We start from the raw sequence: 61,406 nt of genomic DNA on the forward strand, positions 1-61,406 counted from the left end.
TAAAAGACATCACTTTACTTTTGCCTTCCTTATTTTTCTATCCTCATGACTATCGATTTTGAATTATACTAAAAATTTAAAAAGTAAAAATATTTCATAATCCTCTTTTACAACCCAAATATCAAATGCCTCCTAACAGGACTTCATTTTCATTGCCTAAAGATCATAGGTTTTCTCCATATAATTTCATTCGGAACGCATTCTAATATTCATTATTGAAATTAAATAAAAAATAAAATAAAAAGCGGGAAAATATTTTTAGAATCTTGTGATTAAGTTGAAGGCAAGGGATCTCATAAAAAATATTTACATTTATCATTATCAAAAAAGAAAATCTAACAAACTAAAAAATATGATTATTAGTAATCAACATATATATTTCTCAAGTAAAAGTAATTAATAGGTAGACTTACCATTCAATTAACTTTTATTAATACAAGCAAATATTTAAGAAATTCAAAAATAATCCCACGGTAATGATTTTCACCAATAATCACTCTCTTATAAAATTAAGAAAGAAAAAAATGGGGTAAAATACATAAAATTTTGATTGAGAAGTAGGAGATTGTGTATATTGAAAAAAGCGTTTTTATTGGATTCACTTTGATCTATCCGATCATACATGTGAGCCAAAAGTGAATGTAAATAAGAAAATGAAATTTGAAAGTTTTCAGTTTAAGGTAAAATGAAACAAAGGAAGAACGATGCAAGAAACCTCTTGTCTGCCACCATCTATCACTGTTTTTCCTCTGATTCAAGCTAAGTTAAAATGGCTGAGAAGCATTTCAATCCAAACACAACCCCACTTTCTCTACCCAAAAATAGGGTTAATACCTAAATTCAAGTAGACGCCAATGTTCTGATAGACTCAACTCCAGCCCTTTATCTTGTCTCTTTGGTGCTCTTCTGCTACTAGATTCTCCGCAAGAGTTGAATTATGTGGACCACATGCTTTATAAAAAGATCAACTCCAACATAATTCATCATACACCACTAATTCAAATCGATCACAGACTCGTACAAACTGCTACCAAATCAAGTAATGTTCTATTTACGTGTCGAAAGCCCCGGCTCTCTTTCTGCACATTTTCATTTCGATTACTATCATTTTTTCCTCTTCTCTTTATGCATCATCACCTTAACCAAACAGGAAAATAGATCGTTTTCCGAAGCCACCCCAGAATGCCATCGCATCGTATCCTTCTTAGTATCAATCATTCAACCCACTTCTAACATTATTCTTTTTTTATTTTCTGCTTAAAGGGTTAAACGCGTTTCTGCATGCATTAATATTATCATGCATGATATAAAGTTAGAGCTTTTAAGGTTGGTTTAGTAATAAAAGTTGAATTTAAGAGTCGACGAGGTACTCAGTTTAACTCTTCGACTAATGTTTGAAAGTCATAAAATGGATTTGAAAAGAGAGTCCGTAATTTCAATTCTTTCGTTAACAAAATAATAACGATTATCATTTGTCGATTATATAAAATAATGCATGATATATAGTTTATATAGTAAGTGCATCTGAAATTTTATCATTTGTTTAGTACAAAACCGCACTGTGAAAATATACTTGGATTTAAAGTCAGAAACACAGTCTATGGTGTTCACAGCTTCAATATTCAAACACTTTGGAACTATTTCAGGTACCACTTGCTATCTTTCCACATCAGCCCTTTGTCTGGTTCTTCTCATCTTTCTCTGAATTCCTCCTATCTATCATTCGGGGATTCACTTTTGGTAACATTTTTGAATTCCAAGCCTTACTTTGGTGCCCAAATACAGCATTTTTCCTACATGTTAAAGGGCAAAATTTTGTTATAAGATCACTGATATATTCAGCTGTCTACAGCGATCATACAAGTTGTAAGTAGTTGCAGAAAAGCACAAAGCAGTTTTTCTTAGCCTGCAAATTCTGACCGATGATAATTTTATATTTTACAAAGTAAACTACCTTTGTCAACTTTTTAATATGATTATTGAAGTAAATTGTTATAAAGGATAATAAGCTCTATTAGAATTTTTCACATTATATAGGATTTTTTCTTGCAAATTTGTTAAAAAAAAATTCAAGAAAAAACTTTTTGCCATTTTTCTAAGAATATTAATTGGCAGAGAATTTCTTCGTAGGTAATTATTTCCTACAAAATTATAAAATTCACAAGTATTTCTTATAAAATTTGTTGAGAAAAGTGTTTTATATAACAATATTTTGTAAAACAATTGGTACAATTTCTTTGCAAATCTTTTTTCAAAATAAATTTTCTAAGTCTTTCTTACAAAAAAAATTTCAAAACAAAACTGGTAAAAGATATGAGTTTTTTTAGTAATGGAGGTTACATATATAATAATTTGTTATTAAAAGATAATAAATTCTTTTAATATGCATATTTTAGTGAGAATAATGCTTGTAATAGACTGTACCGTTAGAAATTAAATTATGAGAAAATATTTTAATTATTAAAATAACTGAATTATAGGAACAGTTTTGCACGTTTTTGCATTATTATATGAATAATAGCATAACTGCAGGGATTGTATATATTAATTATAGATATTCTTTTGTATATATTTATGTTCTTCCTTTCAATAAAATACAACACATATTTCTTTCTATTTGTTTTTTCTTTACATGGTATCAAATACTGGAATGATCTTCTGCTCAATTCATTTTTTCTTTTCCTATCCTTGTTTCCATGACTAACGACAAAAAAGAACCAAATTCCAATATTAATTATTCTCTCCATCACTCTGACCATCCCGAAATGGTCTTTATTTCAAAACCTCTAGATTGAGACAACTTTTCGACTTGGCGTAGAGCCATGGTCATCTCTTTAAATGCAAAATCCAAATTGGGTTTTGTTGATGAAACTCTCAAGGCACCCTCAACGGAAGATAAACCAGAATAATATGCAGCATGGAAAAAATGCAACGACATGGTATTATCTTGGATATTTAATTCTTTGACACCTAATGTTGTAGATATTGTTATTTTCTATGACACTACTCATTAAGTTTGGGAAGATATTCAAAATCGCTTCTCTTCAAGTCATGCACCACAAATTTTTCAAAGTGAGAGAAATATTGTTTGCTTGACTCAAGTTCAAATGGCAGTCGCAACCTATTACACGAAGTTAAAGAAATTATGGGATGAGTTAGGCTCCTATAGTAATGCAACCTACACTTGTGGAGCAGACAATAAAAGGAGCAAATTGATGCAGTTTCTTATGGGGTTGAATGACTCTTATAGTGCTATTCGTGGTCAACTTCTCTTAATGAATCCATTGCCTGATGTTACACAAGCTTATTCTTCCATCATTCAAGAAGAAAAACAACGACATTTGGGCACCACACAGGACACAATAGAAGCTTCAGTCATGGTTGTTCAAAAGAAAGAACCAACAGCCCTTGTTGTTCGCCACAAACAAGGTCCTCCTTCTCATTTTAATTCATCTAGTCGAAATTCATTGCATTGTTCTCAATGTGATAGAGATCATCATACAAAAGAAACATGTTGGAAGCTACACGGTTATCATCCTGAACACCCAAGGCATGGAGTCACCCAAAATGCTTATTCTAAGTCCAATGGGAATAGTCAATTTTCAACAAATAATGTCACAACGACTCTAGTGATGCAACAGTTGCAGTCCACATTGAATGGATCAACTGAACTATAACTTCAATAGATGTTGTCTATTATGCAGGGTAATGCATCATCTCCGTCAGCTAATCCTAAGATCAACAACACCAATGTTCCTTCAGGTTTGTCAACACCCAAACTTATAACTGATACTGGGTCCATCAATCACATTATTTCTTCACCAACCTAGCTTGTCAACAGTAAAGAAAAAACTTCTTTAACCCCCAGTTGTTATGCCAAATGGTAATCAGGTCCATATTATCTTTATTGGAACTTTACCTTTAAGTCCAATTGTTTCTTTAACAAATGTGCTTAGGGTACTATCTTGCAAAATATATTTGATGCCAGTAAGTCGGGTCACAAGATATTTAAATTGTTCAGTAACTTTTTTCCTTTTGGGTGTATTTTATAAGATTTGATGACGAGAATGACAATTGGTTTGGGTAAACAACAAGGTGGACTATATTACTTGGTTGCAATGACATCAAATAAGTCACACACACTTGTTCCATCACTCGCAGCCCATGTCACCAAGTCATATCTCCTTCAAACACTTCTACTACCTTGTGGCATCGACGACTATGACATCCATCTCCATCTAGATTAGATTTCATGGCTAAAACTTTGTTAAATCTCTCTTTAGAGTCAAATAAAATTTGTGATGTTTATACTCTTGCAAAACAAACACGCCTTTCTTTTCCAAATAGCTCAATTTCTTCCATTAAACCTTTTAAATTACTTCATTGTGATATTTGGGGACCATATAAAGTTACTTCTCTTTCTAGTGCACAGTATTTTTTGAATGTTGTGGATGATTTTTCTCATTTCATTTGATTTTTTTCATGCACCATAAAAGTAAAACCCAACATCTCCTTACCAATTTCTTCTTTTTTTGTCAAAACTCATTTTAATACCAATACAGCAAATATTCGAGTTGACATGAAAGGGAATTTTTTTCTATGCGAGATTTTTTTACACAACAAGGAACAACTTACCAACATTCTTGCACTTACACACCACAACAAAATAGAGTTGTTGAGCGTAAACATAGGCATATCCTTAAGTCAGCACGCACTCTTCATTTTCAAGCTCATTTTCCCTTACGCTTTAGGACAAAATGTGTTTCCACTACTGTCCATATTATTAACAGGTTGCCTACATCTCTTCTATCACGTCAGACACCTTTTGAGTTCCTATATGGTAAAATCCCTTCTTATTAACACATTCGAGTTTTTGGATGTCTTGCTTATGCTACTAATGTTCATGTTTCACATAAGTTTGCTCCTCGTGCCTGCCCAAAAATGTGTTTTTCTTGGTTATCCTCTTGGCCAAAAGGCTTACAAGTTATATGATCTCGAAACTCACCAAGTCTTCACTACTCGTGATGTTGTCTTACATGAGGATATTTTTCCGTATGAATCCATTGATACTTCTTTCACCACCATAGACCTTGTCATACATTATGTTGTCCTAGATAATCCTCCGTCTATGACTCTTTCATACACTCCACCACCACCTACAGAAAAAACAATTGTGCCTCCCATTAATTCCCCACCTATGGGTCCCTTGCGTCGTTCTCAATGATCTCATAGTCCTTCTGCAGCTTTGCAAGATTGTATTTGCAATCAGGTAGTGTCCCCTAGCCCATTGTCATCCTGCTCATCTTTTCCAAATAAAGGTACATGATATCCTCTCTGTAATTTTATCTCTTATGATCATTATACCCCTGAACATCGGTCATTTATTACTACTATTACTAATGATATTGAACCTATATGTTATGAACAAGCTGTTTATCACACTGGCAAGAGGAAGTGCAATCTGAATTAGCAGCTTTGGAGGCCAATAGTACTTGGTCCATTACAACTCTTCCTCCTAGAAAGAAGGTTATTAGTTGTTGTTGGGTATATAAAATCAAGAGCAAATCCGAGGGTTCTCTTGAATGGTATAAGGCACGCCTTGTTGTAAAGGGATATACACAACTAGAAGGTATCGATTATCATGACACTTTTTCACCTATTGCTAAAATGGTCACAAACCATTGTTTATTAGCTTTGGCTACTGCTCAATATTGGTCTCTTCATCTGCTTGATGTCCATAACGCTTTTCTTCATGGTGATCATTCTAAAGAAATTTATATGTCCCCTAGGTTTTCAATGACAAGGGGAGAATCTTGTGTGTCACCTCAACAAGTCCTTATATGGATTAAAACAAACTTTTCGTCAATGGTTTGCCAAATTCTCTACAACTATTCAGGCTACTGGTTTTATTCAATCAGAAGCAGATTACTCACTATTTACATGTACAAAAGGCAAATCATTTATAGCTTTGTTGATTTATGTGATGATATTCTCATAACTAGTAATGACCCTATTGCAATATCCAATCTTAAACAATTCCTACACAATCCTTTTCGGATAAAAGATTTGGGTAATCCTAATTTTTTCTTGGGTATTAATGTCTTTCGTTCTAGAAAAGGTATTTTTCATATCACAAAGAAAATACACATTGGAAATTATCAAAGATGGTGGATATCTTGGAGCTAAGCTTGTGGATTTTCCCATGGAACAAAAAACAAAGCTTTCCGATTAAGGGAAATTATTAAAAGACTCGTCAATATATAGGCGAGTTGTTGGTCACTTAATTTATTTGACAATTACTCGTCCTGATATCGCCTATAAGGTACACATACTAAGCAGATTCATGCACGCTCCATGCAATCCTCATATGAATGTTGCAATGTGTGTGCTACAATATTTAAATAATAATCCAGGTGATGAGTCATTATTTTCTTCCATTTCACTAGCCTTTGTGTACCCATTAGACAGTTGATTAGTGCTTAATTGTTCATCATTAGAGTGTTTTTCATCTGTTGGGCTTTATTGGGCCACTGTTCCGAATTTGGACTAATTTCACATTATTTGGCCTAATTTTTGTTTTTAATTATTTTTAGGTATTTGGGTGAAGCAATTTTGGAGCTTGGACATTAATATTTAGTTGAAGAAACTTTCCACATCATTGCCACATCATTTCCATGTCATTTCCACGTCAGCAAAGTCAATGGGTCAACATTTGAGGCCCAGAGTGGCATTTTTGTAATTCTGAGTGGCAGGGGGTGATATGACCACGAATTAGGTCTGCATGAGAAGAAGGCAGCCGCTCCATCATCTTCAACCTCTCTTCAAAACCTCCATTTTCGTTCTCCAAGCTTCCATGGACGCCCTCCTTGCGGTTTTTCACGTTTTTGGCTCATTTTTACCGTTTTTATGCATATTTGACAGCACCCATTGAGGGTTTTACGTTTGGAATTCGTTTTCTTGCTTGGGCAGTTCGTTTTTTGGGTTTTATTGACTTGGAACAATACCCATTCATGGGGTTTTCGCATTTATATATGATATCACTGTTTTGCATTCCATTTAAGCTTTGAAATCTCAATTTTTGCTCTTAAATTGCGTTTTCAGATTTGATAAGTTAGGGTTCTTGGTTCTGATTTTTGTGATTTCAGTTTTGAAGTGTTTAATTACTCATTTTCATGTCTAGCTAAATTCGTGTATTGACTCCTTGATGAAAAATGCAATGAAGCTTTGAGGTTGTGCTTGTTTTGTGAAATCTGCCATGTTTTTGTTCTGAATTCGTGGAATGCATGTGGTGAATCTGTCAATGCTTAATTTACAGAGTACTTGCATGTGTTTTGTTTAAGATACGTTCATGCTTAATGTATGTAGCTTGGCTGTCACAAATTTAAGGATGTGTGCATTGCTTAATTGCATAATGAAGCTAGATTGTAATTTTCGCTTAGTGAATTATTATCTAGTGGATTGAGACAAGGCAGGGTTGGTGTTAATTTGGTGGCCTATGATAAGTGAAATTGCGTTTGAATCAGGGATGTCAATACGGTTTTAGTCACTGTAGCATTTAAATTAATCTAGTGATTAGCATTCCGAATCTGTCTGCCAACCCCCCCCCCCTGTGTTTTATTGTTGTGTTCATCTGGAAAATTCGCTTTGAATGAAAATATTGGTCGTTGGGAGACGACTTGGTTCACTTTCATGTACTGCATTTAATATGTTTTAATTTGATAGAGGACCCATATACAGTAAAGTCGTCCATAAACACCTCTATGCATTTTTCAAGAAAATCGCTAAAAATGCTAAGCATGCACCGCTGGAATGTGTCAGGGGCATTGCATAGGCCAAACGGCATCCTCCTATAGGCAAAAGTTCCAAAGGGGCAGGTGAATGTGGTTTTCTCTTGGTCCTCAGGTGCAATGTGAATTTGAAAATAACCAGAAAACCCATCAAGGAAGCAATAGTGGGACTTACCTGCCAAGCGCTCAAGCATCTGATCAATAAAAGGCAGGGGGAAATGGTCTTTTCTGGTTTCTTGGTTTAGCCTTCTGTAGTCAATGCAAACCCTCCAACTGTTTTGCACTCTTGTTGGAATTAGCTCCTCTTTTTCGTTCTTGACTACAGTGAGGCCAGTCTTCTTTGGAACAACATGGATGGGGCTAACCCACTGACTGTCAGAAATGGGGTAGATGATCCCAGCTTGTAGAAGCTTGGTCACCTCCTTCTTTACAACATCCGAGATGACAGGGTTGAGTCGCCTCTGTGGCTGTCTCACTGGCTTTGCTCCATCTTCCAACAATATCCTGTGCATGCATGTTGATGGGCTAATACCAGGGATGTCAGCCAATGTCCATCCAATTGCCTTCTTATGCTTTTTAAGAACGTGCAACAACCTCTGCTCTTGTTCAGCAGTGAGGGAGGTGGAAATGATGACAGGCAGTTTGTCCTCCTCCTCTAAGTAGACATACTTGAGGTTGTCTGGCAGTGGTTTTAACTCTGGAGTACTGGATGCTGGCTGAATATCAGGAACCAGAAGGGAGGGAGAAATGGGTTCCACAGCTTGTACCTGAGCATAATAATCAGATGCATGTGTACTTCCTGCAACATGGTTAGTGCAACCTGATTGTATAACATCAAAGTGAATAAGTACAACATCCAGAGAGTCAAACTCATTAGATTCAATATTATCCACATCATATTCAGCATCATCAAAATCAGAAGCAGAATCAGAATCAAGAACATCAATGCATGCAAATTCAGATAACTCAGACACGGATGAATGTTTTAATGCATGCAAAGAGTGGAAATCAGAAATCAATCCATCAACAGCATCATCAATAATATCCACGTGAAAAACAGAATGATCCTCAGAAGGATGTTTCATGGCATCCAGAATGTTGAATCGCACAACAATATCATCAAACTCCATGGACAAAGTACCTGCATGGACATCAATTTTGGTTCGTGCAGTTTTCAAAAATGGTCTGCTTAAAATGATTGGTGGAGAACCATGTGAAAATCCCTCTTCCATGTCAAGAATGTAAAAATCAGCAGGGAAAATCAATTCACCAACACGAACCAAAACATCATCAACCAAACCTGCGGGGTGGGCAACACTTCTATTTGCCAACTGAATCACCACACCCGTAGGTTGCAGGGGTCCAAGAGAAAGAGATTTAAAAATAGACAGAGGCATTACATTTATTGAAGCACCAAGATCAAGCATTGCATTTTCAAATTTATTGTTACCTATGATGCAAGGTACACAAAATGTACCTAGGTCCTTGCACTTCTCAGGAATCTGAGGAACAGATTTACCTATCAATGCTGACACGTTTCTGCCCATGCTGATCTTTTCGTTTCCCTTTAGCCTCCTCTTGTGCGTGCATAGCTCCTTCAAGAACTTTGCATATCTGGGAATCTGTTTAATGGCATCCAACAGAGGTATGTTCACCTCCACCTTCCTAAAAGTTTCCGAGATCTCCCTGTCAACCTCTTCCATCTTTTTGCTTGGAATGGCTCTTGGAGGGAAAGGAAGAGGTATGGAAGGTGCAGCAGTAGAGGTGGAAGGTGTAGAAGTCGCACTAGATGTGGAAGGACCAGCTGCATGAGCATCACGCTTTCTCTGAAGTGTGGCAGGGTCGGCTTCCTTTGGAGGTGTAGGCTCGGAAGTGGGAACTTCAATGTTCTTCCCAAATCTCAAAGTAATGGCACTCACATTCCTAGGATTTTCCACCGTCTGTGATGGAAGCTTGTCAGAATTCTGAGCCTGTGCCTGGTTTAGCTAAGTGGCCATTTGCCCCATTTGATTTGTCAAACTCTGGATTGAGGCCCTAGTCTCCTGCTGAAATTGCATATTTTGAAGGGTCATCATCCTGACTAACTCCTCCAATGAAGTAGAAGAAGAAGGTGCAGGTGCTGCAGCAGGAGCTGGTGTGGGTACAGGTGGAACAGGAGCAGCTTGTGGTGCAGGTGCAACTCTTTGTTGTGGAGGTGGTTGCACATTTTGAAATTGTTGGGGCTGCTGGTTACCCTGGTTTCCCCATCTCAAATTAGGGTGATTCCTCCATCCTGGATTATATCTGTTGGTTGACAAATCATGGTGGTTTTGTTGTTGCTGTTGGGGCCTATTGTTGTTGAAAATATTTGCTGCATAGGCCTGAGGGGTATCCACTGGTGTAGAAGAAGAAGCCTGTTGTTGCAATGCTGGGCAAAAGTCTGTAAAGTGATCAACAGATGTACAAAGGCCACAAACTCTTGCAGCTGGAGCTCTCTGATTGGAAGCAAGTTGGTTGACTAGTGTGGTAAGAGCATCAATCTTACTCTCCAACTTCTTCGTGTACTCGGCTGCTCCTACATCATGAACACCTCTAACAACTATGGCATCACTCCTTGTGCCAAATTGTTGAGAATTTGAAGCCATGTTCTCTATTAGTTGTCTGGCTGCAGCTGGGGTTATGTTACCAAGGGCACCACCACTTGCGGCATCAATCATATTTCGATCCATGTGGTGCAAGCCTTCATAAAAATACTGCAGGAGGAGATGTTCAGAAATCTGATGGTGTGGACAGCTTGAACAGAGATTCTTGAACCTCTCTCAGTACTCATAAAGGGTCTCCCCAGATTGCTGCTTGATGCTAGAAATCTCCTTCCGTATGGTTGTTGTCCTTGAAGCAGGAAAGAACTTGGCAAGGAACAATCTCTTCAGGTCATCCCAGCTTGTGATGGACCTGGGTGCTAGGTAGTACAGCCAGTCTTTCGCATTACCCTCCAAAGAATGAGGGAAAGCCTTCAAGTATACATGGTCCTCTTGTACATCTGCAGGCTTCATGGTGGAACAGACGACATGAAACTGCTTCAAGTGTTTGCACGGGTCCTCACCTGCAAGACCATGAAACTTTGGCAACAAGTGTATTAAACCAGTTTTCAGCACATATGGAACCTCCTCCTCAGGGTATTGTATGCATAAACTATCATAAGTGAACTCTGGTGCAGTGAGCTCACTCATGGTTCTCTCATGAGGTGGAGGAGGTTGAGCCATGTTATCAGTATGAAAATGCTCAGAATATACAATATGCTCAGAATGCAAAGAATGAGGAGTGTCAGGAATGTGATGAGAATCAGAAGAATCAGGAAATGTCACTGAATATTCAGCATGCAAAGATGGATTCCTAGGATGCCTACTTCCTCTGTGGAATGTCCTATCAATTTCAGGGTCAAATGGTTGTAATTCACTTGGGTTTCCCCTAGTAATGCACCAAAAAGCACTAATTATAGTGATATTGGCATAACAAAGGGTATAACTACAAGTATACTCAAACGACCATCAAATGACTTGAAAATTGGTAGGATATTCCTTTGAGTGGTCAAACAGAAGCACAAAAAAAATCAGATCAAAACTCAAAGCACAAGTATTTTTTTTCAATTTTTCAAAAGTAAAAAAAATGAAGAAAAATCACAAAAAACATTGCTGAAATGTAGAAAATGGCATTTTCTGGAGAATCTGAGTTTGCAAACCGGCGAAGCAGGTTACAACAAGGTAGGAAATCAAATTCTACCCCAAATCCATATAAAATAATAGTGATTCTGATAACCAGAGCAAAAGTTATGGTCCTCTGAAGTTTCACTAAAAATCAGTCCAAAAATTTTTTGAATCTCTTAACTCAGACCATACCAACTGCTCTAGCTATTTTTCCTATCAAGTTCAACGTCTTAGAAGTGGGGGAAAAACATTTCAAGTCAAAACAAGCTCCGTAGCTACCAAAACAAAAATCCAGAAGTTAAATGCCAGATTCGGACACTATTCAAACACTATTCACTACTACAAATGACACTATTCATGCGCGTCGCGACACTATTCACTACACTACACAGAAACACACAGGAATGGAAACAGGCACTGAACTTAACACAACATTAACATCACAATGAACATATACCAACTCAACCACACTTGAACTACACACACACCAAAACACAGAACACAAACACACTGGAAATTTTACTTTGAACGAAACGATTGGTCCCCGGCAACGGCGCCAAATTTGATAGAGGTCGTACCCCACCAAATTAAAACATATTAAATGCAGTACATGAAAGTGAACCAAGTCGTCTCCCAACGACCAATATATTCATTCAAAGCGAATTTTCCAGATGAACACAACAATAAAACACAAGGGGGGGGGGTTGGCAGACAGATTCGGAATTCTAATCAGTAGATTAATTTAAATGCTACAGTGACTAAAACCGTATTGACATCCCTGATTCAAACGCAATTTCACTTATCATAGGCCACCAAATTAACACCAACCCTGCCTTGTCTCAATCCACTAGATAATAATTCACTAAGCGAAAATTACAATCTAGCTTCATTATGCAATTAAGCAATGCACACATCCTTAAATTCGTGACAGCCAAGCTACATACATTAAGCATGAACGTATCTTAAACAAAACACATGCAATTACTCTATAAATTAAGCATTGACAGATTCACCACATGCACTCCACGAATTCAGAACAAAAACATGGCAGATTTCACAAAACAAGCACAACCTCAAAGCTTCATTGCATTTTTCATCAAGGAGTCAATACACGAATTTAGCTAGACATGGAAATGAGTAATTAAACACTTCAAAACTGAAATCACAAAAATCAGAACCAAGAACCCTAACTTATCAAATCTGAAAACGCAATTTAAGAGCAAAAATTGAGATTTCAAAGCTTAAATGGAATGCAAAACGGTGATATCATATATAAATGCGAAAACCCCATGAATGGGTATTGTTCCAAGTCAATAAAACCCAAAAAACGAACTGCCCAAGCAAGAAAACGAATTCCAAACGTAAAACCCTCAATGGGTGCTGTCAAATATGCATAAAAACGGTAAAAATGAGCCAAAAATGTGAAAAACCGCAAGGGGGGCGTCCATGGAAGCTTGGAGAACGAAAATGGAGGTTTTGAAGAGAGGTTGAAGATGATGGAGCGGCTGCCTTCTTCTCATGCAGACCTAATTCGTGGTCATATCACCCCCTGCCACTCAGAATTACAAAAATGCCACTCTGGGCCTCAAATGTTGACCCATTGACTTTGCTGACGTGGAAATGACATGGAAATGATGTGGCAATGATGTGGAAAGTTTCTTCAACTAAATATTAATGTCCAAGCTCCAAAATTGCTTCACCCAAATACCTAAAAATAATTAAAAACAAAAATTAGGCCAAATAATGTGAAATTAGTCCAAATTCGGAACAGTGGCCCAATAAAGCCCAACAGATGAAAAACACTCTAATGATGAACAATTAAGCACTAATCAACTGTCTAATGGGTACACAAAGGCTAGTGAAATGGAAGAAAATAATGACTCATCAAAATCGACCACACTTACCCTTTTGCACTCCTGGGCAAAATTAAAGAGTAAAGCAAAGCAAGGACATCACAAACATAACAAGAAAGACAAAAAGACACAAGACAAACAGACACATGACAAACGGACTCGACACAGACAAATGGAAACACATCTAACACAGAAGGATTCAAAGCTGCAAGGTATCCGTGAACATCATCCAAGCAGTTCAAAACATGTCAAGTACTCAGTTCAGCTTAAGGAGAGAATTGAAAGCAACATAACCTCACGAAATATGCACTGTATCACTCAAATCTCTAGGCTACTGTTTATTCTCAAAGCACCCTTGAAAAACAAACATCAAACAGACTTGGCAAGCCTCTAGAACGAACAACCAAACCAGAAACACATGCAGGTCAAGATCAGAAGGACTTTTCAAGGTTGTAATGGGGCTGAGGACAAGGTGTAGAACATATGGATAAGTAGCTAAGCAACCAAGGAAATAGAGGAGCAGTGGGGAATAAGTCTCAATCAATCATGAAAGTAATCCCAAACACCAACACTTCCAACTTCGGTTCTCACACAATGCTCAAATCCAAACTCCTTTTTATTTCTTTTCTTTATTCTCTTTTCTTTTCTTTTCTTTTTTTTTTCTTTTTCTTTTTTTTTTCTATACAGAGAACATGCAGAGAAACAACAATTTTGAAATCCCACTTTGGTGTACAAATGAGCAATTCCAAGAACCAACAACAAGTGCGCGCACAACCACACTTGTTGTGCGCGACCACACTTAATTGAGCACCCATTCCCAAAACAATTCCAAAGCTCCAAAATTTCCTAAGGTAGGAATAATCATGGTTTTTCAGGCTAAGGGCTTGTAATGAGCTGTAAAACAATGAAAGGGTATGCAGGCTCAAAAAGGGGTATCAACGGAAACAGTTCAAGGTAGGCTCATCTGGTTGTAGGCTCATAGAACAAAATTACCTAAATCATATCCCAACATGCATGTGAATCAGAAAGGCATTCAGAAAGAGTCAAGCCAAGGCCACTGTGCAAGCATTCAAGAGGCATATATCACACAATCAAAGAACAGAGAGTGACTCAAATTCTTACACAGGGTAAACTAATTCCAAAAGCAAGTTGACATGCAAAGACAAAGCAAGGATAACAGTTCACAGAATAACCAACAACTCATCCTCCAAAAATGAAGTGAGTGTCCCAAACAGAAAACAAAAACATCACACTAATTAACACAAATTAACAATAATGAAACAAACAAACAGAAACAACAACAGACAGACAGACCTGGACAAGTGCAATAAAAGTAAAGAAGAAGGGGGAAGAAGGGGAAAGAAAACTCCCTGAATCATGGTGAAACAGCAGTGGGGTCAAGCAGGGAAGTTTCCTCCACAACAGTATCCACCAAGGCAGGATTGCTGAGGAATGGCTTAAGACGATGCCCATTCACTTTGAAGCTCTTATCTGTGGACTGGCTTTTGATTTCAACTGCACCATAAGGATAAACATTAGTGACAACAAAAGGACCAATCCACTTTGATCTCAACTTACCCCCCATGAGTCCAAGTCTGGAGTTATACAGTAAAACTTGCTGACCAACAACAAACTCCTTTCTAGCAATGGAGCTATCATGGAATCTCTTGGTCTTCTCCTTGTAGAACATAGAGTTCTGATATGCCTCCAAACGGATCTCATCCAACTCGTTCAACTGCAGCTTCCTTTCCTCCCCAGCTTGATCAAGAGAGAAGTTGCATGACTTGACAGCCCAGTAGGCTCGATGCTCTATCTCCACTGGAAGGTGGCATGGCTTACCAAAGACAACCCGATAAGGAGACATCCCTATAGGTGCCTTGTAAGCAGTCCTGTGAGCCCATAGAGCGTCCTCAAGTCTATTGCTCCAATCATTCCTGTTGGGCTGCACAATCTTCTCCAAGATCCTCTTGATTTCTCTGTTTGAGATCTCAGCTTGCCCATTAGTTTGGGGGTGATATGGTGTAGAAAGTTTGTGCACAACCCCATACTTTTGAAGCAAAACCCCCAAGGATTTGTTGCAAAAATGGGTGCCTTGGTCACTAACAATAGCTCGAGGAACTCCAAACCTGCAAAATATGTGAGACCTAACAAAATCCACAACAACTCGAGCATCATTAGTTCTAGTGGCTTTGGCTTCCACCCATTTTGAAACATAATCAACAGCAAGCAAGATGTAAGTGAAACCAAAAGAGACAGGGAAAGGGCCCATGAAATCTATACCCCAGACGTCAAACACCTCACAAAATAGCATGGGTTGTTGAGGCATCTGTTTTCTCCAAGAAATGGCTCCTCCTGCTCGTTGGCATTCCTCACATGTGCTACAAATCCTCCACGCATCTTTGAAGATGGTGGGCCAATAAAATCCGCAATCTAGCACCTTACGAGCTGTCCTTTGTGTGCCAAGGTGACCACCAGGTGCAGATGAATGACAAAATTTGAGGACCGAGTCAATCTCATGGTCCGGAATGCATCTCTTGGTAACCTGCACATTTTCCACAGATAGGGGTCATCCCAAATGTAATACCTAGCATCGCTCTTGAGTTTATCACATTGAGCTCTGGATGTTAGGGGAGGAAAAACGGAAGCAGCAAGATAATTAACAATGTTAGCAAACCAAGGTGAGCAAGAAGTAGAGAGTGTCAACAAACTTTCATTGGGAAAGTCATCCCGGATCGGTGAAGCATCATCAGTAGACCTCTCAATTCTGCTTAGTTGGTCTGCAACCAGGTTTTGTGCTCCGCTCCTATCACGGATCTCCAAATCAAATTCTTGGAGCCAGAGCATCCATCTTATCAGCCGAGGTTTTGATTCTGCCTTCTTCAACAGGTACTTAAGAGCTGCATGGTTAGTAAACACAACAACAGGAGAACCAAGCAGATAAGATCGAAACTTTTCAAGTGCAAAAACTACCGCAAGGAGCTCTTTTTCTGTTGTGGTGTAATTTGATTGGGCAACATCTAATGTCCTGGAGGCGTAGTAGATTACCCTCGGCTGCTTATCAATCCTTTGAGCTAGAACAACCCCTAATGCATAGTTGGATGCATCACACATAAGCTCAAATGGGGCTGTCCAGTCGGGCGCCTGAATGATTGGAGTTGTGGTCAGGGCCTTCTTGAGGCAATCAAAAGCCTCTTTGCATCCTTCATGAAAGATGAAGTCAACATCCTTTTGCAATAGGTTGGACAGTGGGAGGGCCTTCTTACTGAAGTCTTGAATGAAGCGCCTGTAAAACCCTGCATGGCCAAGAAAAGAACGAACCTCTCGCACAGAAGAGGGGTAAGGCAATTGTGAAATAATCGAGATCTTGGCAGGGTCAACTTCAATGCCCTTTTTTGAAATTATGTGCCCCAATACTATGCCTTGTTCTACCATGAAATGACATTTCTCAAAATTGAGAACAAGGTTAGATTGGATGCACCTGTTTAAAACTCTGTCCAAACTATCCAAACATGCATCAAATGAGGACCCATATACAGTAAAGTCGTCCATAAACACCTCTATGCATTTTTCAAGAAAATCGCTAAAAATGCTAAGCATGCACCGCTGGAATGTGTCAGGGGCATTGCATAGGCCAAACGGCATCCTCCTATAGGCAAAAGTGCCAAAGGGGCAGGTGAATGTGGTTTTCTCTTGGTCCTCAGGTGCAATGTGAATTTGAAAATAACCAGAAAACCCATCAAGGAAGCAATAGTGGGACTTACCTGCCAAGCGCTCAAGCATCTGATCAATAAAAGGCAGGGGGAAATGGTCTTTTCTGGTTTCTTGGTTTAGCCTTCTGTAGTCAATGCAAACCCTCCAACTGTTTTGCACTCTTGTTGGAATTAGCTCCTCTTTTTCGTTCTTGACTACAGTGAGGCCAGTCTTCTTTGGAACAACATGGATGGGGCTAACCCACTGACTGTCAGAAATGGGGTAGATGATCCCAGCTTGTAGAAGCTTGGTCACCTCCTTCTTTACAACATCCGAGATGACAGGGTTGAGTCGCCTCTGTGGCTGTCTCACTGGCTTTGCTCCATCTTCCAACAATATCCTGTGCATGCATGTTGATGGGCTAATACCAGGGATGTCAGCCAATGTCCATCCAATTTCCTTCTTATGCTTTTTAAGAACGTGCAACAACCTCTGCTCTTGTTCAGCAGTGAGGGAGGTGGAAATGATGACAGGCAGTTTGTCCTCCTCCTCTAAGTAGACATACTTGAGGTTGTCTGGCAGTGGTTTTAACTCTGGAGTACTGGATGCTGGCTGAATATCAGGAACCAGAAGGGAGGGAGAAATGGGTTCCACAGCTTGTACCTGAGCATAATAATCAGATGCATGTGTACTTCCTGCAACATGGTTAGTGCAACCTGATTGTATAACATCAAAGTGAATAAGTACAACATCCAGAGAGTCAAACTCATTAGATTCAATATTATCCACATCATATTCAGCATCATCAGAATCAGAAGCAGAATCAGAATCAAGAACATCAATGCATGCAAATTCAGATAACTCAGACACGGATGAATGTTTTAATGCATGCAAAGAGTGGAAATCAGAAATCAATCCATCAACAGCATCATCAATAATATCCACGTGAAAAACAGAATGATCCTCAGAAGGATGTTTCATGGCATCCAGAATGTTGAATCGCACAACAATATCATCAAACTCCATGGACAAAGTACCTGCATGGACATCAATTTTGGTTCGTGCAGTTTTCAAAAATGGTCTGCTTAAAATGATTGGTGGAGAACCATGTGAAAATCCCTCTTCCATGTCAAGAATGTAAAAATCAGCAGGGAAAATCAATTCACCAACACGAACCAAAACATCATCAACCAAACCTGCGGGGTGGGCAACACTTCTATTTGCCAACTGAATCACCACACCCGTAGGTTGCAGGGGTCCAAGAGAAAGAGATTTAAAAATAGACAGAGGCATTACATTTATTGAAGCACCAAGATCAAGCATTGCATTTTCAAATTTATTGTTACCTATGATGCAAGGTACACAAAATGTACCTAGGTCCTTGCACTTCTCAGGAATCTGAGGAACAGATTTACCTATCAATGCTGACACGTTTCTGCCCATGCTGATCTTTTCGTTTCCCTTTAGCCTCCTCTTGTGCGTGCATAGCTCCTTCAAGAACTTTGCATATCTGGGAATCTGTTTAATGGCATCCAACAGAGGTATGTCCACCTCCACCTTCCTAAAAGTTTCCGAGATCTCCCTGTCAACCTCTTCCATCTTTTTGCTTGGAATGGCTCTTGGAGGGAAAGGAAGAGGTATGGAAGGTGCAGCAGTAGAGGTGGAAGGTGTAGAAGTCGCACTAGATGTGGAAGGACCAGCTGCATGAGCATCACGCTTTCTCTGAAGTGTGGCAGGGTCGGCTTCCTTTGGAGGTGTAGGCTCGGAAGTGGGAACTTCAATGTTCTTCCCAAATCTCAAAGTAATGGCACTCACATTCCTAGGATTTTCCACCGTCTGTGATGGAAGCTTGTCAGAATTCTGAGCCTGTGCCTGGTTTAGCTAAGTGGCCATTTGCCCCATTTGATTTGTCAAACTCTGGATTGAGGCCCTAGTCTCCTGCTGAAATTGCATATTTTGAAGGGTCATCATCCTGACTAACTCCTCCAATGAAGTAGAAGAAGAAGGTGCAGGTGCTGCAGCAGGAGCTGGTGTGGGTACAGGTGGAACAGGAGCAGCTTGTGGTGCAGGTGCAACTCTTTGTTGTGGAGGTGGTTGCACATTTTGAAATTGTTGGGGCTGCTGGTTACCCTGGTTTCCCCATCTCAAATTAGGGTGATTCCTCCATCCTGGATTATATCTGTTGGTTGACAAATCATGGTGGTTTTGTTGTTGATGTTGGGGCCTATTGTTGTTGAAAATATTTGCTGCATAGGCCTGAGGGGTATCCACTGGTGTAGAAGAAGAAGCCTGTTGTTGCAATGCTGGGCAAAAGTCTGTAAAGTGATCAACAGATGTACAAAGGCCACAAACTCTTGCAGTTGGAGCTCTCTGATTGGAAGCAAGTTGGTTGACTAGTGTGGTAAGAGCATCAATCTTACTCTCCAACTTCTTCGTGTACTCGGCTGCTCCTACATCATGAACACCTCTAACAACTATGGCATCACTCCTTGTGCCAAATTGTTGAGAATTTGAAGCCATGTTCTCTATTAGTTGTCTGGCTGCAGCTGGGGTTATGTTACCAAGGGCACCACCACTTGCGGCATCAATCATATTTCGATCCATGTGGTGCAAGCCTTCATAAAAATACTGCAGGAGGAGATGTTCAGAAATCTGATGGTGTGGACAGCTTGAACAGAGATTCTTGAACCTCTCTCAGTACTCATAAAGGGTCTCCCCAGATTGCTGCTTGATGCCAGAAATCTCCTTCCGTATGGCTGTTGTCCTTGAAGCAGGAAAGAACTTGGCAAGGAACAATCTCTTCAGGTCATCCCAGCTTGTGATGGACCTGGGTGCTAGGTAGTACAGCCAGTCTTTCGCATTACCCTCCAAAGAATGAGGGAAAGCCTTCAAGTATACATGGTCCTCTTGTACATCTGCAGGCTTCATGGTGGAACAGACGACATGAAACTGCTTCAAGTGTTTGCACGGGTCCTCACCTGCAAGACCATGAAACTTTGGCAACAAGTGTATTAAACCAGTTTTCAGCACATATGGAACCTCCTCCTCAAGGTATTGTATGTATAAACTATCATAAGTGAACTCTGGTGCAGTGAGCTCACTCATGGTTCTCTCATGAGGTGGAGGAGGTTGAGCCATGTTATCAGTATGAAAATGCTCAGAATATACAATATGCTCAGAATGCAAAGAATGAGGAGTGTCAGGAATGTGATGAGAATCAGAAGAATCAGGAAATGTCACTGAATATTCAGCATGCAAAGATGGATTCCTAGGATGCCTACTTCCTCTGTGGAATGTCCTATCAATTTCAGGGTCAAATGGTTGTAATTCACTTGGGTTTCCCCTAGTAATGCACCAAAAAGCACTAATTGTAGTGATATTGGCATAACAAAGGGTATAACTACAAGTATACTCAAACGACCATCAAATGACTTGAAAATTGGTAGGATATTCCTTTGAGTGGTCAAACAGAAGCACAAAAAAAATCAGATCAAAAATCAAAGCACAAGTATTTTTTTTCAATTTTTCAAAAGTAAAAAAAATGAAGAAAAATCACAAAAAACATTGCTGAAATGTAGAAAATGGCATTTTCTGGAGAATCTGAGTTTGCAAACCGGCGAAGCAGGTTACAACAAGGTAGGAAATCAAATTCTACCCCAAATCCATATAAAATAATAGTGATTCTGATAACCAGAGCAAAAGTTATGGTCCTCTGAAGTTTCACTAAAAATCAGTCCAAAAATTTTTTGAATCTCTTAACTCAGACCATACCAACTGCTCTAGCTATTTTTCCTATCAAGTTCAACGTCTTAGAAGTGGGGGAAAAACATTTCAAGTCAAAACAAGCTCCGTAGCTACCAAAACAAAAATCCAGAAGTTAAATGCCAGATTCGGACACTATTCAAACACTATTCACTACTACAAATGACACTATTCATGCGCGTCGCGACACTATTCACTACACTACACAGAAACACACAGGAATGGAAACAGGCACTGAACTTAACACAACATTAACATCACAATGAACATATACCAACTCAACCACACTTGAACTACACACACACCAAAACACAGAACACAAACACACTGGAAATTTTACTTTGAACGAAACGATTGGTCCCCGGCAACGGCGCCAAATTTGATAGAGGTCGTACCCCACCAAATTAAAACATATTAAATGCAGTACATGAAAGTGAACCAAGTCGTCTCCCAACGACCAATATATTCATTCAAAGCGAATTTTCCAGATGAACACAACAATAAAACACAGGGGGGGGGGTTGGCAGACAGATTCGGAATTCTAATCAGTAGATTAATTTAAATGCTACAGTGACTAAAACCGTATTGACATCCCTGATTCAAACGCAATTTCACTTATCATAGGCCACCAAATTAACACCAACCCTGCCTTGTCTCAATCCACTAGATAATAATTCACTAAGCGAAAATTACAATCTAGCTTCATTATGCAATTAAGCAATGCACACATCCTTAAATTCGTGACAGCCAAGCTACATACATTAAGCATGAACGTATCTTAAACAAAACACATGCAATTACTCTATAAATTAAGCATTGACAGATTCACCACATGCACTCCACGAATTCAGAACAAAAACATGGCAGATTTCACAAAACAAGCACAACCTCAAAGCTTCATTGCATTTTTCATCAAGGAGTCAATACACGAATTTAGCTAGACATGGAAATGAGTAATTAAACACTTCAAAACTGAAATCACAAAAATCAGAACCAAGAACCCTAACTTATCAAATCTGAAAACGCAATTTAAGAGCAAAAATTGAGATTTCAAAGCTTAAATGGAATGCAAAACGGTGATATCATATATAAATGCGAAAACCCCATGAATGGGTATTGTTCCAAGTCAATAAAACCCAAAAAACGAACTGCCCAAGCAAGAAAACGAATTCCAAACGTAAAACCCTCAATGGGTGCTGTCAAATATGCATAAAAACGGTAAAAATGAGCCAAAAACGTGAAAAACCGCAAGGGGGGCGTCCATGGAAGCTTGGAGAACGAAAATGGAGGTTTTGAAGAGAGGTTGAAGATGATGGAGCGGCTGCCTTCTTCTCATGCAGACCTAATTCGTGGTCATATCACCCCCTGCCACTCAGAATTACAAAAATGCCACTCTGGGCCTCAAATGTTGACCCATTGACTTTGCTGACGTGGAAATGACATGGAAATGATGTGGCAATGATGTGGAAAGTTTCTTCAACTAAATATTAATGTCCAAGCTCCAAAATTGCTTCACCCAAATACCTAAAAATAATTAAAAACAAAAATTAAGCCAAATAATGTGAAATTAGTCCAAATTCGGAACAGTGGCCCAATAAAGCCCAACAGATGAAAAACACTCTAATGATGAACAATTAAGCACTAATCAACTGTCTAATGGGTACACAAAGGCTAGTGAAATGGAAGAAAATAATGACTCATCACCAGGTCAATGTTTTCTCCTTCACAAAATGATTTATCTTTGCGTACTTTCTGTGATTCATATTGGGGAGGCTGTCATGTATCTCGAAAATCAACAACAGGTTATTCTGTTTTTTTGGGATCCTCCCTCATCTCTTAGTGAACAAAGAGGCAGGAAACAGTTTCTCTATCCTCAACAAAAGCTGAATATAGAGCATTGACGGGTTCTTGTTGTGAGTTGACTTAGTTACAATCATTGTTGAAATATTTACAGATATTGCATCCTAAACCGGCATTATTGTATTGTGACAATAAAGTCGCCTTACACATTGCAGCTAACCCGGTATTTCATGAAAGAACTAGACACATAGAGATAGATTTCCACTTCATTTGTGATAAGATTCAAGATGGTTTAGTTGCAACAAAATATGTACCTTCCGCTGAACAACTTGTTGATGTGTTCACTGAATCACTAGGGAAAGAAATTTTCTCTACCATGAAGTGCAAGTTGGGAGTTTTTGATATTCACTCTCCAACTTGAGGGAGAGTGTTAGAAATTAAATGATGAGAAAATATTTTAATTATTAAAATAGCTGAATTACAAAAGTAATTTTGCACATTTTTACATTAATTATTATATAAATAATAGTGTAACTGCATTGATTGTATATATTAATTACAGATACTCTTTTATATATTTATTTTCTTTCTTTCAATAAAATACAACATAGAATTTCTTTTATTTGTTTTATTTACATTTACAGCATATTTGAATAGTTAAAATTAAAATGATTACTTGGTTAAAAGTCTTATAATTTTATTTTAAACTTGCATAATTCGATCCGATATTGGTAATGGTTTCCTTTTCTCACCATCTCATAGTAAAAGTCCTCTTATTTGATATGAGAGAAAGATGAGAACGTTATTTCAAAAGTAAACTCATAAGTGTTGCTTCGAAAATAACTTTTAAAATAATAACTTTTTATTTATTTTTCTAATCTATCAGCCAAAAGATTAACAACTTTCTAAATTCATTAGACTGAAAAATAAGGATAAAGACGAAGAGTTTCATTCTTATTTTCATTTACTATTAATATAATAATTTTGATAAATAAATGATTTTTCAATTAGATTAAAAAATAAAGGATAAAAATGTGAAATATTTTTTTAAAATTACTTGTGAGATAAAGTAGTCTTTAGTTTCTATATTTAGGGGATCAAATATATTAGGTCAAACATTTTCTCGCGCCTAACTAGAGTCACACTTAAATTTCCAGATGTATTAATAATTATTTTAGTTTAATTAAAACTTTACAAATTTCATGTTATATAAAAACATATTTAGTCTGGATAACTAATAACAAAATCACCATAAGTGTACTTTCTAAAATAATTATTATAAAAATTGGAAATCTTACAGTTCATAACAGTACATTATTAAATGATATAGTAAAGAACCTAGGATTGTTAGTTTGTGGGTATATGAAAGTTATCATCGCGCGAATTCTATTCTGGTAATCTTCTTTTTCAATACTTCACGCATAAAATTCTGTTTTTGTGGTTTGGTGAAATTATCATTACTCAAATTCTGCTATCATTACATCAATCAGTGTCACTCTAGAGACCAGAAGGTTTGGGCCTTTAAGGGGAAGGGGAATCCTTAACATGCACACAAGAAAAATAAAAAAGCAGAGTTTATACACAAGCATATTTTATGGTTAAAAATATTAAGCGGATAGTATGTTATATTTTCTTTCTTCTTGTATAATATTTTTGTTTTGTTTCCTACATCATTCAATCTTGTTTAGATTTTTACTTATTAATCATTCTTTCACAAAGTAAAATATTGCATAATGTGTGATTATTTTGCTTATAGGAATTATTACATAGAACTTTTATTGATTTTGGAATGTGATGATCAGAAAATGAAAGATATTGTTGTCATCATAAATGAGTATTAAATACTTTTTTATTACCATTGAACAACCTTCTCAAAACTCATGAACAACCGAACAATATTGAAAGTACTTTTGAATCATTCAAGCATAATTATCTTACTCGTTCATTCTATTGACTCTTCTTGCTTTCTCAACTTTGAGTATCACTATTGGTGTTCAAGTTATCACAAACAAGCTTAGTAGGGCTGGCTTAAGGGTCATAAATGAGTATTAAATACTTTTTTATTTCCATTGAACAACTTCTCAAAACTTAGGAACGACCGAACATTATTGAAAGTACTTTTGAATTCTTCAAGCATATTTATCTTACTCGTCCATTCGATTGACTCTTCTTGCTTCCTCAACTTTGAGTATCACTATTGGTGTTCAAGTTGTCACAAACAAGCTTAGTAGGGCTGGCTCAAGGATAAAGCGAGTAAAACACTTGTTTTAGGTCTTTAGTAAAAGAAGACCTTAAACAAAATTTACTACTAATATTTTTCTATTAAATTAATTATAAAATTATATTTAAGAAAAAAGGTCTCAAAATATTTTTTAGTACTAATATACCTCTATTAAATTAATTATAAAATTATGTTTAAGTAAAAAAAAGGCTCCAAAAAATATTTTATTACTAATATAGCTCTATTAAATTAATTATAAATTTATGTTTGAAAATAAAATTTAATTAAATTATTATTTTCTGATAATTTGTATTGGTATTGAAAATGATAATTAAGGAGTTAAAACTTTTTTTAGTAAATTATAATTTTGTTTACGAAAAAAAGAATAATTAGATATCTTGATTCTCTTATAATCAATTTGTATTCTATTCTCTTCTTTCTTTTATCTCTTGGTGACTTCTCTTGCCTCTCCTTACTTTGTTTTCTCTCAAGAATTATTTTCTTAGGAATTTTAGTATATTACATTTCTTGAATCTCATGTTGTCCGTGTGTATCAATGTTTTCATCCTCATTTCTGGTTAGCATAGTTTTTCTTTCTATTTGTGTTGCTTTATTTTGTTTTGGATTTATCTTCGAATTAGAAATGTGTATTTATTGTCCAATTTTTTTTGGTACTTTTCGATTTAGGGTTTCGAGAGTTTTTTTTTTCATATATCTTACCTACTTACTATCGACTTAAGAAGAACAATAATTTTTTTGAATTATTTTTATTAATGATTAATTTTAAAATAAACCCTGCAAGATTGTGTAAAAAGTTGAGACTTGAAAAAGAGAAAGAGGTTTGAGACCTCAAAATACTATAAGTTTACTATCAAGTTTACTTTCTTGACAACTAAAACCAGGTTTTCTTGTTTTAATGCATTTGTTTTATATACTTATCTTTAGTAGTATTTTATATATTATACTTTTTTATTTCATATAAAAATATATAGATATGTCAACTACAAAATTTAAATTAGACTATTCAAAAATTCAAAAGAAGAGAAGAATTGAGACATTAATTGTATTACAAAAAGAAACTATGAATAAATTTATAAAAGTATATAAGAAAAATAGATTAGAAAATACAAAAAGGTACTCTTTAAATGAACAAGATAATAATATAGATATAGATGAAAGCAACAATAGAAAAAGAGAAGTAATTAATGATGAAGATAACTTGATTCTCAAACCCATGACAATAAGAAGAAAATTGAAAAACTAGATAATGATTCTATTCTTGCCAAAAATATACATGAATAATAAGCTTGTCAACATTTTCAATGATTATCTTAAACTTCACATTTGACTGGCTTTCATGTTCCTTACCTTCCTCCACAGGTTGACTCCAAATGGGTGTTGGAAGGGATAAAAAAGTGAAAAAAAATACATGGTTCGGGAGAATAGTAAAGTGCTATCAAAACAAAACGTCTTAGAAATGGTTTGATCGGATTAGAGAGGTTACAATTTACCCAATTGGAAACCAAATAAAAAAACTAGATGTAAATCATATTGAAGAAGCCATGTTAAAGCATGCTTACAACAACAATGAAGGTGCTTTGTAATTACTATACATCAAACATTTAACTTTAGGTAGACCAAGGTTAGAAAGCAAAATACTGTTAAAAAGTTAGAAGCAATAGCATAACGGTTGTTTGATTGCTAAGCAGTAGTAGCATTCTTCTTCGCTGCACGCACGCGACAAGCTGTCAAACCGGCAACCGCCATAGCAGCCCCAACTGTAAATTGAAGGTACTAAGTTATTTAAAAGGTGTAATACTTAAAATGGATATTATGGAAGTTTGCAGTGTATGAGTTAATCGGTCGAGTGTAGACAAAGTAAACGCACCCAAGGCAAAAATCAGAGAGCGATGAAACTGGTGGTGTTGCTTCTTTCTTCGCGAAATCTCAGTTTCTGGAATGCTCAAATGAGGGTTTTCTGCTGCATTAACAATTTTGTTATACACATTACTCGAATCACCTAGTTTCATACTGACGTGAACAGGTGCCTTTATTCCCAATTCCTGGGTAACCTATACAGGAAGATAAAAATGTAACAAAATACGCAATTCATAGTTATAACATTACATATAATCATCATGTATGCAACTACATTGTAATGATGAGCTAAAAACGCGTTACCTTAAATGAATCTAGTACTGCCCTTGGCAATGGAGATAAATCATCCTTAGCAGCGATAACCATGCAAGGTGTTCTATAACCAGTTAGTTCTCCCTGTCTAACGACCTTCTCAAGCAAATCTCTGGATTTCTTCCATGAATGTTCATCTGAGCTATAAAACAGGAACACATTTTAAATAGTGACAGGGAACGAAATGCAGGAAATAGTTGTACTATCAAAAGGCAATGAAGATTGAGACAGTCATTCCACTTCGACTGGGGAAATTTATTCCATCCATGGACTCAACATTAATGTCCATCTGGTAGAACAACAAAAGCTGATACTGTACATGTTTGTTTGATCATTTACGAGAAAACACTATTTCTTAGAAGATGAAAAAGAAGATGAAGATACAAATACTTCTCCCAGAATAAGCTAATACACCAGGTTATCTTTCGCAGTGTTAAGATGAATTTTGCTAGAGAATATAGCCTCACCTTAATGGTACGTTTGGATGAAGAGGGTGGAAAGAGGGAATAAAAACGGGATTGTTTGGTAGGATAGAGAAAAAAAATTGAGTGAATTAAAAAGTGAGTGCGTCCCACTAGTACTTTTATACTCTATTTGTCATCTATTTTTTCTCATTCAGTATATCTCTCACCTCTCTACAAGACTCTTAGAGCATTATAAAATAATGCATGCAATTAACCACCACCACCCTACCCCCCAAAATAAAACTATTCATGGGCTAGAAGATTATAGGTCTTTAGGATCTAATATTAGGAAAAATCTCCAAACAGAGTTGTGATTTGTATTGTATCAGTGAACAGAAAAGAAAAGACAAGGAATGAGAACTATGCTCCTTAAGTCAGAAAAGATCTCCGGACTCCCAATGATTTTCCAAATCCTCCTTAATCCCCCACTACCCATTTCTTCCCCCATATAACAGATTCCTCCCCTTCTCTCTCCTCCAAATAACTTCCACCAACACTAACTCTGAGTGGACACAATTGTCCTCCTGGACCTTCGGGAATAAACCTTAAAGGGGCTCTCTATATTGAGCTGAGGCAGAGGCAAGTTCCCATATCTAAAGTCTTGTTTTCTAATTCAGCAAATTCCATCAGCATAGATAATGAACCAATCTTAGGGAAACACAACACGCAATCAACCACTTTAAGTGAATCATAATGCAACACGCATTACTTGAGTTTCAACGAGAAAAACAAAAATCTAGCTAAAGTGTATAGATAATGGCATAACAGCCAGTTAACTGTAACAAATTATTACCACTTAAAATCATCTTGCACCCCACCTGTCATACACAAAAACAGCTACATCGCATGCAGCCAAACAATCTTGATTTGACAAAAGTTCCGGTAACCTATCCTCAGGTATCTCACGCAATATGAGAATTTTCCGGGTTACCTGTATAGCAATCATCAGGATTATGAGTACATAGAATGCATCTTGTTCCGATTTAACTACCACAACAATGTCTAACATGCTTTCTAATATAGTAATCAGCAATAAAGTATACTGAGACAACATGAGAGAGAGACAATTCTGTTTGACAATATCATTAAAACGGTAACCACGTTTTCACATCATAAAATAATACCATCCTCACCCCATTTAGTTCAATGACATTTGCGGCATACTGCTCAACTGTTGTTGGAGCATAATTATTTGAGAAAGGCCTGTGAAAATGATACAGTTAATTGTTGCTTTGGAGGGAGAAAACAATAAAAAGTATGAGTATATCAAATTTTGCATGCTGATATGGAGTAAAAGAAAAGGAAACAACATAGACAAGACATTGATTATGAAGATTGGTTCAGAGGCCTACCTTCCCAGTAATGAGTGCAGCAAAGCAGATTTCCCAGCATGTTTAGAACCAAAAACATAGCATTGGAACACATTTCTTTCTGTTGTTTGCTTCTTGCGATTTAATGATCTTTTACTAGTGACACAGAATGCTGCAGCAGGATTACCCTTATATCCAATGTAAATCAAATTAGCCAAGCTAAGTTTTGGATCAAGTAATGTCATGAGGGCCCACTGCACCATACAATTTAAAAGATACATCAACAAAAAAAAACTCAGTTTCTAACTAAATGTGAGGAATTTGTAAATAAGACAATTCTTTTTAATTTATCTGAAATACAAAATATAAATGCAGGAACCAAGTCATATGACTAGAGGAAACAACAACCAAACTCATCCCATCCAAAAGATGAAGCAAAGAGAATAAACAAATATATCAAGAGAAAAAGAGAGGATGAATTACATATCTCTAAGAATAACTTTGAAAATGTTAGTCTCGTTCCCCTCTTTAGTATTTTTTTAATCTAACTGTAACAGTGAGTAACTCATCTTTAACCATTAAAAGAATGAGAATGAGCATCCGAAGTAACTATTTTAGTGTTACTCATAAAGTAAATTGATCCCTCCTTGGACCACGCACATATGTAAGAGAGGTATTATTACCCCCGCAAGGAAACCACAAAGCAATAGTTTCTAGGCAACAGAGGGTACTCCAGGCACAACAAAACAGACGTCCAGATTATCAGAAAACCAAAATTTTCAAAACTTAATAATAATAACATTAAGTAACTTCCTTTAATGTATCTTTCCAAGCAATCAAATGAAGTAACAACCTCAAAATTGCCTTTCTGAATCTTCATCGATAATGATAGACATGTCAATAAGGGGTTGTGTTTCAAGTGTGGGAAACATTACAATCTCATTCACCAATGCCTCAAAAATATTTGCACCTGCTCTTTTGGGAAGGTGATTACTTCTATGAACAATCATTAGTTGCCACCGGAGATGAAGGGGACAAAGAAGAACATGTTATGGTGTGTCAAGTCTTGGATCTGTTAGGAGAAAGAGGCTCTTGGATGAAAAACTTATCCACTTTTCGTTCTTATCCATGCCATCAAAAATACAATTTATAAGCTTACAATTTTCGTCCGTTGTACTCCCAACGGCTATAAACAACTAGTACATTAACTACTCAACGGCTAGTGCATTAACTATCCAACGGCTAGTACATTAACCACCCAACGGCTATAAATGGCTAGTATACTAACTACCAACATCGGCTATAACATAAACTTTATTCTATTTAAGTTTACCTAACAAAACTCCCCCGTAAACTTAAATGCTTCTTTTATTCTCCATCTTTGTTCCTTTATTCTTCATCCCGGCTTCCCACGTACAATAATTCTTCTCACATTGTGCTTGTCCCTTTCATGAATAGTCAAGTTCTTTGCTTTCTTCACGGTTGACTTCGCTTTCACTTTGTCTGTAGTCGACTTGTACTTTGCTTTCCTTGTGGCTAACATAGATAGTTCCCACGTGTTGTTGCGTTCTATAGTAGCAATCTCCTCGTCCATTGTCTTCTTCCATTTCTCATTCACCATGGCTTCTTCAAAACTAACATCTTTAGAATCTGCCAAAAGGCACGCAACATGTACCTCATTAGTTGTATTCTATATGTCTTGAAGGCTCCGAGTTCTGGCCTGCAATGGTTCTTCTTCCTCATCAGAGACCTCCTATTGTCTTACTGGAACATTGGCCAGACTTCTTCTTTCACTTGCCGAGGTTCCAAAAATAGTTTATGAGTTCTCACTTGTCATTGTCAAGCTCTTAACTGTCACTATCGAGTTGTTCCATTCGTTCTCCTCATTTATTACAGCATCTCGACTCACAAGAACTTTGTTTGTTACTGGATTAATGGGCCTCAAATATGTTGGTTTTGAGGTCGGGTACGTAGTACACATCCCGAATTGTCCCAATTCGTCTATTTTTTGAGAAAAACATATTGTACCTCGTCCTTTTACCATCACCTTGGAAGCGTCTCCAAGTGACACATGTCCAGCCTCAATTTTGGAGAGCTCGTCAAACATACTTTCATCTCCACACATATGGTTACTAGCTCCACTTTCTAGATACCAGAACGAGTTGTTTTGGACTCTCAAACTAAACTCGATGTTTGTGCTAGAGTTTCGGACCAAGCTCGATATCCGAGCTCCTTGTCAGCAACATCTCATCCTCATCAATTTCCTCCGTTGCCAAATTCTTCCCACCATGTGCCGAGCTCTTCACATCATGTGCTGAGCTCGCTTTGCTATTGGCGATCAGCAATATTCCTGCTTGTTCTTCAACCTCTTCTGTAAGAAGATTGGTTGATTCATTTCTTCTATTTTGAGACCGACAATCCTTTGCAAAATGACTGGTCTTACCACAGTTATAACACTTGACCGATCTACACTCATTTGCGTAATGACCGGGCTTGCCCCACTTGTAGCACTCACCAATGTTGCCTGATTGACCTCCACCTCGTCCTCGGTCACGCCAATTTTGCAGGCTGACAGCACCGTCTTCGTAATCATCTCGACCTTGACCACCACGTCCTTGACCTCTGCTTCCAGGACCTCGGCTTTGACTCTCATGACCTCTTCCTCCTCTGCCATGAGTGTTCTAAGTTCCAAACGCCTTTTTCTCCTTGAAATTTGTCCTTGCTTGGAGTGCTTGGCCAAAGTAGTCCTCCTTCGTCTTTCTTCTTCTTTGTTCATAGGCTTCTAGAGACCCAACAAGCTCCTCCACCGTGAGCTTTGAGAGGTCTTTAGATTCTTCTATAGCACACACAATGTTGTCGAAGTCAATTGTCAATGACCTCAAAATTTTCTCCACAACTCGGTTTGCAGGCAACGGCTCCCCATTCTTGCCGAGTTGATTTGCCACAGTCTCCACCCGAGATATGAACTCGGTTACCCCTTTGTTCTCCTTCATCAGCAACCTCTCAAACTCTCCTCTGAGAGCTTGAAGACGAACCTGTTTCATACGGTCATCTCCCTTATATGTTTTCTCCAAGATCTCCCACGCCTCTTTTGAAGTCATAGCGTTTGCTAACTTCTCAAGGCTTGCATCGTCCACAGCTCGGTACAATGCATACATAGCTTTCCTATCTTTGACTCGTGTTTTTTTTCAACACAACAAACTGGGCTACTGTTTGTTCATCAGAATCCTTTGGCTCTTCGAAGCCACCTTCAACTACATGCCATATGTCTTGGGATCTGAGGTAGGTCTTCATCTGCATGCTCCACTTATCGTAGTTGGATTTTTGTGTCAGCTGGGGTAAGGACATATTGTTGGCCATCACTCACTTTTTTCAACTCTCAGACACTCAGGCTAACTGGCTCTCTCTAACACTCAAAAACAACCTAGCTTTTTGTAGCTCCCTAGTTGCCTACCTAGTCTTGATACCACTTTGTGAGTAGAAAGAGGCTCTTGAATGAAAAACTTATTCACTTTTTGTTATTTTTATTCATGCCATCAACAATACAATTTATAAGCTTACAATTTTCGTCCATTGTACTCCCAACTGCTATAAACGGCTAGTGTATTAACTATCCAACGGCTAGTGCATTAACCACCCAACGGTTATAAACGGCTAGTATACTAATTACCAACAACGGCTATAACATAAACTTTATTCTATTTAAGTTTACCTAACAGGATCATAGGGAAATATTGATCATCAACAAACAGTCCATTTAGAGACCACTAAGTTCAAAGGACTGCTGAAGGATTATCCCACATATTATGCTCATGGATAGCAGAGCTCGTCACAATTTCACAGTTATAGAGTTAGTCATTTCTTTGGGATGAAGGTGGTTTACACAAACTCACAGTGTACTTTAGGAAATGGAAGTAGGTGCAAGGTAAGGGGACTTTGCCCAGCTATTGAAGTCAAGGTGGGAAGATATAATAAAGTTGTGGATGCCTATGTTTTGGACCTAGGGGGAATGGACACTATTTTAGGTGTTGAGTGGCCAGTGACCTTATGGAAAACTGAAACAAATTGGAATAGGAAGACAATGACTTTGAGAAGAATGATTGATTACAACAAGGGATATCAAGTCCAAGATAGAAATCATATTTCATCCTTGCAATAAAAATTATACAAAATGTGGCTATAGAAATGAGAACAACTAGATAGATCAAGTAGAACTCCTTGTGAGAGTAAGGATCTTGGGCAAACTTAATCAACATCAATTAGTCCTTCAGAATCCAAAGGAGCTACCACCTCATAGGAACAATGATCTCACCATCACCTTGAAGCAAAATAGTAACCCAATGAGTGTTACGTTGTACATTCATGCTTACAACCACAAGGATGAGATAGACAAACAATTGGAGTTGTTGGTTGAGGTGAAATCAAGCATAGCACCAGTCCAATGATTTTAGTTCAGAAGAAGGACAAAACTTGGAGATGTGTGTGAACTCTAGAGAGTTGAATAAGGTAATTATTCTAGACAAGCACCCTATTCCAACCATAAAGGAGTAGTTAGATGGGTTGAATGGTTCATGTTTTCTTTCTCTAAGATTGCATTTTTAAGTTTGGGTTCTCCATCAAATAAGGGTGAGGCAAGGAGATACACACAATACCACAATCCACACCCATAAGGGACACTATGAGTGTCTTATGATGCCTTTTGGACCCATGAATGCACCTTCAACCTTTCGACCTACTGTGAAGTCTATTTTTAAGCCATTATTGAGGAAGTATGTGTAGGTATTGTTTGATGATATATTGGTTTATAGCGCTACTCGTCAATCTCATCTTATGCATTTAAATTAAATGCTCAAAGCTTTTGGTCCAACACCAATTTGCTGTAAATAGAAAAAAGATGTTCCTTGAGACAACCAAGACTACAATATATTGGTCATATTGTTTCATTGCAGTGGGTGGAAATGGACCCTTCGAAGGTTCAAGCTATCTTTCTTAGATTGGCCAGTCCCTCAAGAAGTAAAGGAATTAAGAGGGTTCCAAAGGCTCACTAGGTACTACAGGAAATACTGGGGGAAATGAGCTTGTCCCTCTAACCAAAAAAGATGGGTTTCATTGGAAAAGGAGGCTCAAATTTCCTTTGATATCATCTCAAGGGTGGGTTGCTTAGCTTCTTTTGTTGTACTGGTTTTGACAAATTTCACCAAGTTGTTTGTGGTTTAATGTGATGTTTTTGGTTGGGATTGGTCCAAAGACAGATAGCATATTTTAGCAAGGCTCTTTCTCCAAGGACCGAATCTGACCATGAAAAGATAATTATGTCACTTGTGCTAGCTTTTCAATGTTGGAAGCACTACCTTATGGGAAACAGTTTCAAGGTGCTTATCAGTCATGGAGCTTGAAGCATTTACTCCGCCAAAGAATTACCATTATTGACCAACAATGTTGGCCATCCAAGCTTTTGGGGTACCAATTTGATGTTGTGAAATAAACCTGGTCCAGGAAACAGATGACACATCAAGAAGACATGCTATTGTCGAATTGGGAATACGCATGAGTTCGCTCTGGTTGGATTTTCCAAGTCTAAGGACGAAATATAAATAAATCTAGCTTTGATTCAATTGCAAAATACTTTGCAAGCTGACCCAACAAGCAAACCAAATTATAGTTGGTGGAAAAGGGTTGTTTTCTATAAAGGGAAGATGTTATCATCTAAAAGTTCATTGTTGATTCCTATAATATTACAATAGTTTCATTCCACCCCTATAGGAAGCCATTTTAATCCACAAAAACATACAAGAGGTTGGCTAGAAACTTTTACTAGAAGGGAATGAAAAAATATGTTACGGATTTTGGTCATGGGTGCGATGTATGTTGATGGCACAAATGCCAAACATTGTCCCCAACTAAGTTGTTACCACCAATTATAAAGCAACTTTGGGTAGAGATTTCAATGGACTTTGTCATGGGGCTTCCATAGTCACATGGGTATGTATGATGTTATGATGGTAGTAATTGATTAGTTGCCTAAATATGCCCATTTTATCACCCTTAAACACCCATTTTCTGTCAAGACTAATATATAAGTTTCCCCAAAGAGTCATTCGAGGCCCATTATGACTGCTAATATTTCTGTATGAATATATACAATACTGATGACAGTTGCTAGCACAAAACCTATCTCAAGTCTCAACCTCATAATCTGTTCACTAAATTAGCAAGGAAAAAAGCCTTTGTAGATCACAGGCATCAATAATGCTGACAATTAGAATCAGGACTCACAAAAATACTTTCAGAGATCCATCCAACAGTAATGGTTGAAGAACAAAGAAAAGCATAAAGCAAGCACCTGAGACAGAAATCCATTTAGAGAGATATAGCCCATATCAGTTTTCTCTGCTGCATCCTTATATGGAGCATTGTTCCATGGACTGAAATTCATAAACAAGTAAAAATTTCAGAAGGTGAAACTTTTGTCAAGAACATATCACACTTGAACATGGATAAAAGGTTTAAAATTAATACTACTCTTATTGGTTTCAAGTAATATCAACTAAAAAGAGTAAGCATCATGTTTTTTATGTTCAGATTTTCAAGTGAAACAATCCACTCCCCCAAAGTTTGAGAGATTTTCAAGCCATTATAACTACACTAGCATGAAATGCTACAACCATACTCACTATCAAGGTTTTAGCAAGGTCAATGACTACGATTTTGACTGCAATGTTAAGGTTTTCAGATTTATTGCATCCGTAATTTCCTACAACATCAAGGATCGAGACAGAATAACAATTTAAAACCTCGCTCACAATCAATATAAACAATACACTAAGAAACCCATAGGATTGGTTCAAATGAAAGAAAATATAAGTTAAATCAACCCCGTGTAACAAGAGTCAATGAATTAGAGAAAAAGAACTTACCCAACCTAAGTTCTCATCGTTATTGCTTGAGCATTACCAACCAACGACACATGGATAGTAATAATAACCAAAGAACTTAGTTGAATCCAAACATCCATTATTATTATAAAACTCTTTGCTTGATCAACATATTTGACCGTTCCTTTTTTTCCAGCAAATTTAAGTCAATTCCAATCTATCTCTCGGAGAAGTTATGATGCAAGTTATGAAACAATATACTTACAAAACGGCATTGAAAAGTTGCATAAAACCCCCAAAAAAAAACATATTAAGTGCTTACATTAGCAAGTTCAAAAAGCAAGTATTCAATAGAGGTTGTCAATAATAGTTGAATCTTTACGACAAAAAGAGATTTCTCCTCCTAAGCTGAACCCTTGCCTTGCTCCTACAACTCAAACTACCTAATCAATTAGGTAACTTATCTTACCCACCAAACTAATAGTGCAATTACTATTATTTTGCTAGAAAACTAAGTTTGTAAACTATTATGTCCTCAAGGGTCGAACTTAAAAGCTATCTAAAGCACTCTTCTAGTTACTGAAGCAATATGTCTAGTTGTTAGAGGTAGTCAACAAGTTCTAGACTACTCAGAATACAGAAGGGGAATCATTCTGATATTTAGTTCGGGAAAGGATATAAACACCACACTCAAGAATTATGAGAAGGTAAGTGATAAGTTATACGATTGATAGTCACAGGTTTCCTGATAAGATCAAAACTTGGATTCTTACAACTCAACCCCATAAAATGTTAACAAAGAGAAAATTTAGTTATCTTCAGAGTTCATGTATATCCTTTTATTACATTACAAATACGTCTTTTTACAGGCTAAATTATGTGCCCGTGTAGACAACCATAATAAGACCCACTAAATTCCACATTAATTCCTAATCAGTAGTTTTTAATGTCCACTAGTAATTCATTCCCTCTAGTGTTGCTTTTAACTTCTACTATATGTATCATTATTTTCCACCATGAGAACATGAATGCTTCATCTTCTCATGTGGTTTTCTTATCTTCCCATGTGAGAATTCAGTCACTTAATAGAAAAAGCATAATAAAAATTACAAAGAAAACACAAAATTATATTGACCGCCTTTTGATCATATGAACTACTTCATCAAGCTAAGAAATTCCAATTACAATAAACATAAAATTAGGATGATACTACTTTTAAAGGACAAGTACTGGCAAAGGTCACCTTTCTGGAGCAGTATCAAATAGGTTATCAACTTCGGCAGGTTGTAGAGTTAGGTCCTAGAAAAGTATCAGGTTTCCAAACCGAAAATTAGAAGAGTATATTGATGTTATTCATGGAAAGCCACATAAAGTGGGTCTTTAATGCACATAGTAGTGGTCAAGATAATCTAAAAGAGTTATACATACTTTATCTGTATCTAACAATTGAAAGATACCATTCAAAAACTCTACGGCTTCACGTGTCAGCTCCACACCCTGCATGACAATGTCTAAGAAAGTAAGTTCTTACATATTTTTTGCATGTTATACAGCAATCAAAAGAACACATTCACAAAAATGTTTGTCGTGACTTAATGCCCTAAAACAAGAGGATTGCAGTGATTGGTTAGAAGAGAAACTATGTCTCACGATTCTACAAATGATCATTTGATTGAACAAGCATGCATCACTAAACTATACCATCAAATATTTGCATCCTTTTTCCAATTCAAAAATGAGAAAAAAGGAATAATATTATAATATGTCAAGTACTAGCAGTAAACTATTACAGTCCAAACTGCCAGAGTCTGGAAAATGAATAACCACACAACATATAAGAGCTAAATTTTAAAGAAAAAATAAAATCTATATTCTCTGTAATCACCTATCCTAGTGATCTGAGTAGTTCAATCTGTCAGCTAACATTTCCCACTTGTTTGATTTTGAGCAATCATATATAACATCGACACAGGATTAGTAATTAATGGTTAATATTACTAGAACAAACAAGTACACTCATATATAACATTTTAGTTTTCCTCATTTAACAATTACACAAATTTTCTGTTAAGGTTAATACAAGTGTAGAGATTATAACAATTGAATGGTTAACCTGGTACTCTAACCTCTACAAATTGACTCAAACAAGAAGGTCGAAATCGAACTACACTAACAGCCAAAACCAAGAAAAAAAAAAGAGTATGACCTGATCAGAAGCATGCATAGATGGAACTGGAAGGAAATCATCCCGGAGTTTTAAATCATTATCATATCCAAACTTTCTTAGAACGGTCCACAATGTCTCTGTTCGCCCTTTCTTTAGAAACATGTTATGGACATAAATAAAGCCTGGAAAGGTAAGACCAATAGAGTTGACTCCGTCAGGTACTTTCTGCTGTACAATCGATTTGACTTTTACTATTTCAGATGGCTGCAATGCTGCATTGAAGCATTTAACCTGTTGAAATATGAATTAGCAAAAGTAAAGGGCATAGGACAAAACTAAATATTCAAACTAGAAAAGGAAAGGAGGGTAATTTATAAAAACCTGGAACTCATTTAGTTCTTCATCATTGAGAGCACCATCCATGTCTTGATCGCATAGAATAAATATTCTTCTTAACGCCCTCACACATCGATCTGTCAAACCATGTCTTTTATAATCAAACAATGGATCTACTGGATGCAGTACTGCTTTTAGCGCAAAATAAAAAACTTCAGGGACCTAAAAATAATCAAATATAACGCACCTGAGTTTTACTAAATAGGGAGTTGAATATAATTCCAATATCATCAAGAAGTTATCCTTATATGCCTAAAGCCAGACCTTGCTCTATCACATCAACGAACGACTTTCTTAGGATTATTGTAATAAATCGCACTCAAAGGAATACGCAGGAATGAGTGATCTTTAAAAATCAAAATTATGTTCCACTCATACATTTTCTGATGCTGTTTTCTAACCATATAACAGACTAACTATGTATACACTTATAATTTAAATAACTAAACAATAGATAAGCATGACCGAGATTTTAAAACATGGTCCGCAACTGTGATTTCGCCAACAACAAGAAGGTTCCGAAGGCGTATGCAACCACAGTTGTGCCCAAATCAGCGGCAGATGTCCAAATTTCCAACAATATCAAGTAACACATAAAACCACGCAGCCACAATGTAAAACCTTGAGCACAACCAAGTAACAATGAAGCAGCAAAACAACATACCTGATAAAGTGTAGCAGCAGAGCACTCAACACAAGTGACAATTTCAGTGAACTGTTGCATAATATTTGTGGTAAGACTCTCTAAGCTCACTAGCTGATTTTCATTCCGCAGGTCAAGCTTGCAGCCAACCACAATCACAGGTGCCTTCACCTGCATCACAATAAAAATAGAAGGCAACCATCAGCTTCCCATTCACTTCACACTCCATCTCTAAACAGAAAATTTGTCAGTAACTAAAAGCAGCAAAACTACCTCCAATTTCCGCAGTTCAGGGAGCCAGTGAGTACTCAAACGCTCAAAGCTCAACGGTTCGTTGCAAGCATAGGTTAAGACCACCGCGTCAGCTCGCTTCAACTCTTCATTGCGCGCACCTTGCTTTTCGAAGCTAAAACAATACAAATCACACGTCGGGATGAAAGTGTTAATTCAAACGAGAAAACTCCCATATAAACTCTACATGAAGAAAATTGAATGGCATTCCTTTCGGTTGAATCTAGGGCTTATATCTGATTAACCAGTTAATTGCAAAAGTATTACTACTGTCAGTTTTCTTTTGTTTTGCTTGAATTGAATAGTGATGGCGCGGAGAAGGAATGTGAGTGTGGCAGAGACCTGGAAGGTGTGTCAATGAGGGTGAGAGGAACGCAATCGGGGTAGAGATTATGAGGCAAGCGAGTGGGAGGGAGCACGGGCGGAACGGACTTGGGGAAAGATTCCGACGCCATTGCGGCAACGAGTGTGGATTTTCCGGTGCCACCGTCGCCTACGATGGCGACTCTAACCACCCTGCGATCGCCGGCGCTGAAGGGGCCCACCATTGCAGGAAAGCAAGGAACAGAAGAGAAAATTTGGTCAAGTGTTCGTATGGAAACGCGGTGCGGAGAATTGCGGTGTGTTTTTGGACAATCGATGGAGTCACTTGAATTTATATATTCCTTCCCAGTTCCGAAACAACGAATTTAAATTTGACTAAATATGGAAACATTTGGCAATAAATCCTTATTTTTAAGAGTTTTACTATATACTCTTACAATAAGAGTACCGTCGGCGTAATAACTAAACATCCTAAGTTTGTTTATATATTATGTGGGTTTTCTATTTAGTAAAAAAAATTCTGTGTGGATTTTTACTATGAAAACTGATTAGATGTTGTAACCGGAATTATACAAATAAAATTAATTCTTTACCCTATTTTTCTTTACTATAAATTACTTATATGATTTTATTATTTTAAAGATTTTTTAAGAAAAAACATAGTATTCTAGGAACTAAATTTATCGTTCGTTCTTATGAAATCATACTAATATAAGTAATATAATCAAAAGACTTTACCTAATTATATAATAGGTTCGGTAGAAAAAAGTGATATGAGAAAAAAAATAGTTTATTAAGTAAATTGAAAGAAGATAAATATCGTTTCAAAAATTTAAATACTACTTCAATTTTTATTTTTGCTTATAATTTTTGTTATTGAAATAGTTGTTTGGAATAATCCATAAAAGTAATATGACTTTACTATTTTTTTTTTCACACATTAGCATCAATACAATATGATTGGGCTTTCAGTAAGAGCTAAGTTTAAGAGTAAGGTAGGAAACATTTTATTTTATTTGATAGACAAAAAAAATGTAGTATTAATAGAGTAGTTAGGGTGTCGTAATTCTTTTAAAAAAAATATTTGTAATGTTACTTTTTCTTACCATTTTCAAAGATATTCTTTAAAATTTGAAATTGTAAACTAGAATAAACTTTCTACTTTTATGTGGTAAACATTTAGTAGTGAACAGTCTCATGTGATGGATGTATCGATTTACTCTTATTTATACTAATTAATTATTGTTATTAAGTGTCCATCATCTAGGTATATATTTTACTAACATAGTAAATCAACCCCTTTAAGTATGAGTATTTGTCATTTTCACTTTCATCGTTGTCCTTTCTTCGTTATTCAGTTTAGCATTCTTTTATAGCACCATCATATTCACTATAGTGGTTCAGTCTCATTGCAAATTTTTGTTGATCACACAATGTTATCATCATTCACTTTAGTAGGTATAAGTTCAAATTTACAAAAGAAGATTCTGTATATCTAGGCTAACAACATGAAAAAATAATGAAAATGAGTCCATCCTTATAACAAAAACCTCTCCTTTTACTCATATTCTATATGTTTACTTGTTACCTTTATCCAATTACTACCCAATAATCGAATCATTTGTCCAATTATCATAAAGCTTTTAAGCATGTTATAGGATTTAAACATCAATCTGAATATGTAAACTTTGATTTTGGATATTTGGTGGTTAACCAACCCCATGTTTTAAGTTGGGCTATAGTAAATACGTCTGAAGCATCATTACGCCAAATTTGGCAATAGACAGCGTTTTTTTTCTTAATAGATAGCGCTTTTTAGGCTATCTATTGGAGCGGTATCTATTAATAGACAGTGCTTGCAAAAAAGCGATGTCTAATGACACTTGATAGATAGCGCTTGTCTAAACAAGCGTTATCTATATATTTTTTAATAGATAGCACTTTCTTTAGAAAATGATGTCTATCAAAGCTCTCATAGACAACACTTGACTGAATAAGCGTTGTATATCAAAGCTCTCATAGACAACACTTGATTGAATAAGCGTTGTCTATGAGAGTAGTTTTTCATCAATAGGTAGCGCTTTTTCAATTCATTAGTAGATAGCGCTTATTCAAACAAACATTGTCTATTTTTCATTAATGGATAGCACTTTTTCAATTCATCAATAGATAACATTTTTTAAAACAAGCGATGTGTATTGGTTTGATTATTTTTTATTATAATTTATTTAATTTTTTGTTCATTCTATTCTTCGACTCACATGCCTGTATAAAGACTTCGAACTTGAAATCAAGCAAAACTGAAATGAAAGGGCATTGAAATTCTTACATAGTTACACAAAAAACTTAATGATGTTTATATATTTTTAAAAAAGTATAATATTACATGAAAGAAATTAGCAAAAAAAACTAATATTTGTAGTACTCATCCATCATGTTCCATTTTTGCTACACTGTGGGGCCAAAACACTTTAGACAAAACATTGTTCCTAACCTTCCCTATTTTGTTATATAAGGAATTATACAACTAACCTATAAACATTTACTAATGAAATAAAAACACCAATCTTCCCTAACTTCAATGATTTGATTATCAAAATATTGTTGACATCTGCAACTAGGAAAATACTACAACAAAGAAAAATAAAATAAAATTAGTCAATCAAATGTAATTTGTCGATAAAATTAATACATACAATTAAGATAACTTACATCTATTGGAATTGTCCTTCCTTCGCAATATGTGACAATTTCCTTCATATATCGACAAATGTAATACCCACAATCATGGCCGTTGGATTGTTTTGGACACTAGAAAACATCAATACAATTGGTATTAACCTTCAAATAAAACAACATCATTTGATCTTCAAATACACAATTGTAATCTACCTTAATTGGTGTCCATTTGATATTGCTTAACTTAGACTTTGAAACCATAGACCCTCTTTGAGCTCGGTAGGTTTGTATAACCCTTGTTAATAATAAAAATGAAGCATACATAAGTAAAAAAATATATATACAAAAAGTATACATATATATGTGTGAATCACATTAAGAAGATTCTTACATGTCAAACAACTTCTTCAAATCTTGCCTCATATTAATGTCTTTCACCAATGGGTCAAGATAATAAATTATCTCCATTTTAAAATTGATTCCGAGCAAGACCCAATGTTGGCTAAAATTGGAAATGAATCAACAAAATTAGATTTTGTGCATCTAACTTTGAAAATAATACATTATTGATAAAGTTAGGAAAAAAAGTATTACCCTGAATTGATAGGAGCAAGAACAAACTTATTAATCACCCCATTGTCAAGAAATATACTCACTATTTTTTGCATTCTCTCTTTTATTGGTAGTTCATGTGTTGTTATTTGGGGTGATAAAAAGAAGAACCCCTTATGATTTGGCTTAATGAAATTTTGATATAGGTACCTTACAAAAGAAAGATATAAGAATTAAAAGTTAGTAAAATCATAAAAGCTACTCACCAAAGATTAAAGTCAATTATAAAAAAGTAGTATATTGTACCCAATATATATAGAAATTGTAGTTGCACCAAGCCATGCATAGTCAATAATTTCTCCAATAATTTTTGCATTAATGATTTCTTTATGTTCATCAAAACCAAATATGTCTTTCTCTATTTCTATTGGGGAAATTGACTCTATAGGCTTTAATTTCATATATGAAGAGAGGTAGTTGCACCATTGAGGAAGATTGGGATGAATCACTTTATGAGGAATATGTTGAATAGTCATTTTTCCTTGACATTTTCTTTTAGGTGCGACAGATTCATTCGTATTATTAATCTTTTTCTTTTTAGATAGAGTGGAATCCTAAAACATCATCAATTAAACAAAATTAGGTGATAGATAAAATATTTTCATAAATAATTATGAATTAATAAGGTTTGACAAACATACTGCATCAACAACCTGTAAAAGATTGATTGGCCATGCCACAAATGTACCTATTGCTTGTCCTATTGTCATTATGTCGTCTGAAACATCCCTAAAAGATATTACTTAAATAAATATTTAAATATATAAAAAGAAGCTTGAACGTCACAACTTTATTAATTTCTGTCGCGGAAACAAAACAAAATTTAATGTTCAAAGTGACAATCATTTAATACATAAAAGTAATTCCAAAAGTTATTACAAATTCCAAATAAAACTTTAAAACATAGTAATTCCCTAGCTCTAATTCCCAGCTAGTCCCTCTCTCCATCTCGAGTATTAGCGGCATTACCTGTATCATCAACTACTCCCGTGTAAAATTACACGATCATCGCCAAGCACAGACAGAAAGGGTGAGCTCAATAATATATACAAAAAATCACATAAATTAAGTAATAGAAAACACCCAATCTTAGTATCATAACCATATCTTAGTTACATTCTACACACGCCCCAAGGCTTTTCAACTACAAACATACAACAAGGTTAGTCATAGACTCAGGATTTCTGATGCTCACACGAACCTGTTCGCTTATGGTCCTGCCTCTACGAACCTCCCTGCTCGTAGTCCTACTCTACGGACCTACCCGCCCGTAGTCCAACACATGTGATCCACAAGCTACGTACCTCCCCGCACGCAGCATCTCTCAACTGTGAGCACGGATCATACGAACCTACCTCGCTCGTATCCCCACAGGAGAGTAATCGAGTATGAACCTTCCCGCTCATACCATCACATGGTATCCACCATCCATGAACCTACCCGCTCAAGGCACAACATCTCTTGATCTATGTTTCATCAAAGCTACAAACAATATACATAAACTGCTCTAACTCGCTTGGGCTAGAAGCCTTAGCTTAAGTGACCAGGCCTGTCTCGCTTAAGCTAAGCTTCCTCGCCTGAGCGAGCGTGCTGAACTGATTAACCTGCAAAGTCTCGCTTAGGCGAGTTCCCCCTCGCCTGGGCGAGCTTACACTTCGCCTAACACCCAAACACTCGCTTAGGCGGCGAGTTAAGCAAAACACAAAAATTAAACAAGAGGTCTTTGATAAGTGCCAAAAATGAGTACTTTTCATATGAAATTAGGGCACTTATGTTCTTAATTTGTGGTTATATCATGATTGATTCTCCCTAAATCTAGAAAAGAATGAGCTTCCAAGTTTTTGTTGAAAAGAAGTCACTTGATCCCTGTTTGTGTAAATTTCAGGTACAATAGAGCAGAGAGAGGAAAGAACTTAAGAGGAGCAAAGGAGAAAGCAAGAAACAGAGAAAATAGGGAAGAAAGGTTGTCAAGGTCGCTCAAACCAAAACATGCTCGCTCAAGCTAAAGCCATTGCCGCCATTCTCGCCTAAGCGACGCAGGACCTCACTTAAGCGAGCGCTCGTGCAGTGGAGATCCTCCCTTGCCGCCATTCTCGCCCAAGCGAGATCAGATGTTGCCAATCTCGCCTAAGCGAGATCCTTTCTTCAACTCGAAGTACTCTTACTCGCCTAAGCGAGATATTGGCTTCAACACGTCTCGCCTAAGCGAGAGGCTTTCTTTAGCATGAAGAAGCTGTCTCGCTCAAGCGAGACTCAGGTAGCTTGAGCGAGACCTTCGTGGGTATAAATTCTCCGTGCATCAGAAAGTGAAGGCAGCTTGGAATTTTGGAGAAGAAACTCACACTTGAAGATCTGGAGAGCTGCAACCACGAAAGCATAACACAATTTCTCATTTTCTTCTTCTTCTTCTTAGCTCATAGGATTTTGTTGGCTACCATGAGTGGCTAATCTCTTTCCTTGGGATTGAATGTAATCTACTCGAACTTGGATGTAATCTGGTGATATTTATATATAGCATTTCTGTTTTACTCAATATTGGTATTATTGTTCTGCTCTTAATGCTTACTTCTATCTGATCAATAGATGTTTTGATTTTGATTTTTAGATCTGACTAGAAAGTATTTCTGAAAATCTGATTTGAACAATGATACTTGATATACTGTGATGCTAGGAATAGATCTCAATATATCAATTGCTTTTAACACTCGACTGTAATGCTGGATAGTTTGTTGAATATGTGAGGAATCAATATTCAGGAAACTAATCTTATGAATTTTATACGCGAGGGATCGGTATAAATGATTTTTGAGTGTGCATCAATATTGGTATTTTCATATGTTATGTATTATATTAATCCAGATTACAGACAAGCGAGATAGATGAAATTCAATCCTAGTTTCTTTTACTGAATTTTTATCTAATTTTCTGCTTTTACTGTATTTGTTTATGCAAATTAGTTTAAACATCAATGATCTATCAAATTAAAATTTCTGTATATATATGCTGATCGAGATAATTATTAATTTTCAACTGACTCCGTTCCTCGTGGGTTCGACACTCCTACTTTAAATCATTAGACTACAGTTGACTTTTGGTACGCTTGCCAAGAGACCATCAGTCTCGCTTAAGCGAGAACCTCTCGCCTGGGCGAGACGCCTTGTCGCCCAAACCCTGATCCTCTCACCTGTGCGACACACCCCAAAACACAGTCTCACATCCTCGTTTACTCACTTAGGCGAGATGTTCTCGCCTAAGCGAAGCAACAGGTCGCCTAAAACCCTGACATTCCGCCTAAGCGAGTAGTTCGTGCAGAAACACAATTTTTGGCTCTGCAACTCTCGCCTGAGCGAGACTATCAGATTACCTCACTGTTACGCGCACCCAAAACCCACACACCATGCCAAAACCTCATGCAAACATGATAACCAAACCCTTTCATCGTTCCAACATTATGAACCTCTTTTAGACTCCAAAATCTAACTCCCAAGCAAAGCAATTACCCAAAATTCCATACAGTACCAATAACGCCAGTATTTCCGTATATTCACACAAGGGTTTGGTCATATTCAACAAAACAATCACACACTCAATACACAGCATGTTGGCACAAAAATTTTATGGTAAAGGCACACAATTCATTGCATATTACAGATTACACAAGAATCTTGAACAATTCATGAAAGGTATGCAAAAGAGCTCCCCTAACCTGTGAATCTTTGCTTCCAAAGGTTGCCTAACCTTGACTTTGTGATAGCTAGAACCCTCCCTTTTTGCTCTCTCAACCACCACCACTTTGCTCTCAATCCCAATTAGCTTTCACACTCAAAACTCGTGATCCTTTCTCACTCAAATTTTTCAGACTTTCAAAACCCTTCTAATGGCCTAATTCTCCCTTTTTATATGACTCCTAATTATGGTAAAAAGAAATAAAACGAAAATTGACTTTTTAATGTCTATTATTACCTTTCATAAGCCATTATGGACTGTTTTTCCAACTCCCTTGGCTGCCCAAGGCCTCTAGGCTTTCCCACCCTTTCACATTTAGACCACAAGTATTATAGCAAAAATAAAGAGATTAATTTGTTCTCATCAAGGTTTGAATCCACAACCCATCAATTACCAAGTCAATTGCACAACCAATTCAACCAATTCACATTTGTGATAATTCCTAAAATTTTAGGATTATATTATCAAGTCTATCATTCAAACATACTACGAAATAATACATAAATTAAAATAACACACAAAGGCATACATAGGACTCGAACCCAAGTCCTCTCACACAATCAAAGTACTCTCAACCACTTAAGCTAGTACTTTTCCACGTCACAACAATTAACATTAAGTGCCATAAAGGCTTCCCCTACCCGCATTTATTAAATAATTATTAATTTAATTATTTAAATTTCCCGGGTCTTACATTCCCCCCACCTTTAAAGATTTTCGTCCTCGAAAATTGCACTTACCAGGAAACAAGTGTGGGTAGGATTGCCTCATGCGATCCTCCATCTCCCAAGTCATCTCTTGAGTGATTTCATCCCAGAGAACCTTCACTGTCTTTATTTCCTCTCCTCGTAGCTTTATCACTTGCGAGTTGAGGATCCGCACCGGCCCGGTGTTTATGGTCAAGTCTTCTCTGATCTGAATATCATCTAACTCTAGGACATGGGATGGGTCTGCTATGTATTTTCTCAATAGAGAAACGTGAAATACATTATGCAGATTCGCCAAGTGCGGCGGCAGGGCAATCTCATAGGCTGCATCACCAATCCTTCTTAGTATCTGATAGGGTCTAACAAACCTCGGAGTTAACTTTCTTGATTTGATGGCTCTCCTGATTCCCGCTGTCGATGTTACTCGGAGGAACACATGATCCCCAACTTCAAATTCTAAAGGCCTCCTCCTCTTGTCCGCATAGGACTTTTGCCTGCTCTGGGTTGCTTTCATTCTCTCCTGAATAACTTTGACCTTTTCAGTAGTCTGTTGTAAGAATTCTGGACCCAACACTAGTGATTCGCCATCTTGATTCTAACACAGTGGTGTCCTACATCGCCGCCCATACAAGGCCTCATATGGCGCCATACCAATACTGGAGTGATAACTGTTGTTGTATGTAAATTCCACCAAAGGAAGCATATCACCCCAATTGCCCATGTGATCCAGAACACAGGCTCGCAGCAGGTCTTCCAAGGACTGAATCGTCCTCTTAGACTGTCCATCCGTCTGAGGATGATAAGCAGAACTCATTCGTAACTGAGTCCCTAAAGCTGCCTGCAACGACTACCAAAAACGAGAAGTAAATCTCAAATCTCTGTCAGATACGATACTAGTTGGCACCCCGTGCAATCTGACTACCTCTCTAACATATAACTCAGTCAGCTTGTCCATTGACATCTTCTGATTAATTGCCAAGAAATGGGCACACTTAGTCAACCTGTCTACAATCACCCAGATTGAATCATTTGCCTTAGTTGTTCTCGGCAAATGTGTCACGAAGCCCATTGCAATATTATCCCATTTCCACTGCGGAATATCTAACGGTTTGAGTGTACCCCCTGGTCGTTGATGTTCAATCTTGGCCTTCTGACACACCAAACACGACGCCACAAAGTTAGCGACATCAGTTTTCATTCCATTCCACCAGAAGGACTGTTTCAAATCCTGATACATCTTAGTCATACCTGGGTGTATGCTAAGACGACTTTTGTGTCCCTCCTCCATAATTTGCTTCCTCAATCTCCAGTTCCCGGTACACAAACTCTATCTCGGAAACGCAGGATGCCATCTGATCCCATTCTATAGTCCTTCCCTTTCTCAGTACCCAACCAACTCACAAACTGTTGTAATTCAGCGTCACCCTTCTGTCCCTCACGGATCAACCCCATGAGATCACTAGTCAAGGTCAGTACACTACATCGGATAGAATCTTCTCCCAAATGCATACCTAGATTCATATCCATGAATTTCTCAATCAACTCCAGCTCTTTCACCATCATCGCTCACATGTGAATCTTTTTCCGACTTAAGGCGTCCGCCACTACATTTTCCTTACCTGGATGGTAAAGTAACTCGAAGTCATAATCCTTAAGATACTATATCCATCGCCGCTCTCATATTCAACTCTTTCTGGTCAAACAGGTATTTCAGACTTTTATGATTGCTGAAAACCTGGAATTGGGTGCCATATAAGTAGTGCCTCCATGTCTTGAGTGTAAACACTACGGCAGCCAACTCTAAATCATGAGTGGGATAGTTCTTCTCGTGCACCTTCAACTGTCAAGAAGCGTAGGCTATATGCCTTCTCTCTTGCATCAATACACACCCCAAGCCCTAAAAGGATGCATCACAAAACACCTCTAATTTCTTACTGGTGTCTGGTATCGATAGCACCGGAACTGTTGTCAATCTCTTTTTCATCTCCTCAAAGCATTTCTCACATTTCTCCGTCCAGGAGAATGGTTGGTCTTTTCTAGTAAGTTGGGTCAAAGGACTCACCATTTTAAAGAATCTTTCCACAAACCTCCTGTAGTACCCAGCCAAACCCAAGAAACTTCGTACCTCAGTCACAGTTCGCGGTCTTTCCCATTTCAACACTGTATCAATCTTGCTTGGATCCACTACAATACCTTGTGCTGAAATAACATGCCCCAGAAATTGCACTTCTTCTAACCAGAACTCACATTTAGACAGCTTACCATAGAGCTGATGTTCCCTGAGTACTGCCAATACCACTCTGAGATGATCTGTGTGTTCCTCCTTGTTCTTGGAGTAGATAAGAATATCATCTATGAACACCACCAAAAATTTGTCCAAATAGGGCCGGAAAATCCGATTCATATAGTCCATAAAGACCGTTGGAGCATTAGTCACTCCAAATGGCATTACTACATACTCGTAATGTCCATACCTTGACCTGAATGCTGTCTTCTGAACGTCTTCCGGTTTGACCAAGATCTGATGGTATCCAGACCTCAAGTCAATTTTGGAAAACACAGCTGCCCCTCTTAATTGATCAAGCAAGTCATCAATCCTCGGAAGTGGGTACTTGTTCTTTATCGTCAGTTTATTCAACTGCCGATAGTCTACACATAACTGAGAACTCCCATTAGATCAATAGAGAAATCTATGTCCCTGCTAGGTGGCAACTCGGGTATTTTATCGGGAAAAAAATCAGCATACTCGTCAACTACCGGTATACTTCTGATCTGTTCCTCTGAGCTTTTCTTTTCTCCATGAGCCACTATCATGTAGCATGTAGCTCCTTCTTCAATCTCCTTTAAAGCTCTGTGGGTTGAGATCAACTCAAACCCTTCCGATTCTGGGAACACCACTCTGCATCATCCGCAATCAATGACAATATGATTACTTAACAACCAGTCTATCCCCAGTATCACGTCCAGTCCCTCCAAATGCAAGCATACTAGGTTCACCTTGAATCGCCTACCTTCTACCTCCATCGAGCATCCAACACAGGCAGAATTTGTTGAAACTTGTCCAGATGCTGGTGTTGAGACTATTTGTAAGACCCGTAGGATTTAATTAATTAAATAATTAATTAATTAATAAATGCGTGTGGGAAAATAATTATAACATTAAATTATGAAGAGTATGAAGTGGAAAAGTGCTAGCTCATGTGGTTGAGAGTACTTTGATTATGTGAAAGGACTTGGGTTCGAGTCCTATGTATGCCATTTTTGGGTTATTGTTCGTTATTATTTTAAATATATGATAATCATGCTGTAAAATAATAGGTGAATTGGATGATGATTATTAGCATGAAATATGAATTGGCATGGTGGTTTGATAGTAATTTGGCAATTGCATGGTTACGGGTTCAAGTCTTGGGAAACTCAAATTAAACTTTATTTTTCTTTTGCTAATGTTAACTTTGGATGGAATTGGAAGGGGTAAAGAAAACCTAACTGGAATCAGCAGCCACTGTCTTGGGAAACTCAAATTAAACTTTATTTTTCTTTTGCTAATGTTAACTTTGGATGGAATTGGAAGGGGTAAAGAAAACCTAACTGGAATCAGCAGCCAAGGGTGGCTGTAACCACAATTCATAATTAGAAATGAATGGCCATTAAAAGATAATAAGGTGCATTTTCGTTTTTGATTCTTGGATTAGCCTAAAGCACTAGTTTAAAAGGCAAAAGTGAGGGTTTAGGCAAGGTTTTGCAAGGTTGAACATAGACCTAGAAAACAGAGACGAAAAGTGAGTGTGAGGGGACTGGCGTAAGTGCATTTTGAGGCTGGGTTGAGGAGAATCAAGAGTGGCCATTAGTGACCAAAGGAGGAGCTTGAGAATTTCAAGTGTAGCAAAGGAAATCAGGTTAGGGGAGCTGGACTCCGTAATTTTTATGCTTATTATTAATAATGTGTAATTGTATGGTATATTGGATGTTTGTGCACTGTTAAATTCTTTATAATTCTTCGTTTTTGAAATTTTCCAGAAACCGCCTAGCGGGTGATGAACCACCGCCAGGCGACTCGTGCAATTTCATGTGTTCTAGGTTCCTGGAAGAGGAACCGCCTCGCGGCACACTCCCGGTCGCCAGGTGACGCAAGGCGTCTTAGCCATTTTCTGGGTTTGCTGATGAAGCGCCTGATGGGACTGGTTGAACCGCCAAGCGGCGCGGGGCAATTTGACTCGTTTTGGGATTTCTGGAATTCTGGGTTAAATCTGATCGGGGCAAAAGTCAATGGAGAATCTTATAGAGTGATAATGTTAACCAACAGTGGGTATAATCACCTAATTAAGGGCTTAAATGAATGAACAATGTGTATAAGTTTAGGGTTGAATGTGTGATATCTTTAATTACGATTTGAATTGGGTTACCGTATATTGGACATAGGAATAGTTTATCAATGTAATTAAATATGGAATTGTTATGATTGTGCTTGGACTGGGATTACATTGTAGTGGGAATTCACAAAGATGGAGGAATGGTGGGGTTTTGGGTGCGGGGAAAATCTGGAAAAAATGTCCAGATGGTAAGCACCGCCTGGCGGCATGGGGCTGGTCGCCAGGCGCCAACACAGTGGCTGTGCTGCTGCAGGTTGAAGTGTCATGCGCTGAGGTTGGATTCTGTTCCCGTTGGGTTAGGATCAGTAGATGGAATTTTTGTGATAGTTGGGAAGGTTTGATGATGGAGTCGTGTATGAACTACGAGGGTGAGAATTTCCTTATGAGGTAGTGATATCAAATATTAGAGGTCTTCCTATATTATGGCGTAATAGAGATTCTGAATACTGGATAAGTTGGGTGCAAGGGGGTTTAGAGAATTGACCAATTATTGTGAATGAGAGTTCAAACAGTATAATAGGCTTGGCAACAACTTAATGGTAAATAATCTAAGAGTACTAATAGGTTAAGAAGGAAGGAGCTTAATGTTATAATTGAATGGGTCCTGTTATCGAGCTAGGGAGTGAGGATTTGACCTCACCAATGTTAGTAACCATTTAAGTTAGATGATATCGGGGATTGAGCAGATGGAAATGAGGTAAGAAACTGTGCTAGACTTGAGCAGAAAAACCAGTACGCGTTGTACTGTCATGGCGCCTGGCGGTGGGACGTGAACCGTCAGGCAGTAGTGGGATCACAGTGGGGTCTCAAGGCTTGGTGCGCTTGGCGGCAGGGGCAGTCTTGCCAGGCGGTCTCTGCAGCGAGAGGGATTCTAAGGCGATGTGCGCCTGGCTGTACGCTACACCTGCAAGGCAGTTTGGGAGCTGGCAGCGCCTGGCGGCACGTGTCACCCGCCAGGCGATTAGTACTCCTACAGCTTAGAATTTTTGTGGTGTAATTATGATCTACAAGGAGTCTAGCAGTGCTTTAAAGGTGGGGTTGATGGTGTTCCTAGAGTTGTGGCTCGGAACGTGTCCCTTGAGTTGTGGCTCGGGATAGGGGTTAAGCACGTGGTATTCCTTGAGTTGTGGCTCGGAATAACATCTCTTGAGTTGTGGCTCGGGATGACGGATGAACACGAGGAACCCTTGAGTTGTGGCTCCGGTTGGCGAGTATTGCCGGTGTGAGTGTGCTGGTTGTGGCCGGTACGGATGGGTCTAGATAGATTGCCCTCCTTAGTTGTTGGCTGACAAGTTTGGTAGTCTTGGAGGATACGGACTATGTTCGTATATGGGAACTCTACCTAGCGTTACGATGTATGATCCGTAGCATTGTTTCCCGCACGTGCTCTATCGGTTGTGGCCGATAGGTATGGTAGCAAGTCACCTTGAAGTAATCGTTAGACGATGTAGAACACGAATAATCTGATTAAGGGTCAGATGATAGGAATAAAAGTATAGAACAATGTGGGATGTTAAGTTATGTACAGTGATATGTATATATGTAGATATATGTATGTTTGTAACATTATATATGATTTATCTGTTAAGCTCACCCTATTTGCGTGTGTTTGGCGATGATCGTGTACGCGGTACACGGGAGCAGATGTTGTTGATGCAGGTGGCTCAGGTGAAGCTTAGTCGCGGATAGGGGTTTGACTTGGGGAATTCTTATGTTTTCTTTATTTGCTTTTGGAAACAGTTGTAAACCCTGATGGGTGATTTTATAACATTGTTCTTTTAGTTTTTGTAACGGATTGTTATGAACTTTATTTGCTCATTTAATAAATTTTAAATTTTCCCGCGTTTTAGGAAAATGAGGTATTATTAAATGCACTATTATTATTTGTTTCTCTTATTTTATTTATAAATCTGTAATATCCTAACGAGATGTTACACTATTAACTCGCATCCCAGATCATGAGTCGACAATCCCAGATTCTTCACGCAGTCATAAGATATAAAGGAGTGTGAAGCTCCTGAATCAAACAACACTAACACCCGGTTACCCAACAATAAGCAAAAGTCGAGTATAAGACTACCTGACTGAGTGGCCTCCGTGCTGGTCAAAACAAAGACTCGGCCTGCTGCTCTGGGCCTGTCTGACGAAGATGATGGAGGTCGTGCTCCCGTGGTAGTCTTCTTATTAGGACACCGATTGGCAAAGTGCCCCGGCTGATCACACGCATAGCACTTGCGAGTGCTAGCACTATTTCCCTGACTACCCGCAGGCTGTGTACAATCTCTCCTCAAGTGCTCTCCTCCACAATTATAGCACCACAACTTCTGTGAGGATGATGGCGGTCGGCTATAGGGCTTCTTCTGTTGTCTGCCCTCAACACTAGTCTTCTGGGATCTGTTAACCCTGCTGGGTCCCATCTCCGGCTGCTCCACACGCTTGGCCTGCTCGACCAAGACAGGAAACTCCCTGACCCTCAGCGGTACAATGAAATGCCTCAGTTCATGCCTTAGGCCACCTTCAAATATCCTGCAACGCCACTCCTCCATCACAGTCTGGGAGTAGAACCTCACCAAGTACTCAAACTGATCCACATATGCCTACACTGACATCGATTCTCTTTGCAGGGTAAGAAACTCAGCTTCGCGCTCATGCCTAGCGCTGTCGGGGAAATACTTCTCCAGAAACCTCTTTCTGAAGTTAACCCAGTTCACCTCCTCTTCACGGGTCTGCATCTGTTGTCGCATTCCCATCCACCAGTACTCTGCCTCTGTCACCAACAGAAAAATGGCAAAAATGAGTTTCTGAGCCTCCGAGCACTCTATCACCCCAAAGATTTTCTCACATTCACGTAGCCACGCATCTGCCTCATCCGGGGTGGCTTTACCAGTAAACTTCGTTGGTTTGTGGCGCATGAAATCCTCCATCTTCACAGGCCTAACAGAGGGAATCATCGCACTCAGCTGCGCTGCGACAGGCTGCATAGCATCCACCATCCTGCGAATTGCATTCGCAATCTCATATGCTCCAGCATTGTTTCTACGCCTCCTATTAGCCATTGCCTGTGCACGCCACATAATTCAGTTGTTCACATTAACCATCTCAGATTATAACCAAAATAACAATCATTACACACCATAACATACAATCACACACAAACGCAGTAAGCTCACTCCCCAAGTTCCCCAAAATCTTAAAACATTTGCTCTGATACCAAATGTAACATCCCTAAAAGATATTACTTAAATAAATATTTAAATATATAAAAAGAAGCTTGAACGTCGCAACTTTATTAATTTCCACCGCGGAAACAAAACAAAATTTAATGTTCAAAGTGACAATCATTTAATACATAAAAGTAATTCCAAAAGTTATTACAAATTCCAAATAAAACTTTAAAACATAGTAATTCCCTGGCTCGCCTGAGCAAGACTATCAGATTACCTCATTGTTACGTGCACCCAAAACCCACACACCATGCCAAAACCTCATACAAACATGATAACCAAACCCTTTCATCGTTCCAACATTATGAACCTATTTTAGACTCCAAAATCTGACTCCCAAGCAAAGCAATTACCCAAAATTCCATACAGTACCAATAACACCAGTATTTCCATATATTCACACAAGGGTTTGGTCATATTCAACAAAACAATCACACACTCAATTCACAGCATGTTGGCACAAAAATTTTATGGTAAATGCACACAATTCATTGCATATTACAGATTACACAAGAATCTTGAACAATTCATGAAAGGTATGCAAAAGAGCTCCCCTAACCTGTGAATCTTTGCTTCCAAAGGTTGCCTAACCTTGACTTTGTGATAGCTAGAACCCTCCCTTTTTGCTCTCTCAACCACCACCGCTTTGTTCTCAATCCCAATTAGCTTTCGCACTCAAAACTCGTTATCCTTTCTCACTCAAATTTTCCAGACTTTCAAAACCCTTCTAATGGCCTAATTCTCCCTTTTTATATGACTCCTAATTATGGTAAAAAGAAATAAAACGAAAATTGACTTTTTAATGTCTATTATTACCTTTCATAAGCCATTATGGATTATTTGTCCAACTCCCTTGGCTGGCTGCCCATTACCTCTAGGCTTTCCCACCCTTTCACATTCAGACCACAAGTATTATAGCAAAAATAAAGAGATTAATTTGTTCTCATCAAGGTTTGAATCCACAACCCATCAATTACCAAGTCAATTGCACAACCAATTCAACCAATTCACATTTGTGATAATTCCTAAAATTTTAGGATTATATTATCACGTCTATCATTCAAACATACTACGAAATAATACATAAATTAAAATAACACATAAAGGCATACATAGACTCGAACTTAAGTCCTCTCAAACAATCAAAGTACTCTCAACCACTTGAGCTAGTACTTTTCCACATCACAATAGTGAAACAACTCACCACATTGCTGACAATAAAATCATAAAGCACGCGCCCGATACAATTATACAAAGTCTGATAACTCTATTCAAGTGCCCAAAAATGCGAAACTAAAAACAACAGAGGTACCATTCAACTCCATTCAACTCCATTCAACTCCATTCAATATTAATTTTTATCAGAAATCAATTCCCTCGTGACTTCCATTTAATTTCTTCTCTATCGCTCACTCACGCACAACCACAACCCCACCGTACATTTAAAAACATCGACCAACTTCTTTCTTTAATATTTACATCTCCGGTCAAGGTATAAGAAGAACAACAGATCATTTACATGGAGGGTTTACAGAATCGATGATTAGTGCATATATATTCACATTGATGGCAGAGATAGATAAAAACAATACAAAGAATGAACAAAGATACAAAGAATCAAGGAGAAAGGAAGATAATTTGGTACTCAATGAAGGACCGTGCAATGGTTGCTAGTTTGTCATTGTTGGCCGTTGTCGAGTGATAGGAGAACTGGTTCGTTGCTAGAAAAATTGATGGAGAAGAAGAACGAATTTCCCAAACCCTTAATTGATAGTGCCCACTCTAAATATCAATGTTGTTGTGCTTGGAGGATGCTAATGTTGTTGCTCTGGTTGGAGACGTGCCTGCTTCTACTGTGGCTGCAGATGCTTCTACTGTGGTGGGAGACGAGTTTTGTTTTCGCGTGAGGGTTAGCTGAAAAGAAAACACAAATGCGAAAGATTGGATGGCGTGAGAGAATTTTTTTATGATACATAGATGACGCTCTTCTGCATAAACGCTTTCCATTGATTACAAAACACTATCTATTTCATCTATTTAAAATGATTCATTTATTTTTAAATATATAAATGAAACCGTACCATTAGTAGATGCTACATAAATAGCGCTTTTTTGCCTAAAAGCTATATATTAATGTAACATAAATAGAGCTTAATTTTGTAAACGCTTTCTATCAGTTTATATTAAAATATTATTATTTTTAAAAGTATAAAACAAACATAGATAGTGTTTTTTTTAATAAAGCGTTGTCTATGTATAACGATTTTTATAGCATTTGTTTAATAAAACGCTGTCTTTTAGCATGTGTTTTAATACATAGCGTTTAACTAAATAAGCATTATCTAAATAGCGCTATCTATTCCTAGTTTTGGCGTAATGCTACCAACTCATTCCTAAAATTGGTTTTATTTGTTTGACCCCATAGAACATACAAAATAGTCATCCACATGCTACCAAATTATGTTCTATTTGTTACTCAAATCTAAAAGTTCAATCTGACGAAAGTGGTGTTATGGATAGCCTCTAAGAAAAAAAAATGTTCCTTTAGAGTGTCGAGGAGGGTGTTATAATTTATTAGCCTTCTAATGAAACTGTTTTTCGACCACTGGTTCACCTCCACCTTGACCCAAAGCTCACCTCCATCCCTTTCGTCATATCCCTTTGAATTATTGATGTTCGCTGATGTTGCTTGTTCATAAGTCATATCTTTGTTTGTCTTCCTTATACTTGAGTCATTTTTTGTTGGCGTTGCCATTCTTGTGTTTCAATATTACCCCTTGACTTTCGCTTGTAGTACGCCACTTATTTCTTGTGATATTTAGGTATGTTAACATGTAATTTCTAGTTTTCTGTCCATATTCTATCAAGTTCATTCTCCATAACGACCTCATTCCCTACTTGCATAAATGTCACAAAGCCAAATCTTTGTCCTCTCTAGTCTCTAGTTAAGCCTCTTAGATATGAATACATCTTTCACCCTTTCCCACCTTTGAAAGATTCTTCACATTTCATTTTCTCCATAGTCCACTAGAAAGTGTGTGAAAAAAAAAAACGTATTCCCTTTGTTTTCCTTTCTCATCAATCACTCAACAGTGCCAAGGTAGGAGACATAACGATAATCAACACCAAATTGTTTAACAAAACAATAGAAGTATATAGGTTGTTGTTAAAAGAAGTTTAAAAGTAAGGTAGGAGACAAACACCAATTTTATACCAACACCAACAAAAAGAAGTTAGAATGTAATAGCAACTTAGAATCAATAATAATAAGAAATTATAACCTTGTAGTTAATATTAGAGATAATTTTATATTCTAATTCATAAATTAATTCTAATTTTTTATTGACAATAGAAATTATTTTAGATACTAATAATTTTTTTTATAAAATAGTCGTTAATTTAATTAATATAATGATTAATTATTTTTGTCTTTAAATTTAATTATTATTTAATAATTGTTTTATTAGTGTATGGTTATCATTTCTAAAACATCTAAAGATTAATTTGTATATAATTGTGTAGTTAAACTTTTTGAAATTTTATGTTAGTTTTATAAATTGACATGGATAGTTTAAGAGTTGAGCTAAGAATAATTTATAAATATTATTTTCTATAAAACTTCTTGTAATATTAAAACATGAACTTGAGATGAAAATATTAATATTAAATAAAAAATTTATATTATTCTAATCCACTAATCTTAATTAAATATATATCATCAAAGCACTTAAGGTTATTTTCATAAAAAATAAAACTATGAGAAAATTATCCAATATTTAAATAAAATATTAATCAACTAGGATCAAGAAAAATATTGTAAAATTATATAAAACAATTAATTACGCGACTTAGTCCAAATAATATGAGATGATATGATTATAAAGAGAAAAAAAATGATATTTTAAAATCATCTAAACTATTTTTTTATGCTTTAGTTTAAAAAGAAAGATTTATCCCACATTATATACTTTTATATAGTATTCTTGCGAACTTGATTATAATAATCTTATATTTTCTAAAAACACTTTTATCACAATTATTGTTCAATTATATTATATATTATATATTCATCAAAGCACGTTCGTAGAGTTTATAATAATAATAATAATAATTATTATTATTAATACAATTTAAAATACATAAAATATAAATATACACATGTTTATACAAGCAAGGTTAAAATAAAACAAAAAATATATATCATTATTATTTTCACACTTTTTTCTTGTACCTATGTTTATTTGTGTAGATTGTACAATTACTGTAGTTTAAAATATAAACGATAATTTAGAGTGTGTTTGGATAGAGTATTTTAATGAAGCAATTCATTTTTTTTTGAAGAATTTAGATTTTTTTGTAATGAAATGTTTTGTTTATATAGAGAAATTAAAAAACATTTCAAATGCAAGCATTTTTTTGAAGGATTTCAATTAGCTAAATTAGTAGAAATTCAAATACCCTCAAAATAGGTGAAATTTAAAATTCTTCTCACTCAACCTCACATTCTAGATGATCCGAACGGGCACGACGACCCGGACGTGCCCGACGACTCGGACGGGCCCGACGACTCGGACGGGCCCGATGACCCAAATGTGCCCGGCGACCTAGACGGGCTCGACGATCCGAACGTGCCCGACGACCCGGACGAGCCCGACGAACTGGACGGGCCCGACGACCCAAACGGGCCCGATGACCCAGATAAGTCTGACGAATCAAATGAGTCCGACGATCCAGACGGGCCCGATGACTTGGACGGCCAAACAACTCGGACAAGCCCAATAACCTGGATGGGCCAGACGATCCAAACGAGCCCGACGACCTGGACAGGCCCTTCCAACTACTCGGACGTGCCCGATGACCTGGAAGTGCGAGACAATGCGGACATGCCCGACAACCTAGACGAGCCCGATGACCCAGATAGGCTCGACGACCCGGACAACCGCGACGACCCAGACGGGCCCATCCTAGTCGTTGGACCCATTTGGGTCTTTGAGCTGGTCTGGGTGTACGGGTCCGTCCGGGTTGTCGGACCCGTCCGGATATTCGGACTCGTTCGGGTATTCAGACTCGTTCGGGTATTTGGCCTCGTCCAGATTGTCGGGCTCGTCCAGCTCGTCAGGCCCGTCCAGGTCTTCGGCCCTTCCAGGTCGTCGGGCCCGTCTTGATTGTCAGGTCCGTCTGGAGCATTAGGCCAATGACCTAGACAGGCTGGATCGGGCCATATTGACGAACTTGACGACACAATCGTTCAGTATGGGTCGTCAGGCCTCTAGATCATCGGGCCACCTAGCCTGTCTGCTCTTCCCAGTCGGTCCAACTCAGGTGGGTCATCGGGTAACCAATCTGGTTGCGTAGTTGGGTCTGCCCGACCCATCTGGGTTGTCGAGCATGTTTTCAAATTTATCATGAACTCAAAACATAATTAAGCGTAAAATAAATATTGTTAAAATTAAATTTTAGCTCACAATAAATTCAATTTTTTTTTTCAAACAAGAAATTGAAATGTAAGGTATTTTAATTTCCTTATCCAAACAAGTTATTTAAAAAATGAATGGAATTTAATTACAAGCAATTCAAATACAAAACATTTCAATTTCTAAGCATTGTTGAAGTGCTTTATCCAAACACAAGGTTAAGGTAAACTATTAACACCAATTTTTAAATTACAAAAATATATAACAAGATACGTTTTAATTAGTCACAACATTTAAAATTCAACATACAACAACTATATAGACCATAAATAGATTTATACACATCAAGGGTAGTCAACCAGTGGTATCAACTAACACCTTTCCAAAGACACGTATTAGTATATTAGTATGTTATACCAAATACTAACATCTGATCCAATTTAGATATAGATTTAAAAACAAAATCATGAATTATGAAATTATGTTCATTATAACTTCTTTTGTTTCTCACGATATTATATCTTAGTCCATGTGATTTAGATTGTTGGTGAATCAAGAAAATCTTTGTTATCAATAATTGTGAATACTTAATATTTAAATGAACAAATAATTCACGTATCATTCCAAATATGTGATTATAAATTCACATAATATCTCATCAATCTCGATAACAATTTTCATACAACAAACAAATGATACCGTAAGTATTATTATACAATACAACTCATTTAAATAAAACCATAAATCAATTACATATAAAAATTAATATTCAATTAATATTCAATTTGTGTTTATGAAAACATTTACATTTAATGAGTTAAAGATACCAGGAAAAAAGAAAAACAGAAAAAAAATATGTTTAATAACTAAAGAAAAATATGTTCAGTTGAGAGAAAAATGGATAGAAATTGAGTTGACATATCATGTTATTTTCATTTAGCGAAAAATCTTTCACTTAACTAAAAATAAGTACAAAAACAAAATTATTTTCAACTTTTCTTTGCTTAAATGAAAATATGACAGAGAGATTGTGTCTTTGTTTTATTTTTTTTGACAAAAATTATCTCTTTGAACAAAAATATAAAAAATATCAATTTCAACATCAAAATCAAAGTAAATTTCAATTATTCAGAAACATTTTAAGAATATCACTTCCATTAAAAAAAAATCATATAATGACTATGTCACCTTTACGTACCGGTAATTTACCCTTTG

At 37.1% G+C, this 61,406-nt stretch overlaps 5 protein-coding genes across 6 annotated transcripts; 1 reads left to right on the forward strand and 4 right to left on the reverse strand.

Annotated features, from left to right (window-relative positions):
• Nucleotides 1–3,215: 3,215 nt before the first annotated feature.
• Nucleotides 3,216–4,087, forward strand: LOC146884736 (uncharacterized). Its single transcript, XM_085675637.1, is given in 2 exon segments — nucleotides 3,216–3,766; nucleotides 4,054–4,087. Coding segments are annotated over 2 exon segments (585 nt in total).
• A 5,685-nt stretch (nucleotides 4,088–9,772) lies between these two features.
• LOC146884737 (uncharacterized) lies at nucleotides 9,773–10,495 on the reverse strand. Its single transcript, XM_085675442.1, has one exon. It carries the CDS (start codon nucleotides 10,493–10,495, stop codon nucleotides 9,773–9,775), a length of 723 nt encoding a protein of 240 aa, XP_085531568.1.
• A 15,828-nt stretch (nucleotides 10,496–26,323) lies between these two features.
• LOC114190079 (mitochondrial Rho GTPase 2) lies at nucleotides 26,324–39,808 on the reverse strand. 2 transcript variants are annotated; one of them, XM_085665113.1, is made up of 14 exons: nucleotides 39,475–39,808; nucleotides 39,115–39,247; nucleotides 38,863–39,012; nucleotides 38,184–38,360; nucleotides 37,842–38,093; nucleotides 37,064–37,132; nucleotides 36,879–36,934; nucleotides 35,104–35,185; nucleotides 28,803–28,948; nucleotides 28,584–28,653; nucleotides 28,269–28,381; nucleotides 26,978–27,128; nucleotides 26,685–26,868; nucleotides 26,324–26,574 (listed from the first exon to the last, which is right to left on the reverse strand). In XM_085665113.1, the coding sequence occupies exons 1-14, from the start codon at nucleotides 39,678–39,680 to the stop codon at nucleotides 26,498–26,500; spliced, it is 1,866 nt and encodes a 621-aa protein (XP_085521239.1). In that variant the 5' UTR covers nucleotides 39,681–39,808; the 3' UTR covers nucleotides 26,324–26,497. The 2 variants fall into 2 exon arrangements, with proteins under 2 accessions (XP_085521239.1, XP_027934645.2); XM_028078844.2 differs by having other exon boundaries at nucleotides 28,803–29,014; nucleotides 39,475–39,807.
• A 2,180-nt stretch (nucleotides 39,809–41,988) lies between these two features.
• On the reverse strand, nucleotides 41,989–42,809 carry LOC114190456 (ubiquitin-like-specific protease 1). The gene is made up of 5 exons (XM_085675805.1): nucleotides 42,730–42,809; nucleotides 42,527–42,637; nucleotides 42,349–42,430; nucleotides 42,169–42,267; nucleotides 41,989–42,084 (listed from the first exon to the last, which is right to left on the reverse strand). The coding sequence occupies exons 1-5, from the start codon at nucleotides 42,801–42,803 to the stop codon at nucleotides 41,989–41,991; spliced, it is 462 nt and encodes a 153-aa protein (XP_085531931.1). The 5' UTR covers nucleotides 42,804–42,809.
• A 3,914-nt stretch (nucleotides 42,810–46,723) lies between these two features.
• LOC146884738 (uncharacterized) lies at nucleotides 46,724–47,694 on the reverse strand. The gene is made up of 2 exons (XM_085676004.1): nucleotides 47,214–47,694; nucleotides 46,724–46,779 (listed from the first exon to the last, which is right to left on the reverse strand). Exons 1-2 carry the CDS (start codon nucleotides 47,692–47,694, stop codon nucleotides 46,724–46,726), a joined length of 537 nt encoding a protein of 178 aa, XP_085532130.1.
• Between the last annotated feature and the right edge of the window lie 13,712 nt (nucleotides 47,695–61,406).

The sequence above is a fragment of the Vigna unguiculata genome, chromosome 7, assembly GCF_037176805.1.
Source record: "Vigna unguiculata cultivar grain cowpea cultivar isolate G323 ecotype 2 chromosome 7, ASM3717680v1, whole genome shotgun sequence".
Lineage (NCBI taxonomy): Eukaryota > Viridiplantae > Streptophyta > Magnoliopsida > Fabales > Fabaceae > Vigna > Vigna unguiculata.

Bases quoted from the DNA above. Each gene is read 5' to 3' on its own strand.
- LOC114190079 (XM_028078844.2), bottom strand. From the start codon at position 39,680: ATGGTGGGCCCCTTCAGCGCCGGCGATCGCAGGGTGGTTAGAGTCGCC. The intron at 28,654-28,802 runs GTAGGCCTCTGA...TCATTTTCACAG, and splicing joins CTGCACTCATTACTGGGAAG to GCCTTTCTCAAATAATTATG. The intron at 26,575-26,684 runs GTGCGTTTACTT...TTCAATTTACAG, and splicing joins CTCTCTGATTTTTGCCTTGG to TTGGGGCTGCTATGGCGGTT.
- LOC114190456 (XM_085675805.1), bottom strand. From the start codon at position 42,803: ATGCAAAAAATAGTGAGTATATTTCTTGACAATGGGGTGATTAATAAG. The intron at 42,431-42,526 runs GTAAGAATCTTC...ATTATTAACAAG, and splicing joins TTGAAGAAGTTGTTTGACAT to GGTTATACAAACCTACCGAG. The intron at 42,268-42,348 runs GTAGATTACAAT...GATGTTTTCTAG, and splicing joins TCAAATGGACACCAATTAAG to TGTCCAAAACAATCCAACGG.
- LOC146884738 (XM_085676004.1), bottom strand. From the start codon at position 47,694: ATGAAAGCAACCCAGAGCAGGCAAAAGTCCTATGCGGACAAGAGGAGG. The intron at 46,780-47,213 runs GTAAGTGCAATT...TAAATGTGAAAG, and splicing joins CTACCCACACTTGTTTCCTG to GGTGGGAAAGCCTAGAGGCC.
- LOC146884737 (XM_085675442.1), bottom strand. From the start codon at position 10,495: ATGGATCGAAATATGATTGATGCCGCAAGTGGTGGTGCCCTTGGTAAC.